This window comes from Malus sylvestris, chromosome 9 (assembly GCF_916048215.2).
Source record: "Malus sylvestris chromosome 9, drMalSylv7.2, whole genome shotgun sequence".
Classification (NCBI taxonomy): Eukaryota; Viridiplantae; Streptophyta; class Magnoliopsida; order Rosales; family Rosaceae; genus Malus; species Malus sylvestris.
In genome coordinates this window covers 24951116-25023204 of record NC_062268.1, presented here as the reverse complement: position 1 = coordinate 25023204, position 72089 = coordinate 24951116, and the positions used below count along the sequence as shown (strand labels likewise).

Genomic DNA, 72089 nt, shown 5'->3' with positions numbered 1-72089 from the left:
AATTCAAAGAACTTTATGAAGAAGGCTTGGGTGTATTTAACACAATATGTTGAAATGAAGCAAAGCTTATTTATTAATATTTTCGATAAGCCACAAATATGTACATATACATGAGTCAAAATAAACAAACAAAAGGGAGCCTTCACAAAGGTTGCTTAGGGGAAGTCTCAGCAGTCGGTAGAGCCCCAGAAAGAGAAAGCACCGGAGGGTGGTTATCCGGAGCCTCAGTACTTGACAAAACCCCAGAAGGAGGAGGCATTGGAGGTTCATCATTTGAAGCTTCATTACCAGGTACAACCCTAGAGGACGAAGGCAATAAATGCCTTTGGAACAAACCCACAAACCGCTGATGATCAAGTAAAACCTTACCATCAGATTCCTTCATCTGGTCAAGCTTCCTCTTCATGTTTGTAGCATAGTCATGGGCGAGCCGGTGCAACTGCTTATTCTCATGCTTGAGCCCTCTAATCTCCTGTTTGAGACTCATCACTTCAGCAGCCAATGATTCAACTTGGCGGGTTCTAGCAAATAGGCGTTGGGCCATATTAGACACAGAACCTGCACACTGAACACTAAGAGCCAGAGAGTCCTTAACAGCCAACTCATCAGACCGTTTGGAAAGTAGTCTGTTATCTTTGGGAGTGAGAAGGTTCCTGGCCACCACTGCAGCGGTCATATCATTCTTCATCACAGAATCCCCAACGGTAAGAGGACCAGTAGGGGATATGAAGGATGGGCGCCATATGTTGTCTGGAGAAGGCGTGGCTGTCTCTTCTCCAAGGTTCAAGTCAAAACGACGGTCGGAGGGTCCAGACATTTTCAAATGTGTTGAAGAAGGAAGAGGTCAGACAAATCAAGATCTTAGAAGTGCAAGAAATGAGCTTCTACTGGTAGAGATTCAAGTGTGCTGTGGAACTTAATGCCAGCCTCTATAAAAATCTGCACTCGACGGAGCTTCAGAAATCGAAGAGGCGTTTGCTTTCTCAAAAGCTGGGCTGCTCAGAGACCACGAGGGCCGATCTCAGAAATCGAAGAGGCGTTTGCTTTCTCAAAAGCTGGGCTGCTCAGAGACCACGAGGGCCGATCTCAGAAATCGAAGAAGCACCTGCTTTTTCAGCCTCGTCAGCACCTGTCACATGCACACTCAGCTTTGCGGAAATTACGGGCAATCTGTCGAAGATTTCTGGTGAAGTAGAAAGCACGTGAATCTTACTGTTCAATCACCGCTCTCCATATGCACCATCAACTCCTCGGGTACCACATATAACTTTGTCAAAGATCTCTGACAAAGTTTAGGCACGAGAATTTCGAAGTTCCAGCTACCCTACTATTACCCATAAGGGTAAAGGAACAGCACCACTGCTTGACAACTGGAAAGTCCCTATGTGTGTCGACCTCCGTGTTTTGCGGCAAGACAGGTTGGCAAGAACGTCCAACCTTTAATCACATTCGAGAAAAGACTCCCAACATAATTACTTTCTCAAAAACCGGAGTAGCACCGCTTTCCGAATCTCGAGAGTCAGATCCTCGACGGGATTGCTTGTTCGAAAACCGAAGAGGCACAACTCTCAGAACTTCGAGAGCCAGATTTCCTTAGATAAAGCTTGTCTGTAATCTCCACACGTAATATCAGCTTTCCAGATACCACATACCACTTTTTCAAAGTGCTCTGACAAAATTAAAACACGTGAAGCTGGCAGCTCCCACTACATTGCTGTGACCAAGAAGGGTAAAGGAATAGCATTACTACTTGTTATTGGGAAATCCCTATATACATTGACCTCCCTCCTCAACGGACAGGCAAACCTGCAAAAATGCTCAACCCTTTCTCACATTCGAAAAGGCACCCTCAACATAACCTCTCGAAATACTCAGCTTTATTTCCCCCCGATAATACCTCAGCAAATAAGCCACACCAAGAACAAGAGTATCTCATATCATCAGGGTCGAAAGCAAGAGTATCCCATATCATGCTTTCTCCCTGTCTTTGTCTTTGTCCTTGTCCACACCTGCAGGACAAGGAGAAAGAGAGCAGTCAGTCGGAACCTGAAATCAAACCTCCAATTTGGAACTGACTGCCTGGAGCCTTTGCCTGGTTGCTTACTTAGCATTGCTCTCGAGTACTCATCCTCAACTGCTGTCAAGGTCACGAATTCCACCGGCAAATACCTCATGACAGTTGATCAGATATTGGCTCTTTACACTGAAGCTGCCAAGCGTGGATGAGTCACTATGAAGGAATGTTCTGAAGGACCATTTAAATGCAAAGGTTGCACACCACTTCTGCCATGCAAAAGATTGAAGCAGAAGGTTCAACGGTGAGCTGAAACAGATCACTACAGCACGACACCTTTCCATACCACATTCATTATTCCGTCAACAGCAAAAGTATCCCATATCATCAAGGTCGAACGTACTCTAGATTTGATGGACTTGTTTTGACCCTCAAATTTTTGAGTCGGCTTTATACTCTGAAGGGCACCAGAAAACCCTCCAGCACAGTTCAAGAATAAGCCTGTGGAAAGTTACTTCTTCAAAAGCAAAAGTATCTCATATCATCTCTTATCCATTTGCTTCTCCTTATCCTGGCAGTTGAATGAGAGACAAGGAGAATGAGAACAATCAACCGGAAGCCGACGTCAAACCTCTGATCCTGGGTTGCTTACTTGGAAGTTTGACTGCTTACCTTGTCTGTCACCTCTTTCGGCAGATCTCCTAGCTCGGCGACTTGGGGGACTCCTACTATAGGGTTTGTATCACACTTGACTAAGCCCGAAACTACAACTAAGCTTCAAGTGAAATTGATACATTACCTTGTGCGTCAACATCAGCTAAGTACACCATTCCCGGATGGAGGAAAGGTACTTCCAGAGAAGGGCAGATGAAGATCAGACCACACTTCGGTACTTAGAAGTTTCGTGATTACTCAAGGGATTGGATCTTGCAAGTCCCCAACCGAGGAGTTTCCCTCACTCGGGAACTTAGGGGAGCACTGTTTGTACCATACTTGACCAATCCCGAAACTACCGAGCACCGGCCAACGCTATACTGTCAAGGACCCAGAAGAGTTCCCCTCCGACCAGGAGGCCAATCACTACTCGACACGTGTCAAGATTAGAAGCCAATCAGAGCGCAGCACGTGTCAACATCAAGAACCAATCATAACATGACACATGTCAATGTGACAAAGCTACAAGTTTTTCTATAAATAGGGGTCATTCCCCCACAATATTGCCTAATGCCATTTTGTGTGAAATCATTCACAAGAACTCACTAAATTGAGAGCTTGATCCTTTGTACTTGTGTAAGCCCTTCACTACTAATAAGAACTCCTCTACTCCGTGGACGTAGCCAATCTGGGTGAACCACGTACATCCTGTGTTTGCTTCTCTGTCTCTATTCATTTACGTACTTATCCTCACTAGTGACCGAAGCAACCAAGCGAAGGTCATAAAACCTGACACTTTCTGTTGTTCCAAGACCTCCGGTTTTGTGCATCAACAGGTCCTATTATCTCTCTAACAAAGTGTTGTACAATAATGTGGTTTCTTTTAACATTTTTAATAAGGAACTTTAACGAAAAGCTCCCAGTACTATTTACTTTAACGAAAAAGCACATTTTTACACTAAAAAGTCAACCATAGTACTATTCCCTTTTATTTTTTCATTTTCGTTAAAACGCAAAGTTTTTAAGCCATTTTCATTAGTTTTCTTTTTTTTTTATATGGAAAAAGAGGGAAAGAATGTCATGCTTAATAACGTGACATGTTCACTTGCAAGTGAGAGGCGAATTCAACTTCAAATTAGATTATTTATTGTATAGCTTAGAGCAACTCCACCCTTGTGGATTGCTCGGGGGATAGGTGAGAGAAAAGGGCCCGAGGCCCTATGGATTTGCTCTAGCATGAAGGAGCCCGAGCGAGGTGGAGGCCCGAGCTCCGGGCCTGTGAAGAGTTGACAGCCCGCGAGCCCAAGCTTCGGGCCTTTTTTAAATTTTTTTTCTGTCAGGCGCGTGCACCCCACTCGAGCATGGGGGTATGTCACCCGACAACTTTTAAAAAAAAAAAACAGAAACCTTTTCAGACTTCAATGTTACCGTTGGAAAGCCACGTTGCTTCCCACGGTCCGTTCGATCTCAACGGTTATTTAACTTGGATAGTTCGATCTCAATGGTAAAAAAAATAAAAAAAATCTTACTTAATATCAATTGTTCGATCTAAGATCAACTGTCGATATTAATATGCTTTATAAATAAATAAATAAAACGAAAAAATAGTTTTAAAATTAAGAAAAGTTACCATTGTGACACGTGGCACAATCTAGAGTGTTGGAATTCAATTTTTTTTTTAAATCCAACAGCAGAGATTAATTATTTGAATAAAAAAATTTTAAAAATTGTAAAAATATCCGAAAAAATATCTGAATTTAAAAAAAAAATATGTTTCTACTTTTCTATAAATACCTTCTCATTATTATGACAGTCCGTCCCTAATTTTAAGAGTTTTTAAAGTTTTAATAAAGGATTTTACAAAAATGGCCTTTGAGGCACGCGCATTATTCGAGGTTAATCGTTGTGTCGTGCCATCTAAGATTTGTTTTCTTGACATATCCTTGTAGTACTCGTCGCTACGGACGCGTGGGCGCATACGGTTCGCTATTTGGAGTTATAACGAAAAAGATTTTAAAGTTTGAAGTTTGGACATTTTATGAATTTTATTATTAAAATTTGGATGGCCTAGATTAAAAGAAATTTGAAATGGATGGCTTGGATATAAGGGAAAGGAAATAAAAATAAAAGATGAAGAAAGTTTTGTGGGTGTGTGTGCGTGAGAGGAAGGCACCGGGGAAGAAGAAGAGAAAAATAGAGATTGGGCAAAGTTGCCCAATCGAAGAAGAAGAAGGAGAGGCCGAATGGGGAGAGGAGAGAGGAACCTGCTTGGCCAACCAGAAGAAGGAAAGGAGGGAAAGGAGGAAGAAGGAAAACAGATGATTGGTCGGGTCCATTGGACCCGCGCGGCGACCCGCTCCCGCAAGGCCATTTTCCGACGGTTTTCCGTCCAAATTTCTGGTCTTCTTCAACCTCCCATCAACCCCAAACACCTGCAAGATATCCTAGCATCCTAATTGACCCAAAAATCAATGAATTTCGTGGTGATTTCGCGAAGAACACCCACACGGGTGCCGCGACTTTCTTGTTCAAATTCACCCAATCCCAAAGCAATTTCCTTCAATTGCCACCACCCATACACTTCTCTTGAGGCCTAGAACAAATCCCAAGCATTGGTTGGGACGACGGAGTTGAATTGAAGACGAATTGGAACTCACCCATTTCTAGGGTTTCGTACTGATTTTGCTGAAATTGAAGTGTTTCCAAGCCAAATTGGCCTTGTCCTTAGGTATAAAGTTTGCTCTACTATTTGAGATCTTCATTTATGTATTTTTTGAGAATTTTTGGAAATAGTTGGATTTTCTAGTGAGCCGGGGCAGCCAACCGCCACCCGCGGCGGCCCGTGTGGCGGCGCGTGGCCAATGGCCCGCCAATGTCATTCTTAGCATTTGTTTAAGGTTCTAGGTTCAATTTTGATAATTGATGGACGTAAATTGAGTAATTGAACCTAAGTTCGTAACGATTCGTGGTTAGGCCAAAAGGTGAATCGACGATCCAACCGTTGGATCGTCACCAAACTTTGATACGTTGTAATACGTAATATTTGAGGATTATAGGAAATTACGGATCGAGAATCCAATTTATGGATCTTTCGGAATTGGAGTTGTAAGTTCATAAAATATAATGTTAACCGTCACTTGGTTTTGGAAATTTACGGAGATCCGACCGTTGGATGGTAATGAAATTTTAGGATGTTGTCCTAGAGGTATATTGTGGACCTTTGGAAGTTATGGATTTGAAATCTGAGTTGCAGATCTTCTGGATCGAACTACGTAGTGACGTGTTTTATATAAGTTATATATTCTATCGATATGAATTCTGAGGTTGGATTTGATTATTGTTCTAGGCGTCGATCGTCATGACGCCTTGATGTGTTGTGCTAGGGAGTTGTTGGGTGAACTCCAGGTGAGTGGGCAGTATTTCTGTTTATACCTATATACTATTGATATTTTTCCTAGAAATTGAGTTTAAATGAAAGTACGTTTTAAAATGCCATACATGCATATTATGAGATATATGAATTGATAATTGATGCATATATATATATATATATATATATATATATATATGTGTGAATTGGTGCTGTGGATGCACAGGTGAGTATCATGTGAGTTTTATGTTATCCATGTGAATCATCGATGATGTGAATTGTGTTGAGAGCTCATAATCTGCACCCCTGGTGTTAGTGCTTATATTATTCACCGCACCGCGCGCTCACCTTGGATCCAAGTAGGTGCATGTCGTACAGACCATGAGAGGGTTCCGACATGCTAGTCGTACAGACCACTAGATGTGGTTCCGACTGGTAGGTGACCTTAGATTTTGTGCACACAGATGATTGATGAGAGAAGCACTAGAGCGTATTATTACACCATTCTTGTCGTACAAATTACTTCAGGTAGTTCCGACTTATGTGCAGAGTAGCGCCGTACAGGTCACCGTGGTGACTCTAGTTCGATTGGATATTGAGCTATAGAATTAACCGTACAGGACCAACTGCAGGGTCTCCGGTTGATTCCTTATTTCACTTGTTATATTGATGCATCCATATTCTGTTTTTGACATTATAGCATGGCATACTTTCTGGTTTTGATAAAGATTGATGATTTGAGATATTTGAAGGTATATGCTATTATGTTATTTTCTGGGAAAGTATACAAGTTTTACAGCGAGGGGTTAGAAATGTTTTAAATGAAATGTTTTCGAAAAACTTTGTTTTACTGACCCACTCAACTTTGTTTTGCGCCCCTCCAGGTTCTAGATAGCAGAGCTTTGGTGGCCACAAGGAATCCAACGGTGTTCTGACAGAATTCACAAAAGTAGGACTCACCCTCGAGTGTTTCATCTTAGTAATTGTATTTTTAAAGCTTCCGAACTGTGTAAATGGTTACGTCACTCTCACGTGACGGCCAGCATGCCCTCCTTCGGGACGGGGTGTGTCAATTATCATCTAACTTACACCACAATTTCATATGTTCTCAACTACTTTCAATCACATTCCTATCTTTCTCTCAAAGTTTCAATCCAATTTTTTTCAACAAAATGACTACTGATGCAGGTACGAATTGGACATCTCTTGAAGATGTTGCATTGTGTACTAGCTGGGTTGAAGTTACTCATAATTCACGTACGGATAATGAGATGCAGTTGCGAGAAATGTGGAGTCTTATTCATACCAATTATCTTGAGAAAATGGGTGGGAGTAGAACCAAAGAATTGATGTCTAGTCGTTGGAAATTACTTAGCCAATCGTTTACTATTTGGAGAGACGCCTTGGCACAAGCTAGTAGTAATCTTCGAAGTGGGGAAAATTACACGGAGCAGGTAACAATATATTATTTATTTGTTTGTACTATACCCAAATTTACATTGTAATTATTTGTTTGTATTATTTATTTGTTACCTACTTTAATTATAATTATTTGTTTGTATTATTTATTTGTTACCAATAATTTGTTAACTACTTTAATTATAATTATTTGTTTGTATTATTTATTTGTTATCTACTTTGATTATAATTATTTCTTCTCCTCCATTGTGTAGCTAATTCAAGCACAAGCTTGGTATGATGCCAAAACCAAAACAAAAAATAAATCATTCAACCAGTGGGAATGTTGGAATATTGTCAAAGATTGTCCTAAATTTAGAGTTGTGCCTGTTGGTCTAGAAGTTGTCATAAACAGCACCCCGCTATGCTCTACACCTGATAATGGCTCGCATGAAGATGATGCAGAAGAAGTGCCCGAAACGCCCATCCTTGAACAAGCGTCGGGTTCGACCCGTTATCCAATTAGGCCTCAAGGTAAGAAGGCTTCAAAAAGAAAAGGAAGTGCTTCCAAGCATGATTATGCAAAGTACATGGAAGAACTTACTCGCCATAGTGAATTGACTTTGGCGCGGGAAATGGCGAAATTTGAGGCTGATAAGGTTAGAGATGAGGCAAAAGCTACAGCTGTTGAGAGAGAATTTCAAGCTAATCAAAGAGAAAGAGAGCTACTTAGGCAAGAAAGGGAATTGGTTAGAGAAGAAAGAATGGCTCAACGAGATCGTGAGATTATGAACACACCTTTAGAAGGGAAGTCTCCAAATTCTAAATATTTTTGAAAGTCAGAGAAAGATGATGTGGTGCGTAGGAGGCGTGCAAGAGAAGCGAGAGCAAGAGGAGATGGTCCTAGCACGACAAGAGAAGATCATCCTAGCACCACAAATTGGTTAAGTGATGATGATTAGAGTACTTTTTGTAATCGGAGCCCATAGTTTTCCAATCACCTTGGATTGTAATTTATTATTTATTGAATTGAGTATTTTATGTTGTTTTGAATTTATTGAATTTAGTACTTTATTTAAAGTGAGAATAAATTTATGTAATATGGTAATATATTTATACTATAAGAGAATCTTTATTCAAATGACATAAACACACCAAATAAAATTACATAAACACACCAAATAATAAAAACCTCACACCAAATAATAAAAACCTCACTAAATGAACTAAAATAAAACACACCAAATAAAATTACATAAAACACACCAAATAATAAAAACCTCACTAAATGAACTAAAATAAAACACACCAAATAAAATTACATAAACATACCAAATAATAAAAAACACACTAAATGAACTTAATTATCTTCAACTTGTTTCAATGCCCACTGGTGCTCTATCAAGTCATTTTGCCGGGCATTGTGCATGTCTGACATTTGAAATGCAGTATATCGTTGAATGACCCTTTCATTGTAACGTCCATCCCTTTCTTATGGCTCATGTTGCACGGCCTCATCGGTGGCGTCATGAGTACAATATATACGTGTTCTTGAATTGTTCATCGTGTCTGGCTCATATTCATCAACAACTTCATAATCGTACTCATCTTCCACAATCATGTTGTGAAGAATGATGCACGTCATCATGATGGATCGAAGCGACTCTACATCAAACAATCTGGTAGCACCCTTGACGATCGCTCAGCAAGCTTGGAGGATACCGAAACAACACTCCACATCCTTCCTGCACCCCTCTTGACATCTTGCAAAGTATTTTTCCTTTGCACTTCGCGGACATGGCACTATTTTGACAAATGTTGACCACCTTGGATAATTGCCGTCAGCTAGGTAGTATGGCCTGTCATACATATGTCCGTTGATCTCATACGTGACTTTTGGTGCCTTTCCTTGCAGGACATCATTGAACATTGGGGATTGGGCAAGGACATTGAGGTCATTTTAAGCTCCCAGAACCCTGAAAAAGGCGTGCCAAATCCATGTATCAAAAGATGCCACCGTCTCCAAAATTATACTTTTTGCTCATTTTCTGTCTCTATAAGCGCCTTGTCATGCACTTGGACAGTTTTTCCACGTCCAATGCATACAATCAATGCTCCCAATCATCCCAGGAAAACCTCGCATCTCGGCCTTCTTCAGAAGTCTTTCCAAGTCCATGTGAGTAGGTTTCTGGAGGTACTCTGCAGTGTAGATAGATTTGATTGCTCCGCAAAACCTCATCAGGGACTCAAGAATGGTTGATTTCCCCATCCTCGCTATCTCATCCACTTGGTCTACAGCTGCTCCATACGCAAGCATCCGCAACGCACCAGTAATGTTTTGCTCGGGAAGGAGACCCATAGCACCACAAGCATCATTCTTTTGCACAAAGTAAGAATCATGGTTGCAAACAGCAATCATGATTTTGTTGAACAAATGTCGTTCCATTCTAAAACGACGTCTGAAGTACTCATTAGGAAATGCACTATTATAGACAAAATAATCGTCCAACAGCTCATCACCTCGTTGTTGCCTACTTCTATCAAGGTTTCCAAAACTGGTGGGCCTGCATATCTGAGCCACAGCTTGGACGACTCAACAAGAATGTGAGTCTCTGGCCATTCTTGCTTCGTCATCTCTCCTTCTCCGCTTCTCATCCTCTTCCTTCTCATTTTGGGCTATATGGAGATTGAACATTCCTTCAGATTGGTTAAACAATTCTTCCTCTTCTTGATCAATTTCCCACATCATGCTTGAAGAAGAAGACATTGTAAGTAGAAACTGTGAATAATGATACAAATTTTGATTTGGTGAAGAAGGAAGCAAAAACTATGAATAATGATAGAGATATTGAGAAAATTGGTGTGAGATTTAAAAGGATGGATGATGGATTATATGGAGGATTCTGAAATGATTAGGTTGTAGATAGTGTGACACACCCCGTCCCGAAGGAGGGCATGCTGGTCGTCACGTGAGAGTGACGTAACCATTTACACAGTTCGGAAGCTTTAAAGAATACAATTACTATGATGAAACACCCGAGGGTGAGTCCTACTTTTGTGAATTCTGTCAGAACATCGTTGGATTCCTCGTGGCCACCAAAGCTCTGCAACTAGAACCTAGAGGGGCGCAAAACAAAATTGAGTGGGTCAGTACAACAAGGTTTTTCGAAAACATTTCATTTAAAACATTTCTAACCCCTCGCTGTAAAACCTGTATACTTTCCCAGAAAATAACTGATGCGTAAAATAAGTTAACACACAAATTAAACCCTCTTTTTGACAATTGTAGTAAAGTATGTAAGTAGGGTATCATTCTAGGCCGGGGATTAGGAGGGATTGCTAATCTACTCTAAATTAATTTAAAAATATTAAACAAGACTCAAGGACACAAAACTAGGCTAAAAACTCTAATAACTCGAAACACACTTAGAATGACTCAAAATAATGAAAACAATCAATTGAGACACTAGGAACTGAAATGGACGGAAATTGAATTAAAAGACTAACAACAATGAAAACTAACTAAATAATATAATTTAATAATGGGGGGGGGTTTGGTTTTGACGAGAAGTAAATTAAACTCAAATAAATTACAGAATTGACAAAAGCATGAAATTAAGGTGAAAGGATAGGTGACGGACTAGCTAGAGGGTTCTTCTCCACACATGACACATATGCAACCTAAATTGATTTTCAGTTGTTCTTTCAATAAATTGTAAATCTCAATACTTCAGATTAACCGTGAACAGCACTTTTTTTAATCTTCAAGTTTTCCTTAAGTTATTGAATTGGACGGAAAAACGCATACAACAATTCAAAACATTCCCTACAAGTTCCCTACATGAATTGCATAATAGAGATACAAGCAAGAATCATTAAGTTCTATGAAAAACATAAGCATTGACGAGGCACTCGTTACTATGATTTGCATGAAACTTATGCCAAGAGTTTACTTAACGTGATTGTGACTAGCAACCTTCACTACTTGTGAATATAAGTTTATAACGATTAGGTGAAACTCCCTTATATTCTAGCGTCAAATTCATGCATGTAAATTAAGTATGCATTCTTAATCGACATACAAAAATAAGTTATCAATCAAGCAGTTAAGCAAATTAAATCACAACTCAGAAATCACAACTGAAGGTAATCAATTCATATTACAAATATATTTATGGCTTTGAATTAACCTCTAGCTAAAGTAAATTTAGTTACACATTATTAAAACAGAAATAAAATATAAGTTTGGAAAGATTTAACCGAGAGAGAAGGTAGCTTTGCTCCTTCTGTTTTTTTCCCTGCTCTCTGCCTTGCTCTCTCCCCACGCCTTCTGTTCCTCGTTCCTCTGACCTCTGACCTGCCTCTCTTAGCTCTCCTGTCCGTGCCTCTCTTCTCTTTCTCGCTGCAAAGGCAGCCTTTTTTCTCCCCCCTGGCGCTGTGCTCCTGTCCTCCTCTTATTCTTCTTTCATATATTTTTTTTATTCCTTTTTCTTCCCAGCCAGGCAGCTAAGCTGCTTCTTTCTTCTTTTGTTTTCTGTTCTCTTCTCCCTTGTCCGAGTCTTCCTCTCCTCTGTCCAAAAAAATATCCTCTTATCATTCCTTTCTTTTTCTTTTCTCTTTCTTTTCCTTTTTTTATTTCTTTTCTTATCTTCTGCCGTGCATTTTCTTCTCCCTTCACAACATGAATCATGATGATGTTTCAAACATCATCATGACTTATCATTATTATTTTTTTTTTAATTTAATTTAAAAGCTGATCTACACAGATAGTTTTGACGAATTTATTACATAAAATTTCACTTGTTCTATTTTTATTTTCTTTGCATAACAAATCCTATAAACACAAAAATAACGTAAATAGCTCAAAAATATAAGGAACTAACTAAGAAAAGACGAGTGAATTCGAAGTAAAAATATATATAAATATGATCCGATCAAATACCCCCACACTTAACTTTTGCTAGTCCTCGAGCAAAACAAAGAAAACAAGAACAAGAAGTAACAAGAAAAACATTAGCTTCCCCCTATGTGACCCTCATAGAATTTCATTCGAGAACACAAATCAACAAGAACCATAGCTGGCACCAAACAAGCTAATCCAAGTTCATCTTCCTTATTCAAATATTAGCAGTAATCTTTAAATCATCCTTGAAGTGTAGTGTGTGAGATAGCCATGCTAATGCAATTTCAAGTTTTTTATTTTTAAAATCATCATATGCAAACTAGCGACCTTCTCACGGGATATACACTCAATCACACATGTGTTTAGTTTTAATGTGTTTCGCTCAAAGAATCAAATGTGAAAGTTCTACCATGAGCTTGCATAAAGATCACTTCTCCACAGTCATAATTGCAAAACTTAAATCAAGAGGATTTTTATTGGATGTAATGAGGTTTAGGGAGAGGGTTCTTGAAATGAAAGAATAGGTAAACACAAGTTCCAAGCTACATTGTGATCACTCATATATTTCATGCATTTATACCATTCATTTCTAAAGTCTTTGGATGTTTTTGTGTTAAAATTGTGGCATTTTACCTTACCTTGTGTTAATGTACAATTAATTTTGTGTTAGCATTTTTTTTCATAGAAAATGAGCTGAAAAGAAAATAAAAGAAACGGCATAAAGAAGTACAGAGAGGATGGCACAAGGGACAGAAAGAATAAAAGAAATGAAAGAAGACTAATGAGAAATGGAGTGCACCGACGCAACTAATGGAGGAATAAAGAAACGAACTGTGGGGAAAAGAGTAAATAAAAGAATAGGTGCAGTAGGCAGAAGTGGAAAAGAAAGCAGAAATAAAATAAGAAAAGCAGAAAACACGGGCAGACAAAATGGAGTGGAAGGAAAAGAAAAGAAAACAAAAAAATATAAGAAAATGATGAGGAAAGACAGAAGAAAAGCACGGCAATACAATAAAGGAGGAGTGCAGTGCGAAGGGGGGAAGGCAAAAAATAAAGAGAGCAGGGAAGAAACTGACAGGGAAGGCAGAGAGCAGTGAAGGCAGAGAGCAGTGAGGGCAGAGAGCAGTCAGACGTGAGAAGAAAATAGAAAGAACGGAGAAAAGGCACGGACAGACAGAAGCAGCAAGCTGCCTTCTCTCTCGGTTAAATCTTTCCAAACTTATATTTTATTTCTGTTTTAATAATGTGTAACTAAATTTATTTTGGCTAGAGGTTAATTCAAAGCCATGAATATATTTGTAATATGAATTGATTACCTTCAGTTGGGATTTCTGAGTTGTGATTTAAATTGCTTAACTACTTGATTGATAGCTTATTTTTGTATGTCGATTAAGAATGCATACTTAATTTACATGCATGAATTTGACGCTAGAATATAAGGGAATTTCACCTAATCGTTATGAACTTATATTCACAAGTAGTGAAGGTTGCTAGTCACAATCACGTTAAGTAAATTCTTGGCATACGTTTCATGCAAATCATAGTAACGAGTGCTGTTGGAAATGTGCCCTAAAGCCAATCATGTGATGATACTTTACGGACATTTCACATGTTAAACTAATCCAGTTTAACATATAAAGGGCATAAATTATTGTTTGAGCCGTCTCATATAAATGTTATATGCTTAAAACGATAAAGTCCAAGGAATTTGTGATTGGGAGAATGTAATCTAATGAAGTTAGATTCTTGAGACCATTCTTTCGTAGACACATCCTAAACGTTCCTGATCATAGGATTGCCAATTGGGCATTGACAGTCCGTCAAGATCGGTACGTACTATGTCTTCTCTCAGGGAGAGTGATTAGTCTCTAGTCATTGGTGTGTGTGACATCAAGACAAGTACGGTAGGTGCTCAATAGAGAATGAGTTCACTGAACGCGATCAACGAAGAGTTCTCATATTCCATGTCACATGAGAACTCATGGTTGGGATAATGCAAAGTAGTCCTTTGACCTGAGGCATCATAGTTGTCTTGTGGTTAAGACCTTGATCTTTGATTATGTCAAAGTCATCCCACCAGGAGGGTGTCCACGGCATCGTTGGGGTCAAGCCGCTTAGCTATGGAGACAAGTGAATGCGCAACAAGGGATCTCTAACCTTCAAACCGTTTGAAGGAGAATACTCTCTGATATGATTTGAATCTCTGGCCAGAGTATGAATGAGATTTGGGAATGCGTTCCTAATCACATTCAAGGTAATCATATAAGCACAAGACACACATTGGATAGTAGACATGAGAAAATAAACTATCAAACCAAACAATGTGGTCAAGAGTATTAGATTAGAGAAGGACCGTATTGCATTTGTAATCTCGAACTGAATAGGTTCTCTAAACCTCTTCTGATTAGCTTGGGTAACCATGACATGCTGCTAGGCGTCAACCATGGTTTGTGGAAGCCCTAGACGTGTATAATCACTAAAGGGAGAATTGAAAATAGTTTCAATTCACAATCGATGTAAAATGGTTTTAATCGCCCACTACCTCGCTAAAAGGAACCTAATGGATCGCACACCGTGAAAGGTGGAGATTGGAGATTAAACGGAAATGAGTAAGAATGATTAAATGGTTTAATCATTTATTTATGGCAAGGATTAATTAATATGTTAATTAATCAAACGAATAAGTTCGTTAAAGACTTCGGGATAGTTTTGGACCTTAAGGCCCAATGGGCTTCGAACGTCAAGCCCATTAACTTAAGTTGTATGACAATTTAATGAATAAAGATTCATTAAAGCCCAAAAGCCCAAAAATCCCCTAAATGGCCAGCCATGATGAAATGAATTAGGGTTTTGGTTGTTTAGGTCACTTAAAGAAGTGACTATATAAATGATTTTATAGCCAAATATTCATTAAGTGATAAATGGGTTTATTTTTGGGGAAAATAGGTGAGAATTGTCTCTCCATTTTCTCTCTAAAGAGGCCAACACCTTGGAGGGTACATCTAGCAATCCTACTACTCCAAGGTCACTCATTTCTTCTACAATCGAACCTTGGTGTCGAGAATTAGAGGTTCTCAATTTTGGGAACTTGGAGAACCTATTCTTCCATCCAAATCCATGGATCTAAGAAGCAAGGAATGAAGGCCCTTATCTCTTTGGGTGATTAGCCTTTGCTTATGCAAAGAGGAATCTACAAAGGTATTAATTTCAACTCACTTTGTTTTTGAGTTGATTATTGGTTCACCAATCTACTAGGCTTTGAATTTCATGGTCATGTTTTGTTTTTGAGTACATACAAGCATGATTCCGCCTTTTAATTGTTAATTGCATGCTATATGATGTTGCTCAAATGAACATGTTTTACAAAATAATTCCTTCAAGTGGTATTAGAGCCTAGGTCTAGTAGTTGGTGAATCCTTTTGTGTTTTGTAGTTCATAGTATGTGATCTAAAAGTTGTAATTGTTACAAGCTTTATTCTTGCTTCTTTGAAAGTAAATTTTGTTGGAAAATTTGCTATCTCAAATGTTGTAGATGTTGTTCATATGAGCATGAATATTGGAGCTAAAATTTGGTGCCATGCTTTTGGGAAAATTCGGCCAAAATCAAAGGGTGAATTTTTGGGTTCTTGTTTGACTTGTTAAAAGTGTTTTAATGTGTTCTTTGGAACCCCTAAGTACCCTAGTTTGGTTAGATGTTATTTCCCTTAAGTAAGAATGGTTTTGGAATGTTTTTGGGTGGAAAAAGTTCATGGAAAAATTTGGGTTTTTCATGGATGTTCTTCATTGTTCTTGATGTTCTTGCCAAGAACAAAAAGGTTTGGTGTTTTGATTCAAAGTTTTGAATTATTTCATAAAGTTTATGTGATATGTTTTTAAATGATTTATTATGTATTTAAAGTGTTAAATATTTGTATAAATGATGATTGAAATAATTGTGTTTGAATTATTTCAAAAACATATCTTATCTTACATACACTTGCATGTTTTTGACAAAACTCACAAATCAACACACACACCAACCTTATCCCTCCCTAAAACCAGCCACTCCCTCAAAGGGAGTACTTTTGGGGCTTTTATGCAATTACATAAAGTTTTGATACTTTTGTGTATTTGCACTTTGGCCCAAAAGTTTACGTTTTGACGTTTAGGTCCAAAAACGCTAAAGGGCAAATTGTTTTGTTCCTTTAATGAAGTTTTTGCATTATTAAAAGTTTGGGTTCTAGTTGTATTTACATGAAGTTGTGACTTTTGTGTATTATACAAAGTGACCCCAAAAGTTTTTTTGTATTTGCAATATGGCCCAAAAGTTGAGGTTAATTGCATGATGGCCCAAATAGGATGAGAACAAAATTGTTTTGTCTCTTTAAATGAGAATTGGATTTTCATTTTGTTTAGCTCCATTTAAATCAATTTTATGGATACAAAAACCAAATGAAAATGTTGCATTCATTAATTAGTTAAAGTGTTAATTAATTAAAGGGTGATTATGAACCTAAGCCTAATATAATTGAGCTATGTGAAAGGCGTTTCAAATTTGTTTGAACCATGGGAATGTGTAGATTAAATTTTGGTTGTAATTTGATTTGATCAAATGTTGTAAAAGGGCTTAAGCTCTTCTTTACTTTAAAGTAATTTGTTAAATGCAAATGTTGTAATGAGCATAAGCTCACCTTTACTTTGAAGTACTTCTTTCTTGCTTTATACGATATGCATGAAAATGAAGTAGTTGGGTCCAACGCCCATAAGACAACACGCCTTAATGTGATTAAACGCGTAACTAAAATCAATCTTCATTCCTAGACCGAGGTTCAACACAAGGCTCGTGTTGAATCTAAACAAAGGTTCATAATCATCCTTAGGCCCTAAGGCAACTATGTAGTCCATCAAATGAATGCAAAGTTTATGTTAGTAGTATCATATACTCTTGCTTTAAAAATCGTTTTAAAAGCATAGTGGGAGTATTATGTACAACTAAAACAAAGGGATGGACCAATAGTTGTAATAGGACCAAAATAGTTTTAATAGAGATTAAAATGTATGTTTATATGTGATGAGACACAAAACCCTCAACCAAACCAATATTAAGTTGATAAACGGAGAGTGCTTTGAACACTCTTTCGTGGCCTTCCACCGTGGTAGGCTCCGATCGTTTGTGACTCGTACACCGGCTTCACCCTATAATGGGGGAGTACAAAGTGCGTGCTTACACTCAGGAGGAGTTCTATATACATACATGATGAAGTGAGGTAGGCAACGAGTTTAGCCAACATGATATAATTCTGAGGCTATGCTTGAACACCTACACGAACTAGGCATGGTGGGAATGACTTAACTAAGTACAATGACGCCAACATGATATAATTCTGAGGCATCATTTTCTAGAGGCCAAACTAGATGGGTACTTGCAAGAGGTTGTTGCAAATGAGTAAGCGTACTCTCTCATTATTATTAACGCTAGCCAACATGATATAATTCTGAGGTGGGCTTGGTAGTAGTGAGCCTCCCATAACCTACTAGGAGTTTCATCCAAAACTCTCGAATTCCAATGAGGGATATGGAATTTGCCAAAAATAGTGGGTGGTGCTATTTTGATTTAAAGACCCGAATCAAATGGCTTAAAATCAATCAATTTATATTCGTTATGTATTTGATTACCAATATATTTGCAAACGCTATCCACCACTTGACAAATAAAAACCGAACGTTTAGTTTACGGACTTAGGTACCACAATCCCAAAGAATGTCTTAAAAGGATTGCATATGTATCTAAGTAGTCTCATCCTCACAATCTTACTATTGATAATGTATCATTAGAAGAATATGTTAGAAAAGGTCTATCATAAAGAGGACAACACTTTTAATGACATGATTCTTCAATTACAATTTGTTGTATGAAGAAATAGGAGTTGCTTTGAACAACTCTTAGTCAATGCAAACACTTAGTGCTTGTTTCTTTGATTAAATGAACAAAGAACTTGAGAAGAAAGCACAAAGGCATGGACACTTTATGTGCCATGATTCTTCACTTACAATTTGTTGTATGAAGAAATAAGAGTTGCCTTGTACAACTCTTTAAAGTTTGTAATTATGTTTAGAACATAATGGTTGGTTGACAAAAGTAGTCCATTAACATGGACTTATGATGATTTTGAATCATTGAATGTTGAAGTGATAAACCACTTAATGAGACGGAAACTAGGCAAGGACTTCACCTTTGTGTCCCTATCCTAATGGTTCACTAAGTTTATTGTAAACTATGTAGTGAACAATAAACCACATGCTCTCCAAAATTGTTTGATGTGTATAACACAATTGAAAAAAGGTTTCAAGAGAGATAGTGGGAGTTTAGGGACCATGACTAATGTAGTCAAAGGTGAAAGTCAAATAAAGAAGATAAATAACTCTAAGGGAACAAACTTTCTTTATGAAAGGATGGACATTGGAAGGGGTATTTGCAAGAAATGTCTTGCAAGTGTCAAGGACACACCTTTCGAAGGTGTTGTAAATTGTTCTTGAATAGTTCAAAACAGTTGGTTCTTCTACTTGAATGCATGATTCCGTATTAGTGACTATGTTTTACAATCGTTGTAAAAGTGTGGCTAATAAGAAGTAGAAGATTAATGAAAGAAGAGAAAGTACTTCACATTCGAAGCGTGAATCAAATGTAGATCTCTGCGAAAGCAGATGGTACTTACTTCCTCATATGAACTACCAAAGAAATTGGAAAAACATAGATTGTCTTTATATTCCAATTTTAAGGAACTAAATTCCGTCACTATGTGAAATGGATATATGTTTTGTTTGACAAAACAATGTTCTTTATTAATCAATGATTAGATTATGGTAATCTAATTAATTGTCTCTATAGTAGAGATAATATGGTAGTGTTAACTGTTTAGAAAATAATGATGCTTAAAACCCAAAAGGTTGCAAGGAAGTGACTAATCCCAACTAAGTTGTGATTCCTCTAAAAACATAAATTACGAGTTGGTCATACATGGACGCTTTGGATCGTTAGGTCCGGATCCTATACCTTCTTGTTAAAATTGTATGGAGGCGAAATGTTCGAATCTTTATTCTTTTGGAAAGAAGAAAGAATCACAAAGTTGTTGAGGTTAATTCACTTAGATGTTAGTGGCACTTGTCCACAAACATAATACTACTCATGTTGGATAACATTCACCGAAGATCACTCTCGGTTGGACTATAGTTTATTTTGAATAAACACAAGTCCGAATACTTTGTAAAATGTTTCAAAGAATTCAAGAAATGTAAGTTGATGAGTAAGACATCTAAAGTATTTACCTCCTTAGATTTGATCCAAGGAAAGATAACACTTTAGATAAGTTTCCTTGAAAGATATCAAGGAAAATAGCATCATAAGATAATGTATTTCTCCATTAGGAGAAGAACGAACTTGAATAAGATTTAGTTCGTTAGATGTTATCTATTACCCATATATAGGATATATACTTCTAAAAACAATATGATTGTCAATGAGAAGATCTTCCAATATTTTCATGACTCCATAAGATGTAGTTGGAAAAGAAAGACAAATCTTAAGCATGTTAAAGATTTGGGGTTGTGTGCTAATAAGCAATATTTGTTTGATAACAATCTTGTAGGATATCCTTAAAATAACTTTTGGATATCGCTTCTATAAACCAACTAACAAATGTTGTTTTGTTGGGTAGTTCATTGTAATTCTACAATGTGATTTGCCTAAGAGCAAATGAACGAGAGATAGAACTCGAAGAATGGGTTCTTTGAGAGACAAGATAGTAATCAACAAATATAACAACCTAGTTCCTATACCACAAGCTCCAAGGTAGTCGATAAGGATTTATAAACCGTCTCAGTTGAATGGTTTTGAACTTTATGACTACATTGAGTGCATATACGATATATACTCAAGAAAATGGTAAAGTACCATTTGACTCGAAATAATGAAACCTTCATAGCTAATTGGTAGCTTAAGGTGACTACAATCAAAGAGAATGGTTGACTTTGAAGAAACCATCTTTGAGATAGTCATGGTTTCAATTAATTCGAAGATTGCTAGCTACAACTAAATGGTGATTCAATGTTTTGACATAATATGGGTTTCCGAAACCATTATTAAGATAGTCTTGATAATATATGTCTAAAACTATAAATCACAAGACATGTAAGTTGTAGAGATCCATCCATCATGGATCTTAGCAAGTTAGTGGGAGCTATTTGCATTTTATGAGAAAATGATCAAATCGTTTGATTTCTCATAAAAATCTTTTGTTTACTAGTTTTACAAAAGATTAGTGGGAGTTAATCATGTTCCTAAAATTTAAATATATATGATATATTAATTTTGGAAATGAAAAGAATACTTCTTCGTTAAAGTTATGACTTTAATACATTACATGAAGATAGAATGTATATGGGAGATATAGTCTATATATATGGGATGGAAATCTATAATGATATATTTCATGATATAATTGGATTATATCAATCCCTAATAATAGACAATGGATGCTAGGAAGTTTCTCATATGATGATAAACTTCAATATGAAGGACGATTCTAGTGAGACTAGCAAGTTGCCCTTCTCAAAGGGAACGTGCCCCTTTGACTCCCAAAGAAATAATGCGTAAATAGAATCCTTTATGCATACGCAGAAAGGTGATTTATGTATTTCATATTGTATGAAAAACATTGATATGAGTTGTACCTAGAACGGTACAAGACGATATCAGTGCAAGCCCAGGATCAGAACCATGGCAACTGTCAAGTGAGTCCTTAAGTATTTAAGAAATACTAAAGGATAAATTCCTCAAAGATCGAGGAAGAATTAGAGTAACGTAATGGAAGCGTAAATGTATTAGATTATGAATCTAATCCATCATTGGATGTTTCTTCATTATGAATGAAGAGATAAACGAATATCTTTTTATTATGAATAAAGAGATATTTGGATGGAAACATTAAAGTAATGACTTTAGTGTGTTCCGTTATGAATGCAAGATATATTGCCATATAGAAGTTTACAACAATGTTGTTTGGATGGGAAAGTTCATTTATGAACTCTCTATTCGGTTCCAACCAGAAAGTGTATGACACTAATGGGGCGATAGCTCAAGCCTGGGAATCAAGGTCTCATCAAGATCCGAACTCAAATGAGAGACTGAACCACATGATTGAGAATCATGTATAATGGTGACGTCGTTATTCTCAAGGTTGCTTCTATGGATAACACATATAGATATCCACTGCCTAAGCCTACTATTCAGCCATTTATGAAATGACTACAGAAGAGGTATCATCAAGATGACCAAGCTGATTGGCTCTAGTGCAAGTGGGAGATTGTTGGAAATGTGCCCTAAAGCCAATCATGTGATGATACTTTACGGACATTTCACATGTTAAACTAATCCAGTTTAACATATAAAGGGCATAAATTATTGTTTGAGCCGTCTCATATAAATGTTATATGCTTAAAACGATAAAGTCCAAGGAATTTGTGATTGGGAGAATGTAATCTAATGAAGTTAGATTCTTGAGACCATTCTTTCGTAGACACATCCTAAACGTTCCTGATCATAGGATTGCCAATTGGGCATTGACAGTCCGTCAAGATCGGTACGTACTATGTCTTCTCTCAGGGAGAGTGATTAGTCTCTAGTCATTGGTGTGTGTGACATCAAGACAAGTACGGTAGGTGCTCAATAGAGAATGAGTTCACTGAACGCGATCAACGAAGAGTTCTCATATTCCATGTCACATGAGAACTCATGGTTGGGATAATGCAAAGTAGTCCTTTGACCTGAGGCATCATAGTTGTCTTGTGGTTAAGACCTTGATCTTTGATTATGTCAAAGTCATCCCACCAGGAGGGTGTCCACGGCATCGTTGGGGTCAAGCCGCTTAGCTATGGAGACAAGTGAATGCGCAACAAGGGATCTCTAACCTTCAAACCGTTTGAAGGAGAATACTCTCTGATATGATTTGAATCTCTGGCCAGAGTATGAATGAGATTTGGGAATGCGTTCCTAATCACATTCAAGGTAATCATATAAGCACAAGACACACATTGGATAGTAGAAATGAGAAAATAAACTATCAAACCAAACAATGTGGTCAAGAGTATTAGATTAGAGAAGGACCGTATTGCATTTGTAATCTCGAACTGAATAGGTTCTCTAAACCTCTTCTGATTAGCTTGGGTAACCATGACATGCTGCTAGGCGTCAACCATGGTTTGTGGAAGCCCTAGACGTGTATAATCACTAAAGGGAGAATTGAAAATAGTTTCAATTCACAATCGATGTAAAATGGTTTTAATCGCCCACTACCTCGCTAAAAGGAACCTAATGGATCGCACACCGTGAAAGGTGGAGATTGGAGATTAAACGGAAATGAGTAAGAATGATTAAATGGTTTAATCATTTATTTATGGCAAGGATTAATTAATATGTTAATTAATCAAACGAATAAGTTCGTTAAAGACTTCGGGATAGTTTTGGACCTTAAGGCCCAATGGGCTTCGAACGTCAAGCCCATTAACTTAAGTTGTATGACAATTTAATGAATAAAGATTCATTAAAGCCCAAAAGCCCAAAAATCCCCTAAATGGCCAGCCATGATGAAATGAATTAGGGTTTTGGTTGTTTAGGTCACTTAAAGAAGTGACTATATAAATGATTTTATAGCCAAATATTCATTAAGTGATAAATGGGTTTATTTTTGGGGAAAATAGGTGAGAATTGTCTCTCCATTTTCTCTCTAAAGAGGCCAACACCTTGGAGGGTACATCTAGCAATCCTACTACTCCAAGGTCACTCATTTCTTCTACAATCGAACCTTGGTGTCGAGAATTAGAGGTTCTCAATTTTGGGAACTTGGAGAACCTATTCTTCCATCCAAATCCATGGATCTAAGAAGCAAGGAATGAAGGCCCTTATCTCTTTGGGTGATTAGCCTTTGCTTATGCAAAGAGGAATCTACAAAGGTATTAATTTCAACTCACTTTGTTTTTGAGTTGATTATTGGTTCACCAATCTACTAGGCTTTGAATTTCATGGTCATGTTTTGTTTTTGAGTACATACAAGCATGATTCCGCCTTTTAATTGTTAATTGCATGCTATATGATGTTGCTCAAATGAACATGTTTTACAAAATAATTCCTTCAAGTGCCTCGTCAATGCTTATGTTTTTCATAGAACTTAATGATTCTTGCTTGTATCTCTATTATGCAATTCATGTAGGGAACTTGTAGGGAATGTTTTGGATTGTCGTATGCAATCATCCTACCCAATAACTTGTGGAAAAACTGAGGGTTAATTAGTGCAATTCACGGTTAATTTGGGGCGTTGAGATTTACAATTTATTGAAAGAACAACTGAAAATCAATTTAGGTTGCATATGTGTCATGTGTGGAGAAGAACCCTCTAGCTAGTCCGTCACCTATCCTTTCACCTTAATTTCATGCTTTTGTCAATTCTGTAATTTATTTAAGTTTAATTTACTTCTCGTCAAAACCAAACCCCCCCCACCATTATTAAATTATATTATTTAGTTAGTTTTCATTGTTGTTAGTCTTTTAATTCAATTTCCGTCCATTTCAATTCCTAGTGTCTAATTTGATTGTTTTCATTATTTTGAGTCATTCTAAGTGTGTTTCGAGTTATTAGAGTTTTTAGCCTAGTTTTGTGTCCTTGAGTCTTGTTTAATATTTTTAAATTAATTTAGAATAGATTAGCAATCCCTCCTAATCCCCGGCCTAGAACGATACCCTACTTACATCTATACTACAATTGTCAAAAAGAGGGTTAAATTTGTGTGTTAACTTATTTTACGCATCAAATTTTGGCGCCGTTGCCGGGGATTAGCAACTTTGCTAATCCCTTTATTTTTGTTTTTGTTTATGTTTATATTGGTGTTTGTGTATTTTACTTTTGATATTTGATTTATTTTTCTTTCTTTGATTTTAGGTACAAATGGAGCAAGACATGGCACTTGCGACCATTCAAGCTCAATTGGCACAGCTCACTGCTCAATTGACTCATAATGCCGAACGGACCACAATGCCAAGTGTCCCTACATTTGATGTGCCCTATGGGCAAAGATATCAAAGTCCTCAATTTTCTGCAAATGAAGATGTTTGGGGATATCAAGGCCATAACCAATCAAGGGGCAACATGTTTTCCAAAGCTTGCAATTCAGATTGGAGAGGTAATTCAGATTATATGTGGGATGAACCTCAACAATTTCAACAAGGTGGATATTGCCAGCAAGACGAGTTCTATTCAAGACCTATACAGCCACCACATCATCCCCCACAACAATTCCAATCAAATCAAAGTATGCCCGTGAATTATAATGAAATTCTTGAAGGACTAATTTCTTTGACGCAGGGTTCACAAAAAGAAGAACAATTGCCGCCATCAGAAGAGTTCTATCAGTGGCCATATGAACCGTCACAGCCACTACAACAATCAACCCAATTCAATTCAGGTACGTCCTTGGATAATGATACACTTAATAAGTTACTCACCTCTTTGAATCAGGGAGTAGAAAATCAAAACCAGGAGATGCAAGACCGAGTGAAAAGAGTGGACGAATTGGATATGCAAGTTGGGCAGATTGTGGAATTCATGGCACAGATTCGAGATCAAAGTGAACTTTCCAACTCAAACATTGCAAATTCAAAGGCAGAAGTTGAAATCGATGAAGCCATCACTTTGGAAGGTGACATGAAGGATGAAGTTGTCCCAGAACCATCTAAACACAGCCCGAACATGGATGAATTGCTACTGCAAGCAGAAGAGGAGGAGGACGACCTGGGCAATTTAGAAGAATTCTTGCTGCAAGCTCCTCAAATCCCTATGTCATCCAACTCAGGTGAGGAAGTTCTAAATTCACTTCATTATAACATTATTCCACCGAATGTCCTTTGTCCTTGCAGGTTTTTGATTCCAAATATCAAAGAAAGTGAAAAAGACATTGTGGAAGCTCTTCCAAAGGTGCAAAGTGATATCCCAATTCTTGGTGCACCAAAACAAGTTCCCGATGGTATTGAAACGTTCAAAGAACCTTGCCCACCAAGAAAAGGGATTCAAGAAAATGAAGTGGTTGAAGTATATCAAGAATACATCCAAGAGACTGTGCATGAGACAATCAAGCCCAAAGCAGTTGAGTTTGATGACACGGGACAAGCCACAACCATCATAGTAAACCTGGCCAAGTTCAAAATCCCGGAAATGTTCAAAGATGTGGTGTTTGTCATTGAGTTTGTGTCGGAAAAAGAAAGTAAGCCATCTTCTCCAATTTTAATTTTAATTTATACTAACATGTTTCTGATTTTGATGATTCAGGCACCCACTCTTGAATTTAAACCATTGCCGAATCATTTCAAGTATCACCTCCCATTAAAAGATAAATTCCATGCTTTGGAGCCGAGGGGAGTTTAAAGGAAAGATTCGTCCGACTGCGGACGTTAAAGCAAGCGCTTCTTGGGAGGCAACCCAAGCATTCAACTTACACCCTTATCTTTACTGCGTTCATTTTGTTTTGTTTAGTTAGTTGTGTTATTTGGTTGATTTCTGTGAGTTTGTGTTATTTAGTTTAAGTGTGGGGGAAGGTTAAACAAAGTCTTTTTACATTAATTTACATATTAAAAAAAAAAAAAAAAAAAAAAAAAAAAAAAAAAACAAAAAAGTAAAAATATTTTACAATGATGTGTAAACTAATAGCATTCATTGGTCAGGTGGTGCTTCAGTAGTCGGCGGAGCTTCAGCAGTCGGCGGGGCCACGGAAGGAGAAGGTATCGGAGGTTGATCAGTTGGAGCTTCACTACGCGGTGCCGCCCCAGAAGACGAAAACAGATGCGGTTGGAACAAACCCACAAACCTCCGGTGATCAAGTAAAATCTGACCATCATTTTCCTGCAGCTGATCAATTTTCCTCTTCATGTTTGTGGCATAATTGTGTGCAAGCTTGTGCAATTGTTTATTTTCATGCTTGAGTCCTCTAATCTCCTCTTTGAGACTCTGTATTTTAGCCACCAACGATTCAACGTGACGGGTTCGAGCAAATAGGCGTTGGGCCATGTTGGACACAGAACCCGCACACTGCACGCTAAGAGCCAGAGACTCCTTAACCGCCAATTCATCAGACCGTCTAGCGAGCAGTCTGTTATTTCTGAGGGTGACAAGGTTCCGGGCCACCACCGCAGCGGTCATGTCATTTTTCATCACCGAATCCCCAACGGTAAGAGGACCAGTAGGGGATATGAAAGATGGGTGCCATATGTTGTCTGGTGAAGGCGGAGCTGCCTCTTCACCAATGTTCAAGTCAAAACGACGCTCGGAAGGGCCAGACATTTTTCAGAATGGTAAAGAAAAAAGAGATCAGACAGATTAAGATTTTGGAAGTGCAAGAAGGGAGTGTTTACAGGAGGGAGCTCAAGTGTGTTGTGGAACAAAATTAACGCCTCTATAAAAAGAAGAAATCAGAGAGGCGCTCCTCAGAAATCGAAGAAGCATCCTCTCGCAAATCGAAGAGTCGGGGCTCCTTTCTCAAAAGTCGGATTCTTTTCTCAAAAGAGGCCTTTCATTTCTTAAAAGTTGGGCTTACTCAGAAACCACGAGCCGAACCCCGGATTTCAAAAGATCAATTTGTCCAGACGTGTCGTCACTCGTCACATGCAACTGGCAGCTTTGCGGAAATTACGGGCAGCTTTGTCAGAAAGCGCGTAATTTGTACTATTCATCCATCCACCGGTTGCCGACACGAGTAATGAAACAATGCCTTCCCAGCCATTAAGAAAATTCTATAAATGTTGAACTTCAAAGTGAAGCAGTCTCACCCAACTTTCAGCCTCACTTAACCCTTCATCCTCTCTGAAATAGCTTTCCAACAAACCCTCTCGAGTCACTCTGTATTTTTCATCCCCTGGGATACCCCTGCAAACAACCCATCCAGAGCACAAGTATTTCATATCATAAAGGTTGAGAGCACGAGTATCTCATATCATGCTTTCTCCCTGTCCTTTCTCCAGCCAGCTCTTGCTCTCGAGTACTCATCATCTTATGCTTTCGCTTTGTCTCTCACTTATAAGGGAAGTGAAGATGATACCTCGAAGCATGTGGAGACAACGTGCTGATTCATCCTCAACTAAGGACAAGGAGAAAGAGAGCAAGAGGTGGGCACTTGGAAAGATTGAAGAAAGAAACAGACCAACACCTTTACCTCGTGCCTGCCCGCCGTGCAGAAGAAACAAGCAGAGAAGAATGCAGACTGCACTCTGATATTCCCCGCTCAGAATTCCAAACCAGTTCAAGATCAAAGCTGTAGAAAGTCAACAAGCACGACCAATGATCACTTATTAGTTCTATTTATTGTCTTTTATCGTCATTTTCAATTTTTCGTTTGCATTTTCTACATTTTCTTCCGTTACTTAACTGAATTATTTCTTTTCTTTGCAGGAACTTTTGGTTATTTCCACCCTTGAAGTTGATTGCAGAATTTTAGCTTGGGGGGTCATCGCTTGGTTTTACTACAAACTAGGGAAGTTTTCAGTCCAATTGCTTTATTTTGTTTCCTATTATTTATTTATTTTATTTTTATTTGCATTATAGTGTTTTCTGACATTGGGGACAATGTCCAGTTTAAGTTTGGGGGTAAAGAGTATAAAAATGACCAAATTGAAATTTTTTGTGTACCTTCAACTACGAACGAGTTTCATGTGTTTCCATGTTGTTGCTTTTTGTTTTCTTAATTAGTTTTGTTTTCTTTTTAAAAAAAAAAAAATTTAAAAAATCGGAAAATTTAAAAATCCAAAAATATTGTCTTGTTTCCCTTATTGTTTTGAATTAGATTTTTGTTAGTTTCCCAACCCAATGATATAATTGGATCAAATTTGAACCATGATCATCAAGAACTTAGTTAACATGTGTTTTGTGAAATTCCTAATTCTCTTGTTAGTTTTGTACATGTTTGACCATCTTTGAAAAACCAAATGCACATAGCCTTGTTAATGTGAAACTAAAGTATGACTTAAAGCTTCATATGTGAATTTAGTGACCATATACATCCTATGTGAGTTTTTGAGCCTATTGAAAGTGTGTGCATTTTTCATACACTCCTATTTTTTTTCATGTGTGATGAACTTATGTGAGATACATCTCTAGAACTTGCGTAACGATCTTTCGAAATGTTTGTCATTGATTGCATGAATTTGGAAATGATAGAAGCATTAGGTTTACCACTATGGCCCAAATAACCATGTTTCCCAAAGAAAAATGATATCATTAGATTGCCAATTTGAGCCGTGTATGTTGAGCCTTTTATTTCTTATCACCAGATATGTCTACCCTTATTCCTGAAACATTTTTTCCTTACCCTTTCCAAGCGAGCAATGCGAGATTGTCTTATGAGAAACGTTTGTGAAGTACTTTGAAGGTGTTTGGCAAAAGAATAAGTGTGGGGGTATTTCATGTTTGTATTTAAAAAAAAAAAAAGAGAAAAGAGAAGAAAAGAAAAAGAAAAAGAAAGATTGTATACAAATGAAATAAAAAGTTTTTAAAGTTTCAGTTTAAGGGTGTGGTTGGAGGTGCTAGAAGAATTGCTGGAGAGCTTGAGTTCTTATAAATCTAAAGAAAAGAATTGCTTGCAATGTAGCTTGGAACTTGTGTTTTCCTATTCTATCGTTTCAATAACCCTATCCCTAAACCTCATTACATCCAATAAAAGTCCTCTTGATTTAAGTTTTGCAATTATGACTGTGGAGAAGTGATCTTTATGCAAGCTTATGGTAGAACTTTCACATTTGATTCTTTGAGCGAAACACATTAAAACTAAGCACATGTGTGATTGAGTGTATATCCCGTGAGAAGGTTGCTAGTTTGCATATGGTGATTTTAAAAATAAAAAAAAAAGCAACATTTTTGAAATTGCATTAGCATGGCTATCTCACACACTACACTTCAAGGATGATTCAAAGATTACTGCTAATATTTGAATAAGGAAGATGAACTTGGATTAGTTTGTTTGGTGCTAGCTATGGTTCTTGATGATTTGTTTTCTTGAATGAAATTCTATGAGGGTCACATAGAGGGAAGCTAATATTTTTCATGTTATTACTTTTTCATGTTTTCTTTGTTTTGCTAGAGGACTAGCAAAAATGTAAGTTTGGGGGTATTTGATCACTCATATATTTCATGCATTTATACCATTCATTTCTAAAGTCTTTGGATGTTTTTGTGTTAAAATTGTGGCATTTTACCTTACCTTGTGTTAATGTACAATTAATTTTGTGTTAGCATTTTTTTTCATAGAAAATGAGCTGAAAAGAAAATAAAAGAAACGGCATAAAGAAGTACAGAGAGGATGGCACAAGGGACAGAAAGAATAAAAGAAATGAAAGAAGACTAATGAGAAATGGAGTGCACCGACGCAGCTAATGGAGGAATAAAGAAACAGACTGTGGGGAAAAGAGTAAAGAAAAGAATAGGTGCAGTAGGCAGAAGTGGAAAAGAAAGCAGAAATAAAATAAGAAAAGCAGAAAACACGGGCAGACAAAATGGAGTGGAAGGAAAAGAAAAGAAAACAAAAAAATATATGAAAATGATGAGGAAAGACAGAAGAAAAGCACAGCAATACAATAAAGGAGGAGTGCAGTGCGAAGGGGGGAAGGCAGAAAATAAAGAGAGCAGGGAAGAAACTGACAGGGAAGGCAGAGTGCAGTGAAGGCAGAGAGCAGTGAGGGCAGAGAGCAGTCAGACGTGAGAAGAAAATAGAAAGAACGGAGAAAAGGCACGGACAGACAGAAGCAGCAAGCTGCCTTCTCTCTCGGTTAAATCTTTCCAAACTTATATTTTATTTCTGTTTTAATAATGTGTAACTAAATTTATTTTGGCTAGAGGTTAATTCAAAGCCATGAATATATTTGTAATATGAATTGATTACCTTCAGTTGGGATTTCTGAGTTGTGATTTAAATTGCTTAACTGCTTGATTGGTAGCTTATTTTTGTATGTCGATTAAGAATGCATACTTAATTTACATGCATGAATTTGACGCTAGAATATAAGGGAGTTTCACCTAATCGTTATGAACTTATATTCACAAGTAGTGAAGGTTGCTAGTCACAATCACGTTAAGTAAATTCTTGGCATAAGTTTCATGCAAATCATAGTAACGAGTGCCTCGTCAATGCTTATGTTTTTCATAGAACTTAATGATTCTTGCTTGTATCTCTATTATGCAATTCATGTAGGGAACTTGTAGGGAATGTTTTGGGTTGTCGTATGCAATCATCCAACCCAATAACTTGTGGAAAAACTGAGGGTTAATTAGTGCAATTCACGGTTAATTTGGGGCGTTGAGATTTACAATTTATTGAAAGAACAACTGAAAATCAATTTAGGTTGCATATGTGTCATGTGTGGAGAAGAACCCTCTAGCTAGTCCGTCACCTATCCTTTCACCTTAATTTCATGCTTTTGTCAATTCTGTAATTTATTTAAGTTTAATTTACTTCTCGTCAAAACCAAACCCCCCCATTATTAAATTATATTATTTAGTTAGTTTTCATTGTTGTTAGTCTTTTAATTCAATTTCCGTCCATTTCAATTCCTAGTGTCTAATTTGATTGTTTTCATTATTTTGAGTCATTCTAAGTGTGTTTCGAGTTATTAGAGTTTTTAGCCTAGTTTTGTGTCCTTGAGTCTTGTTTAATATTTTTAAATTAATTTAGAATAGATTAGCAATCCCTCCTAATCCCCGGCCTAGAACGATACCCTACTTACATCTATACTACAATTGTCAAAAAGAGGGTTAAATTGGTGTGTTAACTTATTTTACGCATCACATTGCAAGCAATTCTTTTGTTTAGATTTATAAGAACTCAATCTTTCCAGCGATTCTTCTAGCACCTCCAACCACACCCTTAACTGAAACTTGAAAAACTTTTTATTTTCTTTGTATACAATCTTTCTTTTTCTTTTCTTTTTTCTTCTCTTTTCTTTTTTCTTTTTTTTTTTTTTTTTTTTTTTTTTTTTTTTTTTTTTGTTAAATACAAACATGAAATACCCTCACACTTATTCTTTTGCCAAACACCTTCAAAGTACTTCACAAACATTTCTTATAAGACAATCTCACATTGCTCACTAGCTTGCTTGGAAAGGGTAAGGAAAAATGTTTCAGGTATAAGGGTAGACATATCTGGTGATAAGAAATAAAAGGCTCAACATACACGGCTCAAATTGGCAATCTAATGATATCATTTTTATTTGGGAAACATGGTTATTTGGGCCATAGTGGTAAACCTAATGCCTCTATCATTTCCAAGTTCATGCAATCAATGACAAACATTTCGAAAGATCGTTACGCAAGTTCTAGAGATGTATCTCACATAAGTTCATCACACATGAAAGAATAGGAGTGTATGAAAAATGCACACACTTTCAATCGGCTCAAAAACTCACATAGGATGTATATGGTCACTAAATTCACATATGAAGCTTTAAGTCATACTTTAGTTTCACATTAACAAGGCTATGTGCATTTGGTTTTTCAAAGATGGTCAAACATGTACAAAACTAACAAGAGAATTAGGAATTTCACAAAACACATGTTAACTAAGTTCTTGATTATCATGGTTCAAATTTGATCCAATTATATCATTGGGTCGGGAAACTAACAAAAATCTAATTCAAAACAATAAGGGAAACAAGACAATATTTTTGGATTTTTAAATTTTCTGATTTTTTAAATTTTTTTTTTTAAAAGAAAACAAAACTAATTAAGAAAACAAAAAGCAACAACATGGAAACAAATGAAACTCGTTCGTAGTTGAAGGTACAAAAAAATTTCAATTTGGTCATTTTTATACTCTTTACCCCCAAACTTAAACTGGACATTGTCCCCAATGTCAGAAAACACTATAATGCAAATAAAAATAAAATAAATAAATAATAAGAAACAAAATAAAGCAATTGGACTGAAAACTTCCCTAGTTTGCAGTAAAACCAAGCGATGACCCCCCAAGCTAAAATTCTGCAATCAACTTCAAGGGTGGAAATAACCAAAAGTTCCTGCAAAGAAAAGAAATAATTCAGTTAAGTAACGCAAGAAAATGTAAAAAAAAAAATAAAAAAAATAAAAATAAAAATAAAAAAAAAAAAATTGCAAACGAAAAATTGAAAATCACGATAAAAGACAATGAATAGAACTAATAAGTGATCATTGGTCGTGCTTGTTGACTTTCCACAGCTTTCCTCTTGAACGGGGTGACACTTAGCTTTTTACTTGCAAGTGATGATTTGATGATTTTGTACGGCGAGGCTTTGCTCTTTAGCGAAGGTGCCCTCCAAATGTTGTTGAAGCTTCTCGAGTTCTTGGATTTAACTCGCACTCCTTTTACTGAGTTCTTCTCTGCTTGATTCTTCTATATGGCAGGCAGGCACAAGGTAGCTGTGTTGGTCTGATTCTTTCTTCAATCTTTCCAAGTGCCCACCTCTTGCTTTCTTTCTCCTTGTCCCTAGCTGAAGATGAATTGGCAAATTGTCTCCACATGCTTCGAGGTATCATTTTCACTTCCCTTACTTGTCCCCCAAGTAGATGTGGTAGACAAAACGGAAGCATAAGATGATGAAGATGAGTACTCGAGAGCAAGGCTAGGTAAGCAATCAGGAAGGGGTTCCAGGCAGTTGGCTCCAGATCGGAAGATTTATACCAAGTGCTGGCTGATTGCTTGCTTTCTCCTTGTCGTAAAACAAAGACAAGGAGAAGGACAGGGAGAAAGCATGATATGAGATACTCTTGCTTTCAACCTTCATGATATGAAATACTTTTGCTTTGGATGGGTTGTTTGCAGAGGTACCCCAAGGAATAAGGAACACTGAGTGACTCGAGAGGGTGTGTTGGAAATACATTCTCGGAGATGAAGAAGTGCTGAGAGGGTGTGCCTTTGCTGTGGAAGGCGAAGGTAGATACTTATAGGACTTTTCTTCACAACCGGAACTATTCCCTCACTCATTGTCGGCAGCCGGTGGATGGATGAATAGTACAAATTACGCGCTTTCTGACAAAGCTGCCCGTAATTTTCGCAAAGCTGCCAGTTGCATATGACAAGTGACGACACGTCTGGACAAATTGATCTTTTGAAATCCGGGGTTCGGCTCGTGGTTTCTGAGCAAGCCCAACTTTTAAGAAATGAAACGCCTCTTTTGAGAAAAGAATCCGACTTTTGAGAAAGGAGCCCCGACTCTTCGATTTGCGAGAAGACGCCTCTTCGATTTCTGAGGAGCGCCTCTTTGATTTCTTCTTTTTATAGAGGCGTTAATTTTGTTCCACAACACACTTGAGCTCCCTCCTGTAAACACTCCCTTCTTGCACTTCCAAAATCTTAATATGTCCGATCTCTTCTTTCTTTACCATTCTGAAAAATGTCTGGCCCTTCCGATCGTCGTTTTGACTTGAACATTGGTGAAGAGGCAGCTTCGCCTTCACCAGACAACATATGGCACCCATCTTTCATATCCCCTACTGGTCCCCTTACCGTTGGGGCTTCGGTGATGAAGAATGATATGACAGCTGCGGTGGTGGCCCGGAACCTTGTCACTCCTAAAGATAACAGACTGCTTTCAAGACGGTCTGATGAATTGGCTGTCAAGGAGTCTCTGGCTCTCAGTGTGTAGTGTGCAGGTTCCGTGTCCAACATGGCCTAACGCCTCTTTGCCCGAACCCGTCAAGTTGAATCGTTGGCGGCTGAAGTGATGAGTCTCAAGCAAGAGATTAGAGGGCTCAAGCATGAGAATAAAGAGTTGCACAAGCTCGCACACAGCTATGCCACCAACATGAAGAGGAAAATTGACCAGATGCAGGAAACTGATGGTCAGATTTTACTTGATCATCGGAGGTTTGTGGGTTTGTTCCAACAGCATCTACCTTCGTCTTCTGGGGCTGCGCCGACTGCTGAAGCTCCAAAGAATCAACCTCTGTTGCCTCCTCCTTCTGTGGCCCCGCCGACTGCTGAAGCTCCGCCGACTACTGAAGCACCACCTGACCAATGAATGCTATTAGTTTACACATCATTGTAAAATATTTTTACTTTTATGTTTTTTTTTTTTTTTTTTTTTTTTTTTTTTTTTTAATATGTAAATTAATGTAAAAAGACTTTGTTTAACCTTCCCCCACACTTAAGCTAAATAACACAAACTCACAGAAATCAACCAAATAACACAACTAACTAAACAAAACAAAATGAAAGCAGTAAAGATAAGGGTGTAAGTTGAATGCTTGGGTTGCCTCCCAAGAAGCGCTTGCTTTAACGTCCGCAGTCGGACGAATCTTTCCTTTAAACTCCCCTCGGCTCCAAAGCATGGAATTTATCTTTTAATGGGAGGTGATACTTGAAATGATTCGGCAATGGTTTAAATTCAAGAGTGGGTGCCTGAATCATCAAAATCAGAAACATGTTAGTATAAATTAAAATTAAAATTGGAGAAGATGGCTTACTTTCTTTTTCCGACACAAACTCAATGACAAACACCACATCTTTGAACATTTCCGGGACTTTGAACTTGGCCAGGTTTACTATGATGGTTGTGGCTTGTCCCGTGTTATCAAACTCAACTGCTTTGGGCTTGATTGTCTCATGCACAGCCTCTTGGATGTATTCTTGATATGCTTCAACCACTTCATTTTCTTGAATCCCTTTTCTTGGTGTGCAAGGTTCTTTGAACGTTTCAATACCATCGGGAAATTGTTTTGGTGCACCAAGAATTGGGATATCACTTTGCACCTTTTGAAGAGCTTCCACAATGTCTTTTTCACTCTCTTTGATATTTGGAATAAAAAACCTGCAAGGAAAAAGGACATTTGGTGGAATAATGTTAGAATGAAGTGAATTTAGAACTTCCTCACCTGAGTTGGATGACATAGGGATTTGAGGAGCTTGCAGCAAGAATTCTTCTAAACTGCCCAGGTCGTCCTCCTCCTCTTCTGCTTGCAGCAGCAATTCATCCATGTTCGGGCTGTGTTTGGATGGTTCTGGGACAGCTTCATCCTTCATGTCACCTTCCAAAGTGATGGCTTCATCGATTTCAACTTCTGCTTTTGAATTTGCAATGTTTGAGTTGGAAAGTTCACTTTGATCTTGAATCTGTGCCAAGAATTCCACAATCTGCCCAACTTGCATATCCAATTCGTCCACTCTTTTGACTCGGTCTTGCATCTCCTGGTTTTGATTTTCTACTCCCTGATTCAAAGAGGTGAGTAACTTATTAAGTGTATCATTATCCAAGGACGTACCTGAATTGAATTGGGTTGATTGTTGTGGTGGCTGTGACGGTTCATATGGCCACTGATAGAACTCTTCTGATGGCGGCAATTGTTCTTCTTTTTGTGAACCCTGCGTCAAAGAAATTAGTCCTTTAAGAATTTCATTATAATTCACGGGCATACTTTGATTTGATTGGAATTGTTGTGGGGGATGCTGTGGTGGCTGCATAGGTCTTGAATAGAACTCGTCTTGCTGGCAATATCCACCTTGTTGAAATTGTTGAGGTTCATCCCACATATAATCTGAATTACCTCTCCAATCTGAATTGCAAGCTTTGGAAAACATGTTGCCCCTTGATTGGTTATGGCCTTGATATCCCCAAACATCTTCATTTGCAGAAAATTGAGGACTTTGATATCCTTGCCCATAGGGCACATCAAATGTAGGGACACTTGGCATTGTGGTCCGTTCGGCATTATGAGTCAATTGAGCAGTGAGCTGTGCCAATTGAGCTTGAATGGTCGCAAGTGCCATGTCTTGCTCCATTTGTACCTAAAATCAAAGAAAGAAAAATAAATCAAATATCAAAAGTAAAATACACAAACACCAATATAAACATAAACAAAAACAAAAATAAAGGGATTAGCAAAGTTGCTAATCCCCGGCAACGGCGCCAAAATTTGATGCGTAAAATAAGTTAACACACAAATTAAACCCTCTTTTTGACAATTGTAGTAAAGTATGTAAGTAGGGTATCGTTCTAGGCCGGGGATTAGGAGGGATTGCTAATCTATTCTAAATTAATTTAAAAATATTAAACAAGACTCAAGGACACAAAACTAGGCTAAAAACTCTAATAACTCGAAACACACTTAGAATGACTCAAAATAATGAAAACAATCAATTGAGACACTAGGAACTGAAATGGACGGAAATTGAATTAAAAGACTAACAACAATGAAAACTAACTAAATAATATAATTTAATAATGGGGGGGGGGTTTGGTTTTGACGAGAAGTAAATTAAACTTAAATAAATTACAGAATTGACAAAAGCATGAAATTAAGGTGAAAGGATAGGTGACGGACTAGCTAGAGGGTTCTTCTCCACACATGACACATATGCAACCTAAATTGATTTTCAGTTGTTCTTTCAATAAATTGTAAATCTCAATACTTCAGATTAACCGTGAACATCACTTTTTTTAATCTTCAAGTTTTCCTTAAGTTATTGAATTGGACGGAAAAACGCATACAACAATTCAAAACATTCCCTACAAGTTCCCTACATGAATTGCATAATAGAGATACAAGCAAGAATCATTAAGTTCTATGAAAAACATAAGCATTGACGAGGCACTCGTTACTATGATTTGCATGAAACTTATGCCAAGAGTTTACTTAACGTGATTGTGACTAGCAACCTTCACTACTTGTGAATATAAGTTTATAACGATTAGGTGAAACTCCCTTATATTCTAGCGTCAAATTCATGCATGTAAATTAAGTATGCATTCTTAATCGACATACAAAAATAAGTAATCAATCAAGCAGTTAAGCAAATTAAATCACAACTGAAGGTAATCAATTCATATTACAAATATATTCATGGCTTTGAATTAACCTCTGGCCAAAATAAATTTAGTTACACATTATTAAAACAGAAATAAAATATAAGTTTTGAAAGATTTAACCGAGAGAGAAGGCAGCTTTGCTCCTTCTGTTTTTTTCCCTGCTCTCTGCCTTGCTCTCTCCCCGCGCCTTCTGTTCCTCGTTCCTCTGACCTCTGACCTGCCTCTCTTAGCTCTCCTGTCCGTGCCTCTCTTCTCTTTCTCGCTGCAAAGGCAGCCTTTTTTCTCCCCCTGGCGCTGTGCTCCTGTCCTCCTCTTATTCTTCTTTCATATATTTTTTGTATTCCTTTTTCTTCCCAGCCAGGCAGCTAAGCTGCTTCTTTCTTCTTTTGTTTTCTGTTCTCTTCTCCCTTGTCCGAGTCTTCCTCTCCTCTGTCCAAAAAAATATCCTCTTATCATTCCTTTCTTTTTCTTTTCTCTTTCTTTTCTTTTTTTTATTTCTTTTCTTATCTTCTGCCGTGCATTTTCTTCTCCCTTCACAACATGAATCATGATGATGTTTCAAACATCATCATGACTTATCATTATTATTTTTTTTTAATTTAATTTAAAAGCTGATCTACACAGACAGTTTTGACGAATTTATTACATAAAATTTCACTTGTTCTATTTTTATTTTCTTTGCATAACAAATCCTATAAACACAAAAATAACGTAAATAGCTCAAAAATATAAGGAACTAACTAAGAAAAGACGAGTGAATTCGAAGTAAAAATATATATAAATATGATCCGACCAATAACATAATAATATATAAACATATATATATCATCAAAAGCTCAAATTACAATCCTTCAACGCTTTCCAGAAAGAATATGCCATGCATGCAATCGATGAGATATTTGAATTTATAATTGATGCATATATATGTGAATTGACGCTGTTGACGCACATGTGAGTTTTTACATTATTCATACGATTTATTTTATGTGAATTGCATTGGAAGCTCATAACCTGCACCCTAGGTGTTAGTGCTTATATTATTCACCACACCGCACGCTCGCCTTGGATCCAAGTAGGTGGATGTCGTACAGACCACTAGAGGTGGTTCCGACATGCCAGTCGTACAAACCATTAGAGGGGTTCCGACTGGTAGGTGACCTTAGATTATGTGCACAGATGATTGATGAGAGAAGCACTAGAGCGTATTATTTCACCATATTAGTCGTACAGACTACTATAGGTAGTTCCGACTTATGTGCAGTGTAGTGCCGTACAGGTCACAGTGGTGACTCCGGCAGGGCCGTACAGGTCACAGTTGGTGACTCCGGCTGGATGGGATATTGAGCTATAGCATCAGCCGTACAGGACCACTGTAGGGTCTCCGGTTGATTTATTATTTCGCCTGATTTATATTGATGCATTTATATTATATTTTGGCATATGACTGACGCACGCCCTCCTTCGGGACGGGGTGTGTCATAGTGTCACGTGGCATGCCGTCATTCGTTAAAAATTTAATCGAAATCTATTCTAAAAGATTCTGAAAAGATAACGACACGTGGCACAATGACATTGGATAAAAATCTCATCAAAATCCATCACCAATAATTATATTTTCGAATAATGACACATAGTGCAACAAGAACAATTTAAAATCTGATCGAAATCTATTCTCAAAAATTCTAAAAAGATAACGACACGTGGCACGATGACATTGGATAAAAATCTTATCGAAATCTATGAACAATAATAGTCGTTTTGGGTAAATGACACGTGGCGCAACGAGAACGATTTAAAATATCTTATCTGAAATTACAAAAAAATTATTTAGTATTATTTTGTAAAAAAAAAAAATTAATAAATATTTTATTGCCTATTGTCAGGGCTATTCAAGTGCAAGGGTGGAGATGCAAAAGGCAGTTACTGTTCATTATGGCAGTTACTGTTTACAGGGTGGTTTGAATAGTGGATTGCCTGGGGGAGGGCTCCAAGGGTGGAGTTGCTCTTAGTCATTTAGTATTACAGTATGATGATATTCTCTTCACTTGTAAGTTAGAGATCTTATGTTCAAATTTTGTAGATAGCGAATTCGATACTAAATTAGATTGTCCATTGTATAACTTAGCAGAACTGACCCCCTCCAAAAATAATAAAATAAAGTGGCCTGTTGTGGATGATGAAATTTCTCCTTCGGGTTTACGTTAGCACCTCTCTCCTGCACAATGCACAATAAAACCTAATACATATTTTGGTGTTCCTTTTGGCATAACATTATTATTGTTCTTTTAAGTAGTCTTCCTGGGCATGTGATGTGAGATGAGTCATTAATTATTCAACTAATTAATGAATTAATAAGATTAATTAAAAAAAAAAAGAAAAAGAAATAAAACTTTGAAAAGGTCATTGATAGCACTGTTGTAAAAGAAGACCCACTTGGCTGCTGTCACTGACAGCTGGCCACTGAAGAAAAAGAAACCAATTTGAATATATCCCCGATATTATGATAAATTGGGATCTTGTCTTGTGATCCAACTGGCTTGACTAGCGTTGCTGGTTTTCTGAATAAAATATATATGCATCCCACTAAAAGATAAAAGTAAATTAAAGGGGAAAGTGACATGTCGCCAAACCCTTGTCAGAATGCTGCTCGCGCTGTCCCATAGCCTACGTGAAAGCCACTATGAGTAGATAGGGTTTATTTTTATTTTTATTTTTTTTTATTTTTTTATTTTTTTTTATTTTTTTATTTTACGTTAAGAGAATTTAAATTTTAAAATTTATGTAACATAAATTTTAAAATTTAAACGCGTTCAAAAATGCCATCTGCCTGTCAAGGTCAAGGGGTCAACTGAACATCTTAGCATCATAGGCCATGATGCCCTCCCTGAACAAATAGGAGGCATGTCCACAAGCCGCACATTAGAATAGGATGTGAACCCTACCACCACTTAAGGATGTTGAGGAAAATGCACTTTTAGGACGCGTTTACGTAACCGTAATTAAAATAGAGGAATTAGATTGAAGAGAAATTGAGTTGAGGAGTCAGAATCAAATTTTTGTTAAAGTTGTTTACTTAAATGTTCTGGAATCGGAGTAAAAATGAAACGAAATTCATATAAGTTGTTTACTTATTCCCATGAATCATAATGAAAATCAATATGATTACTAAAATGCCCTTATTATTTTTGTTTTATTTCTTGCCCATATTACATTTTCACAAAATATCATTATGTAAACCTTCATCTATCTTCTGTATCTTCACCAGCATAAGATAAAAACTCCTCCCTCCCCCTTTCCCCCTTGCTTTCATCTTTCCCACTCACCCTACCCCATAATCACCACCCCAGTAGAAAGAGCCCATTTCCGGATCTCACTCTCACCCTCATTTCTCTTTCTTTTCGGATTGATTCGCACTCTATGCAATTCAAATGGAAATTGCGTGATTTTTTTGAAATAATTAAAAGGGTTTGTTGCTTGATCGATTTGCTGAAGTGCGTCGCTCTCACTTGCTGTCGACGATGAAGGTGACCGTAGTTTTGTGGAGTGGCCAAGAAGTTGTCATTGGCAGAGAGCTGCTGGAGAGGATGGCGGAGGACAACGAGAAGATGGAAAGGAGTACTGAATGTGAGGGGCTTTTTGGGAAGGAAAAATTGATACAGGATGGAGCCTTCTCTCTGGAATCCAAATACCACCTTTGTCTACTTAAGTCAATTCCGGCAATATCAGGAATTGAAATACTGATTTTACATGGGGGCCTGCAAAACTGTGCATTCCGCTTAAGTTGGTAAACGGAGGAATAACCAGAATTGGAGAATGACTTCTATTCCGTCATATCCTTTCCCCATATGTAAACACGCCATTAATGTTTCTAGGGTTTCATTAGAATTTTCTTTTCCTTGTATGGATGCATGGTTTGATTGTACATAATTGTGTTTACCTTTGATCTGTTGTCACATAATAATATATAATCATGTGTTGTACATCACGACTGAGAGAGACATATGAATAATTATATAAAATTGATTTCAGCTTGTATGCCAGATGTGACACCCAATTAATCTCTTTAGGTCTTTCCTTAAAAATTTGAAATACTTATAGTTTTCTAACTTCATTTATCTACCCTAGATGTTGGTTGAGTGTGGATTACAATATGAGCATGATTACGTAGGCCTCGCATGCTTGATATGTTTACTGATGAAGAACAATTTATATATAATGGGTTCACTTTATGTGGCGTTTCAATAAAATAATACATTATCACGTAGATAAAAATTTGTACTTGACAATGCCTTATTGAGTACAGGACACTACGCGACTATAAACCTGTTCTATGTAAATCATTTTCCTACTTATATGCAAAGCAAGGCAAAGACTCCACTAGTTAAATATTCAATTACACCTCACCTAATTAGGGGTGGGCACTTAGAAACTGAAAACCGAAATCAAAACACGAACTAAATTGAACCACACCAAACGGTTTGGTTTTTGCGATTTTAAAATTGAACCGCAGTCTAGACAAACAGTTTGGTTTCAGCTTTGAGCAGATGAAACCGCACTGAAATCGAACCAGATTGCAAAAATTAAATAACTATTAATTTAATACTAAAATTAGATGTTGGGTTCTAAATAGTTATTTGGTTGAATCCATATTACTATTAGTCGTAGTATTGGCAAGGTTCGTTGTATGTTATGATTCAAGTTCTTCTGTCATGTATTTGGTATACTTACGTAGGTTTTAATCTGGCTCGAACATCTGCATCTCAAGTTAGCATTATGTTATATTTTCCTGACCCTACACTTAATACTAAAATAATGTTATAAGGTGTTTTGATGTCGAACTTTATATCAAATTGATTTTTAGTATGGTGGTCAAGGATTTTTTTATTTTTTTTATTTGAGTTGTTATTAATGTCATAGAGCATTTAGTTTGCAAATGGTTTGAAACCGAAACTAAAATCGTTTGAAACCGAATTAAACTAAAACCATTTGAAACCGAATTGCAACAAATGGTTTGGTTCCATTTCGAGTTTAGCTCCAAAACCGCACTGATCCAATTCACAAAAAAAATTCAGTTTTGATTTGGTTTCACTCAAAACCGTACTTGTGATAGCCCATTCCAAAGATATGTATTATTTTATCCTTGAGAGCATGGAAATTACTATATTGCCCTTGAGCGTTGGGTTGTGATTGTGTGAAATGAACTTAGGTTGTGGACCAATTCATTTTCTTCCTAAGTTGTTGGACCCAATTGGAAGTTAGATTGTTTTGTTTGTTTTGTTGGGTTGCAACCTGGACCACACACTCACACTCTCCTGTTGACTCTCTCTCTCATTCCCTCTCGGACTTCTTTCCATTTCCGTACAATTGTACGAACAACTTCCAAACCAACCCTTAAGTCACGGATCGAGGTTGTGGACGTGATTTTTGGGTTCCTTGCAAGCTCAGGATCACAATCGTACCTTTGGTTGGACGTGAGGACTTCGAAAAACACGAGAACCCATAACCTCTGATGAGGGCTTTGTTGCTTAGTGGCGATTGTGTATTTTTCACGGCATTTTGAGGCTTGAAGAAGTCTTATAACTACTCTATGAAGCTTTGGGAGCAATTTTGGAAAGTTTTGAACGTCGAATTACACGGGTTTGGGAAGTTACAGGTTTAGCAGGAATAGAGAAGGAATTTCCAACCACTTCTTGTGGTTTTTAGGATCTTTGAAAGATAAGAATGTGTTCTACTCGTTTAGAGCTTCATTTTGAGACAAATTTCATGAAGTTTGGTTGAGAATTGGATGAGATATTAAGGTTTGAAGTTTTTCCAGTTTCCGGCGGTCGCAACGGTGGCAGGCGCGGGACTTCGGCGAACCAAGCAAGGAGAAGGAGCATATTCTGTCAATTTTGGCGGAATATTCTCAACGCTGTCAGGTAAATATAACGGCATATGCTTATATTTAACGGAATATTCCCTAACGCCATGAGGGAATCCGTCAGTGTGCCAGGCACATGCCTGCACGTGGGCGGCGCGTCTGGCCGTGCCTTGGCCAGCACATGAGGGCGCGTGGGTGATCGGAAAAGTTTTCTAAAAATATGGGGATGTTCATGAGGTTGAGTAGATCGCGTTGGTATATTCGAATATCCAAATTGAGCATGTATGAGAAGTTATTACCTAGTTTTGTTTATGTGATTTAAAATAACATTTAAATAGTTGTTTCGCATATAGGTGAGACCTATCCAGAGAAAAAGCGCAGTCAAGCAAGGCTCGGGGGTTACGACCCTTCTACATATTTGTGAGTGGGCTTTTGGTTTTCAGCAAGGCTCAGGGGTTATGACCCTTCTTCATATCAGTGAGTGGGCTTTTGGTTTTCAGTATATATATATACATGTCAAATGCTCTCTATGTTTAATTGTGCATTAGTATAGCTATATATATTTTGTTGCTCGATGCTGCGGATGCTCAGGTAAACTTCAGGTGAGTATGTTGATGGTAGTGGTGGTAGTGAGTATAATAGTGTTGAGATATATTTCGAGCTTGTTATCCTGCACCCCGGTGTTAGTGCTTCGCCAGAGGACAGGGCCTAGCCTTCACGTGTGTTGGAAATGTGCCCTAAAACCAATCATGTGATGATACTTTACGGACATTTCACATGTTAAACTAATCTAGTTTAATATCAAGGGCAAAGATTATTGTTTTAAGCTGTCTCATATAAATGTTATATGCTTAAACGATAAGTCCAAGGAATATGAAATTAGGAGAATGTAATTTAAACAAGTTATATTTATGAGACCATTCTCTTTCGTATACATATCCTAAATGTTCTTGATCATAGGATTGCCAATTGGGCATTGACAGTCCGTTAAGATCAGTACGTGCTATGTCTTCTCTCATGGAGAGTGACTGGTCTCGAGTCATTGGTGTGATTGACACCAAGACAAGCATGTAGGTGCTCAATAGCAAATGAGTCCACTTAACACAATCAACGAAGAGTTCTCATACTCATGTCACATGAGAACTCATGGTTGGGATAATGCAAAGTAGTCATTTGACCTGAGGCATCATAATTGTCTTGTGGTTAGGTCATTGATCTTTGATTATGTCAAAGTGACTCCATTCACGGGTGTCCACGGCATAGTTGGGGTTAAGCCACTTAGCCATAGAGGCAAGTGAATGCGCAACAAGGGATCTTTAACCTTCAAACCGTTTGAGGGAGAATACTCTATGATATGATTAAGAATCTCTGGCCAGAGTATGAATGAGATTTAGGAAGTCATTCCAAATCACATTCAAGGTAATCATATAAGTAAATGAATCACATTGGATAGTAGACATGAATAAACTATCAATCCAAACAATGTGATCAAGAGTATTGTATTAGAGAAAGACCGTATTGCATTGTAATCCTAAACTGAATAGGTTCTCCACCTCTTCTGATTAGCTTGGGTAACCATGACATACTGCTAGGTGTCACTCATGGTTTGTGGAAGTCCTAAACGTGTATAATCACTAAAGGGAGAATTGAAAGTAAGTTTCAATTCACAATCGATTTGAAAGAGTTCTAATCGCCCACTGCCTCGCTAAAAGGAACCTAATGGATCGTACACCGTGTAAGGTAGAGATTGAAGAAACAACGGAGATGAGTAAGGATAATTAAATGGTTTAATTATTTATTTATGGCAAGGATTAATTAATATGTTAATTAATCAAACGAATAAAGTTCGTTAAAAGACCACGGGTTAGTTTTGGGCCTCAAGGCCCAATGGGCTTCGAACGTCAAGTCCATTGACTTAAGTTGTATGACAACTTAATGACAAATAATTCACAAAGGCCTAAAAAGCCCAATGAAACCCTATGGCCGGCCATATTGATAAAGGAGTGGGTTTTGGACTTAATTACAAGTTTGCCACTCTAATGAATGTAGGTATAAATATGACTTTATAGCCAAAATTCATTTAGGGTTTTTTTTGGAGAAAAGATGAGAACATAAACTCTTTTTCTCTCTAAAGAGGCTGGCCACCCTAGAGGAAAATAGCTAGTAATCTTACTTCCTCTAGGTCACTCATTTCTTCCAAAGATCTTACCTTGGTATGGAGACTTAGAGGTTCTCAATTTTGAGAAATTGGAGAAACCTATTCTTCCATCCAAATCCATGAATCTAAGAAGCAAGGAATGAAGGCCCTATCTCTTGGGTGATTATCCTTTGCTTATGCAAAGAGGAATCAACAAAGGTATAATTTCTCAACTCACTTTGTTTTGAGTTGAGTCTTGGTTCACCTAACTACTAGGCTTTGAATTTAATGGGTAATGTTTTGTTTTGAGTGCATGCAAGCATGATTCCGCCTTTAATTTGTTAATTGCATGCTATAGATGTTGCTCAAATGAACATGTTTTTCACAAAATTTCCTTCAAGTGGTATCAGAGCCTAGGTTTAGTAGTTGGTGAATCCTTTTGGGTTTTCTAGTTCATAGTCTTTGATTTAAATGTTGTAATATGTTACAAGCTTTATTCTTATTTCTTTGAATGTAAATTTTGTTGGAAAATTTTCCATCTCAAATGTTGTAGATGTAGTTCATATGAGCATGAATATTGGAGCTAAAATTTGGTGCCATGTTTTTGGGAAAATTCGGCCAAATCCAAAGGGTGGATTTTTGGGTTCATGTTTGACTTGTTAAAAGTGTTTTCAAGTAACTTTTGGAACCTCTATGTACCCTAGTTTGGTTATATGTTATTTCCCTTAAGTTTGAGTGGTTTTGGGATGTCTTTGGGTGAAAAATGTTCATGGAGATTTTTTGAGTTTTTCATGAATGTTCTTTATTGTTCTTGATATTTTAGTCAAGAACAAAAAGGTTTGGTGTTTTGATTCAAAGTTTTGATTTATTTCATAAAGTTTTTGTTTTGTGCTTTTCAAATGTTTAAATGTGTTAGATATTTATTTAGAAAGGTGATAGAAATATTGATGGGTGTGTAAGGATTAATTCCCTTTCACACACACCACTTGCATGACTTTTGTGTCATGCACCTCTTACATGACTTTATGTCAAAACTATAAATCAACACACACATCACTCCCTTTAATATCTAAAACCGGCCACCCTATTAAAATAGGGTACTTTTGGGGCTTTTATGCAATTACATAAAGTTTTGATACTTTTGTGTATTTGCACTTTGGCCCAAAAGTTTACGTTTTTACGTTTAGGTCCAAAAACGCTAAAGGACAAATTGTTTTGCTCCTTTAATGAAGTTTTTGTATTTGTTGAAATTTTTGGGTTCTAGTTGTAATTACATGAAGCAGTGGACTTTTGTGTTTTTACAAAGTGACCCCAAAAGTTTATGTTTTTGCAATATAGCCCAAAACGTTGTGGTAATTGCATTTTGGCCCAAATTAGGTTGAGAACAAAATTGTTTTGTCTCTTTAAATGAGAATTGGATTTTCATTTCATTTAGCTCCATTTAAATCAATTTTATGGATACAAAAACCAAATGACAATGTTGCATTCAAAGTTTAATTAGTTAAAGCGTTAATTAATTAAAGGGTGATTATGAACCTAAGCCTACGATAATTGAGCTATGTGAAAGGCCGTTTCAAATTTGTTTGAACCATGGGAATGTGTAGATTAGATTTTGGTTGTAATTTGATATGATCAAATGTTGTAAAAGAGTATAAGCTCTTCTTTACTTTAAAGTAATTTGTTTTGTTCAAATGTTGTAAAAGAGCATAAGCTCTTCTTTACTTTGAAGTACTCCTTTCTTGTTTTATTTGATATGCATGAAAAATGGAGTAGCGGGTCCAACGCCCAATAAGACAACACGCCTTAATGTGATTAAACGCGTAACTAAAATCAATCACCATCCCTAGACCGAGATTCAACACTAGGCTCGTGTTGGATCTAATCAAAGGTTCATAGTTATCCTAAGGCCTTAAGGCAACTATATAGTCCATCAATGAATGTAAACCTTATGTTAGTAGTACCATATACTCTTGCTTTAAAAACCGTTTTATAAGCATAGTGGGAGTATCATGTACAACTAAATCAATCACATGGACCAATAGTTGTAATAGGACCAAATTGTTTTAATAAGATTAAAATGCATGCTTATATGTGATGAGACCTAAAACCCTCAACCAAACCATTATTAAGTTGATAAGCGTGAGAGTGCTTTGAACACTCTTTCGTGGCCTTCCACCATGGTGGGCTCCAATCGTTTGTGACTTATACACCGGCTTCACCCTATAATGGGGAAGTTCAAAGTATGTGCTTACATCCAGGAGGAGTCTATAAACATATATGATGAAGTGAGTGTAAACAACGAGTATGACCAACATGATATAATTCTGAGGTTGTGCTTGAACCCCTACATCAACTAGCATGGTGGGAATGACTTAACTAAGTGCAATGGTGCCAAAATGATATAATTCTGAGGCAATCATTCTCTAGAGGCCAAAACAGATGGGTAATTACAAAAGTTGTAAATGGCTAAGAGTTATCCTCTCATCATTATTGTTGCTAGCCAAAATGATATAATTATGAGGTGGGCTTGGTAATGATGAGTCTCCCATACCCTACTAAGAGTTTCCTCCAAAACTCTCGAATTCTGATGAGGGATATGGAATTTGCCAAAAATAGTGGGTGGTGCTATTTGATTTAAAGACTCGAATCAAATGGCTTCAAATCAATCAATTTATATTCGTTATGTATTTGTTTACCAATATATTTGCAAACGCTATCCAAAACTTGACTAAGAAAAGCTGAATGCTTTAGTTTCCGGACTTGGTACCACAATCCCAAAGATTGTCTTAAATGGATTGCATATGTACCTAAGTAGTCTAATCCTCACAATCTTCCTATTGATAATGTATCATTGGAAGAACATGTTAGATAAGTCTATCATAAAGAGGACAAAACTTTTAATGTCATAGTTCTTCACTTACAAATCGTTGTATGAAGAAATAAGAGTTGCTTTGAACAAACCTTAGCTAATGCAAACACTAGTGCTTGTTTCTTTGTTAAATGAACAAAGAACTTGAGAAGAAAGCACAAGGGCATGGACACTTTATGTGCCATGATTATTCACTTACAAATTGTTGTATGAAGAAATGAGAGTTGCCTTGAACAACTCTTGAAAGTTTGTAATTATGTTTAGAACATAATGGTTGGTTGACAAAAATAGTCTATCAACATGGACTTATGATGATTTTGAATCATTGAGTGTTGAAGTGTTAAACCACTTCTAGAAACGGAAACTAGGCAAGGACTTCACCTTTGTGTCCCTATCCAAATGGTTCACTAAGTTTATTGTAAACTATATAGTGAACAATAACCACACACTCTCCAAATCGTTTGATGTGTATAACATAATTGAAATAAGTTTCAAGAGAGATAGTGGGAGTTTAGGGACCATGACTATTGTAGTCAAAGGAGAAGTCAAATGAAGAAAGCGAAATAAACTCCAAGGGAACAAACTTTCTTTATGAAAGGATGGACATTGGAAGGGGTATTTGCAATAAATGTCTTGCAAGTGTCAAGAACACACTTTTCGAAGGTGTTGTAAATTGTTCTTGAAAAGTTCAAAACAGTTGGTTCTTCTACTTGAATGCTTGATTCCGTATTAGTAACTATGTTTTACAATCGTTGTAAAAGTGTAGCTAATAAAAAGTAGAAGATTAATGAGAGAAGAGAAAGTACTTCACATTCGGAACGTGAATCAAATGTAGATCTCTGCGAAAGAAGATGGTACTTACTTCCTCATATGAACTACCAAAGAAATTGGAAAAACCAAAGATTGTCTTTACATTCCAATTTTAAGGAACTTAATTACATCACTATAAGGGATGGATGAATGTTTTGTTTGACAAAACATTGTTCTTTATTAATGAATGATTAGATTATTGTAATCTAATTAATTATCTCTATAGTAGAGATGATATGGTAGTGTTAACTGTTTAGAATATAACGATGCTTAAAACCCAAAAGGTTGCAAGGTAGTGACTAATCCCAACTGAGTTGTGAAACCTCAAAAACATAAAATACGAGTTGGTCATAGATGGATGCTTTGGATCGTTAGATCCATATCCAATACCTTCTTATTAAAATTGTATAAAGGCGAAATGTTCGAATCTTTATTCTTTTGGAAAGAAGAAAGAATCACAAAGTTGTTGAGGTTAATTCACTTAGATGTTAGTGGCACTTGTCCACAACATAATACTACTCATGTTGTATGACATTCACCGAAGATCACTCTCGGTTGGACTATAGTTTATTTTGAATAAACACAAGTCCGAATACTTTGCAAAAGGTTTCAAAGAATTCAAGAAATGTAAGTTGATGAGTAAGACGTCTAAAGTATTTGCCTCCTTAGATTTGATCCAAGGAAAGATAACACTTTAGAACAGTTTCCTTGAAAAATATCAAGGAAACAAGCATCAAAAGATAATGGATTTCTCCATTAGGAGAAGAACGAACTTGAATAAGATTTAGTTCGTTGGATGTTATCAATTACCCATATATAGGATATATGCTTCTAAGACAATATGATTGTCAATTAGAAGATCTTCCAAAATTTTCATGACTCCATAAGATGTAGTTGGAAAGAAAGACAAATCTTAATCATGTTAAGATTTGGGGTTGTGTGCTAATAAGCAATATTTGTTTGAGAATTATCTTGTGGATATCCTTAAATTAACCTTTGAATATCACTTCTATAAACCAACTAACAAATGTGTTTTGTTGGGTAGTTCATTGTAATCCTACACTAGGATTTGCCTAAGATAGAGCAAATGAACGAGGGATAGAACTCAAAGAATGGGTTCTTTGAGAAACAAGATAGTGATCAACAAATATAACAACCTAGTTCCTATACCACAAGCTCCAAGGTAGTCGAGAAGGATTTATAAACCGTCTCAGTTGAATGGTTTGAACTTTATGACTATGTCATAGAGTTACACCTCTTAATTCGAAAGAAATAAAAATGAAAATCCTTATGACTACATTGAGTGTATATACGATATATACTCAAGGAAATGGTAAAGTACCATTTGACCCGAAATAATGAAACCTCCATAGCTAATTGGTAGCTTAAGGTGACTACAATTAAAGAGATTGGTTGACTTGGAAGAAATCATCTTTAACGTAGTCTTGGTTTCAATTAATTCGATGATCGCTAGCTACAACTAAATGGTGATTCAATGTTTGGACATTATATGGGTTTCCGAAACCATTATTAAGATAGTCTTGATAATATATATGTCTAAAACTATGAATCACAAGACATGTAAGTTGTAGAGATCCATCCATCATGGATCTTAGCAAGCTAGTGGGAGCTATAAACGTCTTATGAGAGAAAGATCAAATTGTTTGATTTCTCATAAAGATGTAAATGAATCTTTTGTTTACTAGGTTTACAAAAGATTAGTGGGAGTTAATCATGTTTCTAAATTTAAATATATATATATATATATATACACATATATGATATATTAATTTTGGAAATGAAAAGAATACTTCTTCGTTAAAGTTATGACTTTAAACATTCTATAACGATTGAATGGATATGGGAGACATAGTCTATATACTGAAGGATTTATTTTGAAAAACATGTTCATTTGAGCAACATCATATAGCATGCAATTAACAATTAAAGGCGGAATCATGCTTGCATGCACTCAAAAACAAAACATTACCATGAAATTCAAAGCCTAGTAGATTGGTGAACCAATAATCAACTCAAAACAAAGTGAGTTGAAATTATTACCTTTGTAGATTCCTCTTTGCATAAGCAAAGGCTAATCACCCAAAGAGATAGGGCCTTCATTCCTTGCTTCTTAGATCCATGGATTTGGATGGAAAAATAGGTTTCTCCAAGTTCCCAAAATAGGGAACCTCTAAGTCTCTTCACCAAGGTTTGATTGTAGAAGAAATGAGTGACCTTGGAGTAGTAGGATTGCTAGATGTACCCTCCAAGGTGTTGGCCTCTTTAGAGAGAAAATGGAGAGACAATTCTCACCAATTTTCCCCCAAAATAAACCCTTAATCACTTCATGAATATTTGGCTATAAAATCATTTATATAGTCACTTCTTTAAGTGACCTAAACAACCAAAACCCTAATTCATACACATATGGCCGGCCATTTAAAGGGATTTGGGCTTTTGGGCTTTAATGAATCTTTATTCATTAAATTGTCATACAACTTAAGTTAATGGGCTTGACGTTCGAAGCCCATTGGGCCTTAAGGTCCAAAACTATCCCGAAGTCTTTAACGAACTTATTCGTTTGATTAATTAACATATTAATTAATCCTTGCCATAAATAAATGATTAAACCATTTAATCATTCTTACTCATTTCCGTTTAATCTCCAATCTCTACCTTTTACGGTGTGCGATCCATTAGGTTCCTTTTAGCGAGGTAGTGGGCGATTAAAACCATTTTACATCGATTGTGAATTGAAACTATTTTCAATTCTCCCTTTAGTGATTACACACGTTTAGGGCTTCCACAAACCATGAGTGACACCTAGCAGCATATCATGGTTACCCAAGCTAATCAGAAGAGGTTAGAGAACCTATTCAGTTCGGGATTACAAATGCAATACGGTCCTTCTCTAATCTAATACTCTTGACCACATTGTTTGGTATGATAGTTTATTTATTCATGTCTACTATCCAATGTGATTCGTGTGCTTATATGATTTCCTTGAATGTGATTTGGAACGCATTCCCTAATCTCATTCATACTCTGGCCAGAGATTCCAAATCATATCATAGAGTATTCTCCCTCAACTGTTTGAAGGTTAGAGATCCCTTGTTGCGCATTCACTTGTCTCCATAGCTAAGTGGCTTAACCCCAACGATGCCGTGGACACCCCGAGGGGGTGACTTTGACATAATCAAAGATCAAGGACTTAACCACAAGACAACTGTGATGCCTCAGGTCAAAGGACTACTTTGCATTATCCCAACCATGAGTTCTTATGTGACATGGAATATGAGAACTCTTCGTTGATCACGTTCAGTGTACTCATTCTCTATTGAGCACCTACGTACTTGTCTTGATGTCACACACACCAATGACTCGAGACTAATCACTCTCCCTGAGAGAAGACATAGTACGTACCGATCTTTACGGACTGTCAATGCCCAATTGACAATCCTATGATCAGGAACATTTAGGATGTGTCTACGAAAGAATGGTCTCATGAATCTAACTTCATTAGATTACATTCTCCCAATCACATATTCCTTGGACTTTATTGTTTAAGCATATAACATTTATATGAGACGGCTCAAACAATAATGTATGCCCTTTATATGTAAAACTAGATTAGTTTAACATGTGAAATGTCCGTAAAGTATCATCACATGATTGGCTTTAGGGCACATTTCCAACATATACATGGGATGGAAATCTATAATGATATATTTCAAGATATAATTGGATTATATCAATCCCTAATAATAGACAAAAGATGCTAAGAAGTTTCTCATATGATGATAAACATCAATTAGAAGGACGACTCTAGTGAGACTAGCAAGTTGCCCTTCTCAAAGGGAACTTACCGTTTGACTCCCAAAGAAATAATGCGTAAATAGAATCCTTTATGCATACGTAGAAAGGTGATTTATGTATTTCATATTGTATGAAAAACATTGATATGAATTGTACCTAGATCGGTACAAGACAATATCAATGCAAGCCCAGGATCAGAACCATGGCAACTGTCAAGTGAGTCCTTAAGTATTTAAGAAATACTAAAGGATAGATTCCTCAAAGAATGAGGAAGAATTAGAGTAACGAAATGGAAGCGTAAATGTATTAGATTATGAATCTAATCCATCATTGGATGTTTCTTCATTATGAATGAAAAGATAATCAAATATCTCTTTATTATGACTAAAAGAGATATTTGGATGGAAACATTAAAAGTAATGACTTTAGTGTGTTCCATTGTGAATGCAAAATATATTGCTATATAGAAGCTTACAACAATGTTGTTTGGATGAGAAAGTTCATTTATGAACTCTCTATTCGGTTCCAACCAGAAAGTGTCTCTAGTGTACCGACACTACGACACTAATGGGGCGATAGCTCAAGCCAGGGAATCAAGGTCTCATCATGATCCGAACTCAAATGAGAGACTGAACCACATGATTGAGAATCATGTATAATGGTGACGTCGTTATTCTCAAGGTTGCTTCTATGGATAACATATAGATATCCATTGTCTAGGCCTACTACTCAGCCATTTTTGAAATGACTACAGAAGAGGTATCATCACTGATGACCAAGCTGATTGGCTCTAGTGCAAGTGGGAGATTGTTGGAAATGTGCCTTAAAACCAATCATGTAATGATACTTTACGGACATTTCACATGTTAAACTAATCTAGTTTAATATCAAGGGCAAAGATTATTGTTTTAAGCCGTCTCATATAAATGTTATATGCTTAAACGATAAGTCCAAGGAATATGTAATTAGGAGAATGTAATTTAAACAAGTTAGATTTATGAGACCATTCTCTTTCGTATACATATCCTAAACGTTCCTGATCATAGGATTGCCAAGTGGGCATTGACAGTCCGTTAAGATCAGTACGTGCTGTATCTTCTCTCATGGAGAGTGACTGGTCTCGAGTCATTGGTGTGATTGACACCAAGACAAGCATGTAGGTGCTCAATAGCGAATGAGTCCACTGAACACGATCAACGAAGAGTTCTCATACTCATGTCACATGAGAATTCATGGTTGGGATAATGCAAAGTAGTCCTTTGACCTGAGGCATCATAGTTGTCTTATGGTTAGGTCCTTGATCTTTGATTATGTCAAAGTCACTCCATTCACGGGTGTCCACGGCATAGTTGGGGTTAAGCCATTTAGCCATAGAGCAAGTGAATGTGCAACAAGGGATCTCTAACCTTCAAACCGTTTGAGGGAGAAAACTCTATGATATGATTAAAAATCTCTGGCCAGAGTATGAATGAGATTTAGGAAGTCATTCCAAATCACATTCAAGGTAATCATATAAGTAAATGAATCACATTGGATAGTAGACATGAATAAACTATCAATCCAAACAATGTGATCAAGAGTATTGTATTAGAGAAAGACCGTATTGCATTGTAATCCTAAACTGAATAGGTTCTCCACCTCTTCTGATTAGCTTGGGTAACCATGACATACTGCTAGGTGTCACTCATGGTTTGTGGAAGCCCTAAACTTGTATAATCACTAAAGGGAGAATTGAAAGTAAGTTTCAATTCAGAATCGATTTGAAAGAGTTCTAATCGCCCACTGCCTCGCTAAAAGGAACCTAATGGATCGTACACCGTGTAAGGTAGAGATTGAAGAAACAACGGAGATGAGTAAGGATAATTAAATGGTTTAATTATTTATTTATGGCAAGGATTAATTAATATGTTAATTAATCAAACGAATAAAGTTCGTTAAAAGACCACGGGTTAGTTTTGGGCCTCAAGGCCCAATGGGCTTCGAACGTCAAGCCCATTGACTTAAGTTGTATGACAACTTAATGACAAATAATTCACAAAGGCCTAAAAAGCCCAATGAAACCCTATGGCCGGCCATATTGATAAAGGAGTGGGTTTTGGACTTAATTACAAGTTTGCCACTCCAATGAATGTAGGTATAAATATGACTTTAAAGCCAAAATTCATTTAGGGTTTTTTTTTTGGAGAAAAGATGAGAACACAAACTCTTTTTCTCTCTAAAGAGGCCGGCCACCCTAGAGGAAAATAGCTAGTAATCTTACTTCCTCTAGGTCACTCATTTCTTCCAAAGATCTTACCTTGGTGTGGAGACTTAGAGGTTCTCAATTTTGAGAAATTGGAGAAACCTATTCTTCCATCCAAATCCATGGATCTAAGAAGCAAGGAATGAAGGCCCTATCTCTTGGGTGATTATCCTTTGCTTATGCAAAGAGGAATCAACAAAGGTATAATTTCTCAACTCACTTTGTTTTGAGTTGAGTCTTGGTTCACCTAACTACTAGGCTTTGAATTTAATGGGTAATGTTTTGTTTTGAGTGCATGCAAGCATGATTCCGCCTTTAATTTGTTAATTGCATGCTATAGATGTTGCTCAAATGAACATGTTTTTCACAAAATTTCCTTCAACGTGATCGTTCACCACACGCTCACCTTAGATCCAAGGCAGGTGCCAGCCTGTTATATAGACCACTTTTGGTGGTTCTGACTCATAGGTGACTTGTGATACTTTGCACAGCCTTCACGTGACCGTAGCTCTTGAGCGTATTTATTTACACCCAGCCTGTTGTACAGACCACATTAGGTGGTTTTAACTTGTGTGCAGAGAACTTGTTGAGGAGCTATAGACTTAGTTGTACATGTCACGTTATGTGACTCTAGCTTACATACTATTTCATATTGATTTATTTCACCTGGCTTACTTATTTCTTGCTGAGATTTGACATGGTATATTTGTGGAATTGTTATTTCGAATTTAGTTTTGAGATATAAACATGTATGCTATTTTCTGGGAATTATATAGGTTTTAGGGCGAGGGGTTACTACTTTTGATAAGTGAAATGATTTTGGAAAGCTTTGTTTTTGCCCACTCACACTTTCTGTTTTGTGCCCTCCAGGTTTTAGGTAAGAGTACATGTTGGTGGCTTACGAGGAATCATAGGCGGTTCTGACAAATTATCACCAATGTAGGACCATCTTTGGTATTGTATAATTAGTATTTGTCCTGCTGGACTGCACTTAGGGCTGGTTTGGTATTGCTATGCTTTGAAAAAAATCTGTTTCTGCTGTGCTGTGAGAATGAGCGGTTGTGAAATAAAGCTATAGAGTGTTTGGTAAACTTTTTTGTAAAAATGCTTATGAAAAAAAAGCAGTATTATAGTGTTTGGTAAACTTTTATGTAAAACAGATGTGAAAAAAGCCGGTTTTTCAAAACTAGGTTTTACAGCTTCTTGTTTTTGGCTTTTTTTTCATCCAAAACCGTGAAAAAAAAGCTGAAGCTACATGTTTACCAAACACAAAAAAAGCTCCCAGCTTTTTTTTATACCAGCTTTTTTCAAAATCACCTCAGTACCAAACCAGGCCTTAGGCTACCTACGCTCTAGTTATGTGTAGTCACACTTATTCTCGTCTTTCACCTTGTCTTATCTAGTGTTTTAGTCAATTTGGTTTTTATTTATTCGCATTTTTTTATATTGTTATTATTCCGCACTGTGCACATGGCTACGTCACCCTCATGTGACGGCCAGCATGCCTCGATCTTGATAGGAGCATATTTATGCGACTTAGTTAGCTTTTTTTCTTGCATTTTCATAGCTAGTTTCTGTTTATTATAGTGATTTAAGCTATTTTTGTGTGTTTGTAGGTTCAAATGACAAAGTTGGCAAGAAAGTGCAATTTGGAGTGTTTTGGAGCAGTTTTGGGCCAAGAATGGATAACAATGAATGGAGCAAAGTGGATGGACGTTTTTGAAGTTCAAAGAGGCTAGGAATGTGCTAAAGATTTGGAAGAAATGAATGCAAGACAAAGAAGATAAGGAATCAACCAAAAAGAAGGAACATTATCCAAAACATTATCCAACCTTATCTTATCCAAACTAACCTTATCTTATCCTATCCTAATCTTATCTTACCTTAATTCCAGCTGAAAGGGGGGATCAATTTCACATTAAAACACCTACAAATCAGGTTTCTAGAAGCCAAGTTCCTATCCCTAAATTGGTGCCGCACCTAGCCCTTCTAGAAGCTGTATTTCCTGATGCAAAGACTACTCATTTTCCTCTCTGGAATCTGATGAGAAGTGTCCTCTTTCCTTGCTAATTTGGAGTCCTAATTCCCTTCCTTCTCAGCCTATGCCGTGCCTTCCCTTCTCCCTATAAATAAATTAGTGTCACAGCCCTCATAATTCACCCATCTCTCACCACAATTTCGCACCAAACACCACACATCCATCATACACAAAAAATCCCTCTTGTGCCGTAGCTTTGCAAGAAGAAAGGAGAGGAGACCCTTTTCCGTGCCTTGCCATTCAAGATTGGATTGCTGGAGCATTCTTAGGTGTATTCTATCTTTTGTTTTCAATGTTTAATTTAAGTTATCTTTGTTTAAGTGCGAACATGAGGAACTAAATTCGTTTGGGCTAGAGGTGAATTCAAAGCCATGAACATATATTGCATATGAATTGATTACTTTCAGTTATTACTCCATGAATCGTGAATGCAATTTGCTTAACTGTTTAATTCAGAACTTGTTCTTGTATGTTGATTAAGGATGCATACTTAGTTTGTATGCATGAATTTGATGCTAAAATATAAAGGAGTTTCACCTAATAGTTATGAACTTATATTTACAAGTAGTGGAGGTCACTGATCATGATCGTGTTAAGTGAATTCCTGGTAGGAGTATCATGCTGTTCATAGTTACGAATGCCTTGTCAATGCTTATGATTTTCATAGAATTTAATGATCTTTGATATGTATATCTATCATGCTATTTGTGTAGGGAACTTGACAAGAATAATTTGGTTGCGACGCTAAGTCTAAATCAATGAACTAGTCTAAATCAATGAACTTAGGAAAATCTGAGGGTTAATTAGTGATGTTCACGTTTAATCTGGGGCATTGTCATTCATGGTTTATACAAAGAGTAATTGGAAATTGATTTGTATGCATATGTGTCATGTGTGGAGAAGGACCCTCTAGCTAACCATTCACCTCTTAAAAACATCTAATTTCATATCACCTTTGGTTTGTGTATGCAAGTACTTAGTTTAAGTTTTAAATTCGTCAAAAAACCAACCCCCCTTTCTATTTCGTGTTTTTAGGTTAGAATCTGTCCAATTGGTGTCTTTTTAATGTTTTGAGTCTTTTTAGTTCAAAATTCGTCCAAAGTCATCCTTAGTGTTAGTTTTGAGTCAATTTGTTTGTTTTGTGTAGTTTTTAGTATTTTGAGTCAGTTTTGAGTCATAGGAGTCTAGTTTAGTGTTTTTAAGTCTAGTTAAGTAAAATTGAGTCTAATTTGAGTAGATTAGTAGTCCCTCCTAATCCCCGGCCTAGAGCGATCCTTATTTATCCATACTACAATTGTCAAAAAGAGGGTTTAATTTGTGTGCTAGTTTAATTTCACATCAGATCTAGGTCAGGCTGTGTCAGTTTGGTATTAGAGCCTAGGTTTGGCAGTCCTGCATATCTTGTGAATGTTCTAATTATCTTGGTGTCTTCTATCAGAACTATGCCGCCTTATAGAGAGCCACATCCTTCAGCTGAGTCTGGCTTCCCTACTATAGCTCAGTTAGGGGAAGTTATAGCTAATCCTATTTAGTTTTCATTTCGTCTTCCCCAAAGGACTCATTTGGAGACTGTGTATAATTTGAAGTTGAATCAGTTCATGGGTAATGAAGGGTTTGAAGGAACAGAGAAATAGCTTAATCATATTGAGAAGACTTTCTGTTTGATGCATAAATAGGGGAATCTTCCGGAGGATAGGTGGGTTGAGACAACTACCTAGTTTTTAGGTGAGCAGCCTGCATCCTGGTGGAGACAGGAGTCTTATAAGTTATCACCAAAGGAAGCTGCTAATTGGGAAGTTTTTAAGTAGTTATTTCATAAGAGATTCATTCCTCCAGAGTATATAGATTGCAAGAAGCAAGAATTCATGCACCTAAAACAGGGAAAATGACAGGTAATGAGTACTACATGAGGTTTACTGATTTGTCTCGTTATGATCCGGAGGTGGCTGCTAATCTGGTTGAGATGCTTTGTTGTTTCAGGTTGGGTACTTGGAAGAAATGGCGTTCTATGGCGACCACGACTCCCTGTGCTACTTAACAAGAGTTTTATGAGATTTTACTGTGGATTAAAGATTCAGAGAATATGCCTAGTGAGAGCGAGGAGGAAGAAGATAACCAGAAGAAGAAAGATGATAAAGATAAGGGTCAATCATCTCAGGGACCTCGTAAGACTCAAAGTTTTAAGATGAGTGGTGCTAGTTTTAGTTCTTCTAATGGGGATATGAGTTCCATTGGGCAAATGAGAGGTGGTAGATTTTCTAGAGGTCCTCGTTTTTAGAGGTAGAGAGATTGTGGTGGTTATAGTAGTTCTAGTAGTCCATTTTGTCTAGATGTAATAACTGATATTTTGGGGAGTGTAGGCAGGGTAGTAGAAGATGTTTTACATGTGGTCAATTGGGGCATCGGGCTATGCATTGTCCTTAGAATTAGCAAAGGCCCCAACAGCCTTCCTTACCACCACAAGTGCCGATCCAGTAAGTTTCAGGACCTAGTAGTTATGCCAGACGGGTCGCAGAGGTGCTTATCATTACTAGGGCAATGTAACTCCTTATTCTGCAGGGTAGTATTAGTATCTGCAGGACCCGTATCAGCAAAATGGTTACCCTTAGTATCTTGGAGATTATACGTCGTATCCTCCATATTCAGCTAGTGGGTCTCAGTGGTTTCCTAGAGGACAATCCCAACACGTGGAGGTTGCTTCTAGTAATGCAGGATCATCGAGGCAGTCTAATTAGCCAGGCCAGGGGCGTAATATGCAAGGTCGTAGTGGGCAGACTAGCAGAGATAGTGGAGGATGACAACAGGCTTAGGGATGTATTCACCACATGACATTGCAAGTTGCTCAGAATAATCCTGATTTGATCATGGGTACGTTGAATATTCTTGGTCATTTTGCTAGAGTATTAATTGATTGTGGTGCTACGCATTCTGTTATTTCTCATACGTTCACTTAGACAACCCAACCTCATCTTACACTTCTTGGGTATGATTTAGAGTTTGTGATGCCTAGAGGGGAGAACTGTTATGTTAGTTGTGTATATCCAGGATGTCCCGTGTTAGTGAAGGATGTTGTTATGCCCGGTAACCTCATCTCGTTAGATATTGTTGATTTTGATGTTATTTTGGGCACATATTGGTTGCATTATAATCGTGCTAATATAGATTGCTACAGGAAGTCAGTTACTTTCCATCGTCTTGGATTGCCTGAGGTTACATTTGTGGGCGAGCGTAGTGGGGTGAGATATGGTATTATTTCTGCCATAAGGGCTAAAAGATTGTTAGAGAAAAGCTGTAAGGGATATTTGGCTCATGTGGTGTTGAATGATAATACTCCTACTAGCGTGGAGAATGTTCGTGTGGTCAGGCATTTTCCTGATGTATTCCCTAATGATTTACCTAAATTGCAGCCAGACCGAGATGTGGAGTTCACCATTGATTTACTTCCAGGTACAGATCCTATATCTTTAACTCCTTATCGAATGGCTCCTTGATCGGATCATTTTTATATATATTTTTACTTCGAATTCACTCGTCTTTTATTAGTTAGTTCCTTATATTTTTGAGCTATTTACGTTATTTTTGTGTTTATAGGATTTGTTATGCAAAGAAAATAAAAATGGCACAAATGAGTTTTAAATATTAAATTCGTCGAAAATTGCTTTAGTCGTTCTCATTCTGTCATGGGTTATTGGTAGAATTATGTCACGGATTATAGGTCATGGAAGTTAGGCTAAATTTGTTAGGTATGCATTAGAAATTATATGGCGTGACATCTTCCATACCCACTGATGATATACTTCCATATCCACTGAATTCAGGTTGGTGCATCACATTTATATATATATATGATATATCTAAAGGCTGTTTGTGGGTGGAACAAAAGAAAACAAAAGAAATATATTAAACTGGGCTCGGCAGCTGGTAAGTGTGGTAGGTGGAAGAAGAATAAAAGAAAAGTGTGAGTGTGGTGGGTGAGGAACTTAGAAAATCAGAAAACAAAGGAATAAGGGCAGCGCCAGAGAGCAGGGAAAAGGGGGTTCAAAAGGGCTGCCTTTGCAGCTGGAAGAGGAAACCGAGAGCTCTTGCTGCTCTTGGCAGCGTGAAACAAGGAAGAGGTCAGAGAGCTGCCCCGTGGCAGCTGTAGAAGAAAACAACGCTGCTTTTACAGCAAATCTGAGAGAGCACGGGGACAGAGCAGAAGGAACCAAAGGCTTTGCTGCCTTTGCAGCGAGAAAGGCCTCGGACAGAGCAAAACTCCCTTATCTTCCGGTTAAATCTTTCCAAACTTATATTTTATTTCTGTTTTAATAATGTGTAACTAAATTTATTTTGGCTAGAGGTTAATTCAAAGCCATGAATATGTTTGTAATATGAAGTGATTACCTTCAGTTGTGATTTCTGAGTTGTGATTTAATTTGCTTAACTGCTTGATTGATAATTTATTTTTGTATGTCGATTAAGAATGCATACTTAATTTACATGCATGAATTTGATGCTAGAATATAAGTGAATTTCACCTAATCGTTATAAACTTATATTCACAAGTAGTGAAGGTTGCTAGTCACAATCACGTTAAGTAAATTCTTGGCAAGAGTAACATGCGTATCCCATAGTTATGAATGCCTCGTCAATGCTTATGATTTTCATTAAACTTAATGATCTTTGATATGTGTCTCTATCATGCGTATTCCATAGTTAGGGTCCTTGATAAGAATAATTTGGTTGTAATGCGTATCCCATTCAATTCAATGAATCTAGGGAAATCTGAGAATTAATTGGTCGATCTAGTTAATTTGGGGCATTGAGATTTACAATTTATTGAAAGAACAACTGAAAATCAATTTAGGTTGCATATGTGTCATGTGTGGAGAAGAACCCTCTAGCTAGTCTGTCACCTATCATTTCACCTTAATTCATGCTTTTGTCAATTCTGTAATTTATTTAAGTTTAATTTACTTCTCGTCAAAACCAAACCCCCCCCATTATTAAATTATATTATTTAGTTAGTTTTCATTGTTGTTAGTCTTTTAATTCAATTTCTATCCATTTCAGTTCCTAGTGTCTAATTTGATTGTTTTCATTATTTTGAGTTATCCTAAGTGTGTTTCGAGTTATTAGAGTTTTTAGCCTAGTTTTGTGTCCTTGAGTCTTGTTTAATATTTTTAAATTAATTTAGAATAGATTAGCAATCCCTCCTAATCCCCGGCCTAGAACGATACCCTACTTACATCTATACTACAATTGTCAAAAAGAGGGTTTAATTTGTGTGCTTATATAAATCGCATCACTCCTGCTGAATTGAGGGAATTAAAAATCCAGTTGCAGGAATTAGTTGATAAGGGTTTTATTCAGCCTAGTACTTCACCCTAAGGAGCTCCAGTTATATATGTGAGGAAGAAAGACGGGACTTTAAGGCTATGTATCGATTATAGACAATTGAATTGGGTAACAATTAAAAACCATTATCCATTGCCGCGTATAGATGATTTATTTAATCAGCTTTGAGGCGCCTGTGTGTTTTTTAAGATTGATTTGAGGTCTGTTATTAACAATTGAAGACCAGAAGTGAGGATGTCCCTAAGACAACTTTTAGGACTGGTCATTATGAGTTTCTTGTGATGCCATTCGGGTTGACTAATGCAGCTGCAGCTTTTAAGGATTTGATGAATCGAGTGTTCCAGCAATAGTTAGACAAGTTTGTCATTGTCTTTATCGATGATATTCTGGTGTACTCTAAGTCTAAATTAGAGCATGTTCGACATCTCACTTTGGTGTTGAAGAAATTGAGGGAACACAATTGTATGCTAAGTTTAGCAAATGCCAATTTTGGCTAGATCAAGTAGCATTTTTGGGACATGTTATATCAGCTCAAGGGATTCTGGTGGATCTTAAAAAACTGGCAGCAGTTGAGAATTGGGAACAACCACGAACAGTCACTCAGGTATGGAGTTTTCTTGGCCTAGCAGGTTATTATCAACGATTTGTTAAAGATTTTTCAGTCATTGCTTTACCACTAACGAGGTTAACTAGAAATGATTTTAAGTTTGAGTGGGATAATAACTGTGAGCAAAGTTTTCAACAGTTGAAATATTGTCTCATTCATGCACCTATTTTAGCACTTCCAGATGATAGTGGTAATTTTGAGATCTACAGTGATGTTTCCTTGAATGGCCTAGGTTGTGTGTTGATGCAGTATGGTAAGGTGATTGCTTATGCGTCGCGAGAGTTGAAGCCTCATGAGATGAATTATCCTACTCATGATATTGAATTAGCAGCTATTATCTTTGCCTTGAAGATTTGGAGACATTATCTTTATGGTGGAAAATGTAAGATTTTTACAGATCATAAGAGTCTTCAGTATCTTTTCACTGAGAAGGATCTTAATCTTCGACAGCGAAGGTGGATTGAATTGCTCAGTGATTATGATTGCACGATTGATTATCACCCTAGTCATGCAAATATGGTGGCGGATGCACTAAGTAAGAAGCCTCAAGCGAGAATTAATGCTTTGTATGTTTGTCATGTTCCTTTTCTTGCGAATTTGAGGTCCACTGGAATGAAGTTAGGGGTGGAAGATCGAGAGGAAGCCTTACTTGCTAATTTTTAGGTCAGGCCAATATTAATTGATCGAGTACTCGAGGCTCAAATGAATGATGAGGAAACCCAAGAATTAATTCAAGTAAGAAATGAGGGGAGAAAGAAAGATCTAAGGATTAGAAAATTGGATGGCATGCTTATGTAGGAAGGAAGAATGTATGTTTGTCAACAGATCAAAGCTGAAAGGAAAAAGCCATTTGGATTGATGCAGCCACTTCCCGTTCCATAATGGAAGTGGGAAGATATTACTATGGATTTTGTGTACAAGCTTCCTCGTACATGAAATGGTTATGATGGCATTTGGGTGATAGTTGATCGGTTTACTAAGTCAGCCGATTAGTTTAATTATTCATATCGAAGATTGTTAAGTATCATGGGGTTCCAGTTAGTATTATCTCATATCGTGATCCTAGATTCACTTCTAAGTTCTGAGTAACATTTCAGGAGGCTCTTGGTTTAAGATTACTCTATAGTACGGCATATCAACCTCAGACAGATGAGCAATCAGAGATGACTATTTAGACGCTGGAAGATATGCTAAGATCTTCTGTCTTATAGTTTGGCAACGCTTGGCAACAGCGGTTAGATTTGATGGAGTTTGCATATGATAACAGCTGTCATTGAGTATTGGTATATCACCTTTTGAGGCACTTTATGGCAAGTCTTGTCGTACACCTTTGTGCTAGTTAGAGGTTGGTGAAAGAGTTTTGGTGGGCCTTGAGATTGTAGATGAGACTACTCAGAATATTCAGGTAATTAAGTCTAACTTGAAAATGACCCAGGATCGACAGAAAAGTTTAGCAGACAAGCATGCCACTAACCGGGTGTATAAAATTGGTGATTGGGTGTTTTTGAAGCGATCACCGTGGAGAGGTGTAGTGCGGTTCGGAAAAAAGGGTAAGCTAAGTCCTAGGTACATCGGACCGTATCAGATCACCGAGCAAGTCGGTGAAGTTGCTTACAGCCTTGAGTTGCCTCCAAAGTTATCTAAAGTGCACGATGTTTTTCATGTTTCCATGCTTCGTCATTATGTTTCAAATCCATCACACGTGATACTTCTGTTGGAAATGTGCCCTAAAACCAATCATATGATGATACTTTACGGACATTTCACAAGCTAAACTAATGTAGTTTAAATATAAAGGGCAAAGATTATTGTTTTAAGCCGTCTCATATAAATGTTATATGCTTAAACGATAAGTCCAAGGAATATGTGATTGGGAGAATGCAATCTAAAGAAGTTAGATTCATGAGACCATTCTTTCGTATACATATCCTAAACGTTCCTGATCATAGGATTGCCAATTGGGCATTGACAGTCCGTTAAGATCAGTACGTGCTGTGTCTTCTCTCAGGGAGAGTGACTAGTCTCGAGTCATTGGTGTGTGTGACATCAAGAAAAGTACGTAGGTGCTCAATAGAGAATGAGTTCACTGAACACGATCAATGAAGAGTTCTCATATTCATGTCACATGAGAACACATGGTTGGGATAATGCAAAGTAGTCCTTTGACCTGAGGCATCATAGTTGTCTTGTGGTTAAGTCCTTGATCTTTGATTATGTCAAAAGTCACTCCAAAAGGAGGGTGTCCACGACATAGTTGGGGTTAAGCCACTTAGCCATGGAGGCAAGTGAATGCGCAACAAGGGATCTCTAACCTTCAAACTGTTTGAGGGAGAATACTCTATGATATGATTAAGAATCTCTGGCCTGAGTATGAATGAGATTTAGGAAGTCATTCCAAATCACATTCAAGGTAATCATATAAGCACACGAATCACATTGGATAGTAGACATGAATAAACTATCAAACCAAACAATGTGGTCAAGAGTATTGTATTAGAGAAAGACCGTATTGCATTTGTAATCCTAAACTGAATAGGTTCTCCACCTCTTCTGATTAGCTTGGGTAACCATGATATGCTGCTAGGTGTCACTCATGGTTTGTGGAAGCCCTAAATGTGTATAATCACTAAAGGGAGAATTGAAAGTAAGTTTCAATTCACAATCGATTTGAAATGGTTTTAATCGCCCACTGCCTCACTAAAAGGAACCTAATGGATCGTACACCATGTAAGGTGGAGATTGAAGAAACAATGGAGATGAGTAAGAATAATTAAATGGTTTAATTGTTTATGGCAAGGATTAATTAATATGTTAATTAATCAAACGAATAAGTTCGTTAAAGACCTCGGGATAGTTTTGGACCTTAAGGCCCAATGGGCTTCGAACGTCAAGCCCATTGACTTAAGTTGTATGACAATTTAATAAATAAAGATTCACAAGGGCCCAAAAGCCCAAATCCCTTATGTGGCCGGCCATTTGATATGAATTAGGGTTTAGGGTTCTTTAGGTCACTTAAAGAAGTGACTATATAAAGAACTTTATAGCCAAAATTCATTAAGGGTTCTTTTGGAGAAAATTGGAGAGAACATATCTCTCCTTTTCTCTCTAGGAGGCCAGCCCCCTTGCATGCTAATAGATGTTGCTTAAATGAACATGTTTTTCACAGATCATCCTTCAAGTGGTATCAGAGCCTAGGTCTAGTAGTTGGTGAATCCTTTTGGGTTTTGTAGTTCATAGTCTTTGATTTAAATGTTGTAATATGTTACAAGCTTTATTCTTGCTTCTTTGAATGTAAATTTTGTTAGAAAATTTGCCATCTCAAATGTTGTAGATGTAGTTCATATGAGCATGAATATTGGAGCTAAAATTTGGTGCCATGTTTTTGGGAATTTTCGGCCAAATCCAAAGGGTGGATTTTTGGGTTCTTGTTTGACTTGTTAAAAGTGTTTTCAAGTAACTTTTGGAACCCCTATGTACCCTAGTATGGTTATATGTTATTTCCCTTAAGTTTGAGTGGTTTTGGGATTTCTTTGGATGAAAAATGTTCATGGAGCTCTTATGGGTTTTTCATGAATGTTCTTCATTGTTCTTGACATTTTAGCCAAGAACAAAAAGTTTGGTGTTTTGATTCAAAGTTTTGATTTATTTCATAAAGTCTTTGTTTTGTGCTTTATCAAATGTTTTAATGTGATAGAAATTGTGTAAGGTGATAGAAATGGTGATGGGTGTGTAAGAAGTACTTCTCTTACACACACATCACTTGCATGAATTAATGTCACACTTATCTTGCACCACTTACAAGGCTTTATGACTTTGAAAAAAATTTCATAATTTTTGTGGACTCCTCTCCCAAAACCGGCCCTCCCTCAAGTGGGGTGCTTTTGGGGCTTTTATGCAATTACATAAAGTTTTGGTACTTTTGTGTATTTGCAAGTTTGACCCAAAAGTTTACGTTATTACGTAAAGGCTCAAAATCATTAAAGGACAAATTGTTTTGTTCCTTTAATGAAGTTTTTCAATTTATTGAAATTTTTGAGTTCTAGTTGTAATTACATGAAGTAGTGGACTTTTGTGTTTTTACAAAATGAGCTCAAAAGTTTAAGTTTTGCAACATAGCCCAAAGGTTGAGGTTATTGCATTTTGGCCCAAATTAGGTTGAGAACAAAATTGTTTTGTCTCTTTAAATGAGAATTTGATTTTCATTTCATTTAGCTCCATTTAAATCAATTTTATGGATACAAAAACCAAATGAAAATGTTGCATTCAAGTTTAATTAGTTAAAGCGTTAATTAATTAAAGGGTGATTATGAACCTAAGCCTAGGATAATTGAGCTATGTGAAAGGCCGTTTCATATTTGTTTGAACCATGGGAAAGTGTAGATTAGATTTTGGTTGTAATTTGATTTGATCAAATGTTGTAAAAGAGCATAAGCTCTTCTTTACTTTAAAGTACTCCTTTTCTTGTTTTATTTGATATGCATGAAATTGGAGTAGTTGGGTCCAACGCCCCTAGGAACAACACGCCTTAATATGATTAAACGCGTAACTAAAATCAATCACCATCCCTAGACCGAGATTCAACACAAGGCTCGTGTTGAATCTAAACAAAGGTTCATAGTCATCCTAAGGCCCTAAGGCAACTATGTAGTCCATCAAATGAATGCAAAGTTTATGTTAGTAGTATCATATACTCTTGCTTTAAAAGCCGTTTTATAAGCATAGTGGGAGTATTATATACAACTAAATTCAATCAAATGGACCAATAGTTGTAATAGGACCAAAATTATTTTAATAAGATTAAAATGTATGTTTATATATGATGAGACCTAAAACCCTCAACCAAACGATTATTAAGTTGACAAGCGTGAGAGTGCTTTGAACACTCTTTCGTGGCCTTCCACCGTGGTAGGCTCCAATCGTTTATGGCTTGTACACCGCCTTCACCCTATCATGGGGAAGTGCAAAGTGCATGCTTATACTCAGGAGGAGTCTATATGCATACTTGATGTTGTGAAAGGTAAGCAACGAGAATGATCAATATCATATCATTGTGAGGTTGTTCTTGAACCCCTACCCGAACTTGCATGGTGGGAATGACTTAACTAAGTGAAATGGAGCCAATATCATATCATTGTGAGGTTACATTCTCTAGAGGCCAAATAAGATGGGTACTTGCAAGAGATGCAAATGAGTAAGCGTACTCTCTCATTATTATTAATGCTAGCCAATATCATATCATTGTGAGGTGGGCTTGGTAGTAGTGAGTCTCCCATACCCTACTAAGAGTTTCTTCCAAAACTCTCGAATTCCAATGAGGGATATGGAATTTGCCAAAAATAGTGGGTGGTGCTATTTGATTTAAAGACCCGAATCAAATGGCTTAAAATCGATCGATTTATTTTCGTTATGTATTTATTTACCAATATATTTGCAAACGCTATCCAATACTTGACAAATAAAAGCCGAAAGCTTTAGTTTCCGGACTTGGTACTACAAAACCATAGATTGTCTTTAATGGCTTGTAAATGTACCTAAGTAGTCTCATCCTCACAATCTTCCTATTGATAATGTATCATTAGAAGAATATGTTAGAAAAAGTCTATCATAAAGAGGATAACACTTTTAATGTCATAATTCTTCAATTACAAATTGTTGTATGAAGAAATAAGAGTTGCTTTGAACAACCCTTAGTCAATGCAAACATTAGTGCTTGTTTCTTTGTTACATGAACAAGGAACTTTAGAAGTAAGCACAAGGGCATGGACACTTTATGTGCCATGATTCTTCACTTACAAATTGTTGTATGAAGAAATGAAAGTTGCCTTGAACAACTCTTGAAAGTTTGTAATTATGTTTAGAACATAATGGTTGGTTGACAAAAATAGTCCATCAACATGGACTTATGATGATTTTGAATCATTGAGTGTTGAAGTGTTACACCACTTCAAGAGACAGAAACTAGGCAAGGACTTCACCTTTGTGTCCCTATCCAAATGGTTCACTAAGTTTATTGTAAACTATATAGTGAACAATAACCACACGCTCTCCAAATCGTTTGATGTGTATAACACAATTGAAATAAGTTTCAAGAGAGATAGTGGGAGTTTAGGGACCATGACTATTGTAGTCAAAGGATAAGTCAAATAAAGAAGATAAAATTAACTCCAAGGGAACAAACTTTCTTTATGAAAGGATGGACATTGGAAGGGGTATTTGCAAGAAATGTCTTGCAAGTGTCAAGAACACACCATTCGAAGGTGTTGTAAATTGTTCTTGAATAGTTCAAAACAGTTGGTTCTTTTACTTGAATGCTTGATTCCGTATAAGTAACTATGTTTTACAATTGTTGTAAAAGTGTGACTAATAAGAAGTAGAAGATATATGAGAGAAGAAAAAGGTGCTTCACATTCGGAACGCGAATAAAATATAGATCTCTGCGAAAGCAGATAGTACTTACTTCCTCATATGAACTACCAAAGAAATTGGAAAAACCAAAGATTGTCTTTACATTCCAATTTTAAGGAACTTAATTCCGTCACTATAGTAGAGATGGATGAATGTTTTGTTTGACAAAACATTGTTCTTTATTAAATCAATGATTGGATTATAATAATCTAATTGATTGTCTCTATAATAGAGATGATATGGTAGTGTTAACTATTTAGAATATAATGATGCTTAAAACCCAAAAGGTTGCAAGGTAGTGACTAATCCCAACTAAAGTTGTGATACCTCTAAAACATAAATTACGAGTTGGTCAAAGATGGATGCTTTGGATCGTTAGATCCGGATCCAATACCTTCTTATTAAAATTGTATGGAGGCGAAATGTTCGAATCTTTATTCTTTTGGAAAGAAGAAAGAATCACAAAGTTGTTGAGGTTAATTCACTTAGATGTTAGTGGCACTTGTCCACAACATAATACTACTCATGTTGTATGACATTCACCGAAGATCACTCTCGGTTGGACTATAGTTTATTTTGAATAAACACAAGTCTGAATACTTTGCAAAAGGTTTCAAAGAATTCAAGAAATGTAAGTTGATGAGTAAGACGTCTAAAGTATTTGCCTCCTTAGATTTGATCCAAGGAAAGATAACACTTTAGAATAGTTTCCTTGAAAAATATCAAGGAAAGAAGCATCATAAGATAATGGATTTCTCCATTGAGAGAAGAACGAACTCAAATAAGATTTAGTTCGTTGGATGTTATCAATTACCCATATATATAGGATATATACTTCTAAGACAATATGATTGTCAATTAGAAGATCTTCCAAAATTTTCATGACTCCATAAGATGTAGTTGGAAAGAAAGACAAGTCTTAATTGTATTAAGATTTGGGGTTGGGTGCTAATAAGCAATATTTGTTTGAAAATTATCTTGTGGATATCCTTAAATTAACGTTTGGATATCACTTCTATAAACCAACTAACAAATGTTGTTTGTTGGGTAGCTCATTGTAATCCTACACTAGGATTTGCCCAAGATGGAGCAAATGAACGAGGGATAGAACTCAAAGAATGGTTCTTTAAGAAATAAGATAGTGATCAACAAATATAACAACCTAGTTCCTATACCACAAGCTCCAAGGTAGTCGAGAAGGATTTATAAACCGTCTCAGTTGAATGGTTTGAACTTTATGACTATGTCATAGAGTTACACCTCTTAATTCGAAAGAAATAAAAATGAAAATCCTTATGACTACATTGAGTGTATATACGATATATACTCAAGGAAATGGTAAAGTACCATTTGACCTGAAATAATGAAACCTTAAATAGCTAATTGGTAGCTTAAGGTGACTACAATCAAAGAGAATAGTTGACTTTGAAGAAACCATCTTTGACGTAGTCTTGTTTTCAATTAATTCGAAGATTGCTAGCTACAACTAAATGGTGATTCAATGTTTGGACATAATATAGGTTTCCGAAACCATTATTAAGATAGTCTTGATAATATATGTCTAAAACTATGAATCACAAGACATGTAAGTTGTAGAGATCCAACCATCATGGATCTTAGCAAGCTAGTGAGAGCTGTAAACGTCTTATGAGAGAAAGATCAAAACGTTTGATTTCTCATAAAGATGTAAATGAATCTTTTGTTTACTAGGTTTACAAAAGATTAGTGGGAGTTAATCATGTTCCTAAATTTGAATATATATATATATATATATATATGTGGATGCACAAAACCGGAGGTCTTGGTACAATGTATATCCGAACGTGAATCTGCAAGTAATGTAAATGACACAAGATGTATCGTGGTTCACCCCAAGGTTTGGGCTACGTCCACACTGATTATGTATTTATCTGAAAGGTGAGGGGAGAGAACCTCTGTAATGAAAGGAGATGTGAGAGGGGTGAGAAGGCTCCAGAAATGGCCTCCCTAATTGTGAGGGTGAGGGGTCCTTTTATAGAATAAGGACTCCTCACTTATTACATATTTGCCCCTTCCTTTATCACATAATTACATTTAAGTCCCTCGAGTATTTATACGAGGCCCTAAATATGGTATAAACAGTAGTCCCCCAAGTCTTCAGTCAAGAGAGTCTTTTGGCTGGAGACTTGAAATTCAGTCCATGTGTGGGCCGAAGTAAGTAGATGTTGTCTTGAACTGATGTTCGATATGAGGCGGTGCTCAATCTGAAATGATGCTCAACTAGAAGTAGCACATGCTGCAAGGTTGCTCTGCTTGTGGCTTATGTTGCCTTGGTTGGCTCGGCTTATGGCGTTGAAGGTGAGGGAGTCTCATTTATAGAATAAGGGTTCGCTCCTCAATACATAAGTGATGGGCTAGGAGTGATGTTCGCGGTGAGGCAGTTGCTCAGCTGGCGGCGTTACTCTTTAATGAAGGTGAGGGAGTCCCTTTTATAAAATAAGGGCTTGCTCCTCAGTACATGAATAATGGGTGCTCTCTGATGAAAGTGAGGGAGTCCCTTTTATAGAATAAGGGCTTGCTCCTTAATACATAAATAATGGGTTAAGTCCCCCAAGTATTTTTCATGAAGCCCAGTTGAGGCCTAATATATGGTACATAATGTAGTCCCCCAAGTCTTTGGTCAATAGAGTCTGTTGGCTGGAGACTTCAAATTGAATCCATGTATGGGCCAAAATGGTGGTTGTTCAGAGGCGGTACTTGTATACCTTGCACTGAAGCTTTGTAGGTGGAGCTTTGCAAGTGAAGCTTTGAA

General features: G+C 36.9%; 2 protein-coding genes and 1 long non-coding RNA gene across 4 annotated transcripts; 2 read left to right on the top strand and 1 right to left on the bottom strand.

The window, feature by feature from the left end:
* The first annotated feature begins 12895 nt into the window (after positions 1 to 12895).
* LOC126633711 (uncharacterized) lies at positions 12896 to 13663 on the top strand. Its single transcript, XR_007627140.1, has 2 exons — positions 12896 to 13361; positions 13445 to 13663. It is a non-coding gene; the product is annotated as an uncharacterized LOC126633711 (long non-coding RNA).
* An 11525-nt stretch (positions 13664 to 25188) lies between these two features.
* On the top strand, positions 25189 to 27856 carry LOC126633709 (uncharacterized). The gene is made up of 2 exons (XM_050304285.1): positions 25189 to 25626; positions 27804 to 27856. Exons 1-2 carry the CDS (start codon positions 25203 to 25205, stop codon positions 27827 to 27829), a joined length of 450 nt encoding a protein of 149 aa, XP_050160242.1. The 5' UTR covers positions 25189 to 25202; the 3' UTR covers positions 27830 to 27856.
* A 3454-nt stretch (positions 27857 to 31310) lies between these two features.
* LOC126633708 (uncharacterized) lies at positions 31311 to 36990 on the bottom strand. 2 transcript variants are annotated; one of them, XM_050304284.1, is made up of 2 exons: positions 34839 to 36989; positions 31311 to 32413 (listed from the first exon to the last, which is right to left on the bottom strand). In XM_050304284.1, the coding sequence occupies exons 1-2, from the start codon at positions 36148 to 36150 to the stop codon at positions 32388 to 32390; spliced, it is 1338 nt and encodes a 445-aa protein (XP_050160241.1). In that variant the 5' UTR covers positions 36151 to 36989; the 3' UTR covers positions 31311 to 32387. The 2 variants fall into 2 exon arrangements, with proteins under 2 accessions (XP_050160241.1, XP_050160240.1); XM_050304283.1 differs by lacking the exon at positions 31311 to 32413 and adding an exon at positions 32455 to 34382 and having other exon boundaries at positions 34839 to 36990.
* Between the last annotated feature and the right edge of the window lie 35099 nt (positions 36991 to 72089).

Excerpts from the sequence above, each read along its gene's own strand:
- LOC126633709 (XM_050304285.1), top strand. The coding sequence starts at position 25,203 with ATGTCATCCAACTCAGGTGAGGAAGTTCTAAATTCACTTCATTATAAC. Across the intron at positions 25,627-27,803 it reads GTTTGTGTCGGAAAAAGAAA|GAACTTTTGGTTATTTCCAC; the intron begins GTAAGCCATCTT and ends TTTTCTTTGCAG.
- LOC126633708 (XM_050304283.1), bottom strand. The coding sequence starts at position 36,150 with ATGGAGCAAGACATGGCACTTGCGACCATTCAAGCTCAATTGGCACAG. Across the intron at positions 34,383-34,838 it reads GTTTGTGTCGGAAAAAGAAA|GTGGTGCTTCAGTAGTCGGC; the intron begins GTAAGCCATCTT and ends TTCATTGGTCAG.